General features: G+C 41.6%; 2 protein-coding genes across 3 annotated transcripts; one reads left to right on the forward strand and one right to left on the reverse strand.

Annotated features, from left to right (window-relative positions):
* The first annotated feature begins 16,196 nt into the window (after positions 1-16,196).
* LOC137277381 (ubiquitin-conjugating enzyme E2 R2-like) lies at positions 16,197-33,718 on the forward strand. Its single transcript, XM_067809087.1, has 5 exons — positions 16,197-16,520; positions 21,269-21,355; positions 26,963-27,060; positions 28,605-28,739; positions 31,118-33,718. Exons 1-5 carry the CDS (start codon positions 16,341-16,343, stop codon positions 31,323-31,325), a joined length of 708 nt encoding a protein of 235 aa, XP_067665188.1. The 5' UTR covers positions 16,197-16,340; the 3' UTR covers positions 31,326-33,718.
* A 1,772-nt stretch (positions 33,719-35,490) lies between these two features.
* On the reverse strand, positions 35,491-44,903 carry LOC137277383 (uncharacterized). 2 transcript variants are annotated; one of them, XM_067809089.1, is made up of 6 exons: positions 44,718-44,881; positions 42,771-42,846; positions 37,830-37,956; positions 37,593-37,738; positions 37,113-37,248; positions 35,491-36,450 (listed from the first exon to the last, which is right to left on the reverse strand). In XM_067809089.1, the coding sequence occupies exons 2-6, from the start codon at positions 42,793-42,795 to the stop codon at positions 36,216-36,218; spliced, it is 669 nt and encodes a 222-aa protein (XP_067665190.1). In that variant the 5' UTR covers positions 42,796-42,846; positions 44,718-44,881; the 3' UTR covers positions 35,491-36,215. The 2 variants fall into 2 exon arrangements, with proteins under 2 accessions (XP_067665190.1, XP_067665189.1); XM_067809088.1 differs by lacking the exon at positions 42,771-42,846 and having other exon boundaries at positions 44,718-44,903.
* Between the last annotated feature and the right edge of the window lie 21,448 nt (positions 44,904-66,351).

Genomic DNA, 66,351 nt, shown 5'->3' on the forward strand with positions numbered 1-66,351 from the left:
TTGACATGTACTATATTTGGGATTGCACTTTCTTAGTAAGGTACATATTCTGGGATTGGGGTGGGTGGGCTGCATATGTTGCATTGGACATTTTTCTAAATGGCATTGAGTATTCATAAATAGAGTTTTGTCGCTTCTGTTTCAAAGAAACCTCGGACAGGTTTGCCTACCCTGCAAGCGCTTGCGCTCCTCTACGCGCAAAAAATGTATAAACCTCGCCTAAGTTTCTGCTAGAACCAGCTGGTCATATCCAGTATCTCTAAACATTGACAGAATGCACCCGTTCATTAATGAAATGAAATGGTAGACACATTTCTCCCTCGTCCAAATGTAAAATATATTCAGACTCTTCATTCAGGATTTCATTGTGCATGTATATTTATAGACACGATTCACTGGAAAGGGGAGGTGTTGAAACGATTTCTTGGGAGTGTTCCCTCCTTGTGATGTTAACCTTGGAGACACCTGTAGACATCCTAGACATATATGCACTCTTAAACGTTGTTATGATTATTAACTGGTTAAAAGTCGTTTCCATATCTTCACCAAATATTTACACAATCTAGAACTCAGAATGTACTGGGCTTCAAAAGTTTGATTTCGCATTGGCCTTGGATACAGGAAGGATTTGAAGACAAACAGAGCTTCAATTTACTTGTAAGAAGAAGCAAAGTCTATTTTTGCAAAAGAGTGATTTCAGAATAGTTCCTGTACTTTTATTTGTTAGTTGTTAAAAGAAATCTTCATATGTGAACCGTATATACTTTATGTCAAAATTAGAACCGTACGAATTACCCTTCAGTTTCATATTTCAGTTTCGTTCCGTTTACTATAACGTGATATGTTTTGAGGTGAAATTTCATTAAAAAAAAAAACCCTACAATATGCAAATAGCGTAAATTAAAACTGAACCATGTATCAGTTATGTTAGACCAGTATAGTAACCTTAAATTCCTCCTTAGTTTAGTAAACAGCCTTCAAGGCATACTCTTGTCCAGCTTTTGTCAGCTGCTAACTGTATATAAACTGAAAACATGTCTTTGTTCCTTTATCGTTCTCTTATTAAGAGGAACTCACTCAGTTGTTAAACACTGTGTTGTACGAGTAGTATAGGTAATGAGAGTTCTGGACCACTTTTCAAAAACCCCCTCTAAAAAGCCTCATTTACTAAATGAGGCTTTGGTGGGACCCTTAGCTCTTGCTACTATTGCCCCTACTACAAAGCCACGCCATCACGTTTACCGTGACTTGGCAGGCGGTAACACTGTGCCGTACGGTACGATCAATAATTCTTCTCTTACAAACCCCCTACCCGGCCCACCCCTCAAGTAGTACATATCCACTTTATCTATGTTGTAAGTTTTGACTGACCATATAGGATCGGTGGCTCGCTTACGGTTATGTTATGTTTATATCAATGAAACAGTTTAATGTGAACCGCCTACGATCTCTTTGGTGTTCATAATAAAAGCTTGCTGGGCTTTTTGTATTCCCTGTGCTATGTACTTTTTTTTCTCGTCCTCGCTGATAGCAGACTTACGAGACTTGGATCGAATATCTTGTTTCATTCCGTTATATTTTTTGAGTTCAGAGAGGATTGAACTAAACTCCTCTTCTGAGATCTTACTGTCAGAGAGTGCCGTGGAAATTCGCTCACTCACTGTGTTGAGTTTTGCTTCGGCCAGAACCCTGATCTCGTCGTGTTTCAATGCCTTACGATTAAGCCTGCGTGATACTAACTTAAGCGCCAACCCTACCAACCCTGCCACCCCAGCCGTTATTTCAATACCTAGCACTATAGGTGCAGCCACGATGGTGGTTAACAACCCAACGCCTGCCGCCCCTAGTCCCATGCTGGTTGCCATAAGGGTAGTGTCAGCCCCATCCACGATATTGAAAGCTCTATTATATTTTTTACATAGTGCTTTCCGCGTGTCACGGTCTTGTTCTAGTTGACGTTTCACATCACATAACTGCCTCAAGCGGAACCCATCTACGGTTTCCAACGTCTTCGCTACTTCCTCTACGACTGGGTACAGACCCATCCTATAATATATATTTTGAAAAATATTTTAATTGGGTTTCAGTTAATAGTCTATCAATGTATTTGAAACCTATAAGGAGTAGATCATAACTAATGATAATAGGTGAGAGGCTAATAGACTTTTCTGTTGTAATAAAAACCCCAGGGAGGCTTATTAAACGTTTTATAGAACCCGTGGGGGTATCCCGTTGTATAATAATACGGCAATATTGTTCTAAGTGTTCGGTAAACCAGTGTATTGACACCCCGGGTAAAAATTGACGTCCTTTCGAGGAGTTTTCCTGGTCAAAATACGTAAACATGACTTCTATGATGATTGTGTAGGGGGAGTATATCTCAAGCTGCCTTTCGTGTAAATAACTACTGCTAAATGTTAATTTACTTTCTATTCCAGAAATTAATCCAATTTTTCCTTCATAAAAATATACCGTGGCTGTTGCTTCATTCCCCGTAATGAAATCCCCGGGCCAGATACCGTTATTCCTTATCTTAGAGATAAACCTCCACTTTTCTTCTTTTAATGTGATATAAGGTGAGGCGAGTGTTAAGTTGATCAGCCATTTGGGTTCTTTTAAATCTGATAACGACACCCGTCTGTACACGTTGTCTTTGAAGTGCAGGATGTATAATTCATCTTCCTCACCAGGCTGATCGAATCCCTCCGTATCTCCCAGGTCGTTAAGCGTAGTGTTGGGATGATGACTGGTCATTATTATACTATTATGATATAATTTCCAACTGGTTTTCTGATAATAATTCAGGGGTTAACTTTATACCCATGAAGTGTATGTTGTCAGGCAGGAAGATATTGATTAGTGATATCTTGTTTTCTACGATCACGTTGACCCCCTGCAGACTGGTCTTGGAGTCGACACCCACCCGCACGTAAACGTTGCAAACTTGAAACTGGTGTCGTTTCACCCACCCGAGTTTGATCCCCTTCACGATCTCGACATCATTCCCCGATGGTTCCCCTAGGTAGACTTTGATGAACAGTGTTGAGTTTGCCGGTAGACTCTCTAGTATCTTAACCACGCCTTCGAATTCAGACACCAACTGCAATTTCACGTTTTGCATGGCCGGTTTACTCGATAGCATGTGGGCTGCTATAGTGTTGACTGGGCTGACGACTATGCTACGTCTCTGAGTTGGGACGTAAGCCACGAGCAGGGTTCCATTGTTCACGACTTTGTTTAGGTGGTTGTCTTTGTTATCCGTGAACACGTAAGGGGAGACGAGTCTAATATTGAGAAACCATTTGTTATCGGGTAACAACACCCACTTGTCATCTTCGGTGAAGACGAGCATATATGGTTTGTTTTTGACGACGGTAGTGCTCTCAAAATCGTCTAAGTCGAACAGTTTACCTCCGAATGATGGGTATATTCTCCAGTTGTCATCACCGGTGTTGACGAGGGCGTACTTAGTGTTGGCTGTTGCTCCTGTGGTATCTATCATATCACTTAGGGCTCCACCGGAGGGGATTTCAACGCGTTTGTAAATGTTGTTTTTCAGTTGCAAGGCGTACGATTTACCATCTACTCCGGGAGCGTCGAAACCGCGTGTGTCTCCGAGGTCGGAGATCCCGATATTGACGCATTTTTTCACTCCGGGTCCTTGTGCGCTGGTCATGTTACATGAAGTGTTAAGCTGAGGTATCCTATATTTACAGGATTATGATTTATATCTAACACCGATATTGTCAGCTCAGGTATGTTGCCCTGGGTTAATTTCTTATACTGCCGTGGTGAAAATGACTCGGTTCTACCGTCGTTGAATTTTTCAGTTTTCACCGGCACTGCTCTCAGTATAGTGGAAGGGTGACCTCCTTGAATGTTATACGTTGTGCTCACCTGACTGAGATGAATGTATAGCTCTCGGTACGGTACTAGGTCGGGTAACTTCGTACCTGTGACGGTTGTTGTTGGTTTTATCTCGTCAGGAGACATACCGAGCATCCTTGCTAATGGTCGGCCGAGCCTCAAAGGGTTTATTCCATTGTTGATTAACACCACTGTACCGTTTGAGTCGTTCATCTTGAGTTCGGCTCCCAGGGGTTTGAAGACCTCATCGTTTAGAGAGCACACGCTGTAGTAGCCGTCAGTTATCTGACTGCGAGTTCCACTGACGAACAGCTTATTGTTGCTGATATTAATGTTAGTCCATTGCGGTAGGTAGGTGATATCGCAGAGTGCGACTTCGAGTTGACCTGACGTGTTATCGATCGCGTGCGTCAGCTGAACGGCCTCACCGCTCGTTATTCCTGGAAGTGTTATGTACATATTATAATATATGAATTATAAATTATAATATGGATTTAGCACACTTGAAAATCGTGGTGAATGCAGATGGTACGGGGTTTAAAACAACCTTTATTGATATCTTTGAAAAGTATGTCGTGTCCGTTAATAACGCGCAGGCGGTGGTAAACTGGAATCAAAACCCAATGCAGTTTTGGCAGAACCAACTAAACTTTGCTGTGTGGTGTGCGACGACAGGGTCGGGTGTGACACCAGACTACGGTATAGACGAACTGAGTAAGGCGGTTATTTTGTTTCATATTTATTATCAAACGAGACGAATATTGAAGGAAATAAGTGCTCCTCTTCCCCAAGATAAAGCGTGGAGTATGACGAATAACCCCTATGATAGACGCGCTTATGAACGTATTTGTGGGGAGTTTGAGATTCCAACGAATAAAGACTTTCGCCTTCCTGGTGTGAACCATGGTCTCGGTATAGTTCTCGTGTACTTCTACAGGTCCGGAACATATTATGCCGGTTCTAAAGATGGTTCATACAACCCAAACCGTCATACATTTACAGGCCCCACAACGAATGAAAAGATCCATGTCAGCTGTATAAAACAAACCAGTCCTGATGCAGCCACAGCCTGGACTAAAATGATCTCAAAAACATCGAAAGGATTCACTCGTGCTGGTACAATACGCTTGAACGACTCGATTCGAACGTACGTGTGGGCGCTGTTGGGTGCGCAGTCGATGACTCGTTCTAACATCCTCGGTAAGGGAACTGCTTACGACGCTCAGACACAATTCGTTTCCAACATTGAGGATGCTATCAATTCTCCAGTTGATCTACCGAGGGCCATCGAACGCTACCAAAACGTGTTAGAATACGCCAGATCGAAAGTCAATTACGTGTTCGGCGTGGGGTTATACATGGCCCCGAGTGATATGCAACTTAGAATAAAAAAAGTGGTGGGTTATAACAACGAAATAGTCATAGCCACGGCGGACCAAAAGTTGGGTATCAACCCCGATATTAACACCCCATATATCCCACACATCCCACCACGTGAAAAGGGTATAGTTGCGCCACCACCGGAGCCTAAAGTTCATGTGGAGGTACCCCCTGGGGGTGTGGGGGTTTCCACCACCTATCAGCAGCATATTGATAATAAAACAGCCTTAGTGATTGGTGGGGTAACTTTGGGACTTATTTGGTTAAAGATTTCTTAGCCGCTACGTACACCAGACCCACCACGGCGACGATGGCTGCCCACAGGTTTTGACTGAGCCACATGGCAGTTTTAGACAGAGCGCTCAACAACCACGAGACGATGCTACCCAGGATGCCGGGAAGGGCTTCGGCGGCTTTACCAGCTAGTTTAGCTAGACCTTCCCCGAGTTTTTTAATCCAGTCTTTAACACCACCACCGCCACTTGGAGTTCCCCCGCCTCCTGTAGACCCAACAGGGGCACCCCCCACCAGTGACACCACCAAGGTTGATATGATGAAACCCAATGCAGTCAGAATGCTGGCGATGGTGATCCCTTGCTCCCGGAATAATATCCGAATCCTGTTGGCTAAAGTTGTATCTTCGTTCAGTATTCTATCGATTGTTTCCCGAATACGACTGATCTGGGATCGAAGATGTTCACGATTCGAGGAAGCGGCTTCCAATCGTGTACGTCTCTCGTCTTCTAAATCGCGTAGTCGTTCATTGATACGATTCTTCATATCATCGTCGTCAGTTTCGGTGAGTTTGGTTTTTTCCCTAGCGATGTGCTCGTCGATTTCGTTCAGTTTCCCCATGTTGTTCACGAGTTCTCCACGCACGCGTTTCACGGCTTCGTCTAAGCCGTACAGTTCCCTTACCGGAAAGTCAAACCCCGGTAACGGTTTGTCCCAGTAGGTGCTCAACAGTTTTTCTATGCTGTCCGAGGCTTCTGTAGCACGCTCTGGCGTCATTTCATCTATAGTGGTGAGGTGGGATCTGGTAGCTTGCAGATCTTCTTTAACGGTCTTAGGTATTGCACCACCGTAATCACGCATGTTTAGATGTTCACGGATAAATTCAGCACCACCATTGCGGCTGGCTAGAGTTGACAAGGCCAGTGGTTTTTTAGTGATCTTGTTAAAGAGGTCAACCTTTGGGGCAGACTTAAGACGTAGAACACCCTTTGTATCAATAAAAAAATCCTTATGGTATCGACCCTGGGGTTCAACGTAGTTTTTATCTCTTCTTAAACTTTTGTAATAATCATTTACCGTTGTTTCTAAAAGTTGTTGGCTCAATGGCAAACTAGTAAATGAGGTCTCCTGCTCATCGGATGCCTGGGCACTATCGCCCCGCATATCATCCATAGGTATGTCTTCATCCATTAGTATTAAAAATATATTTCATTTATATAACAATGTACGGTAGAAAATTAGATCCTTTCAGAAAATTGAGAGAGCCATTAGGTGCCAGAGCCGTGCGACAGTCGGTGACTATCACCAACAATCCCAGCAAGATAGACCAGAATCAAACTCTGCTGGTTAGATTTCCAAACCTTGGTGAGAATGACCTCATTGTACCAGGCACTGTTCGACTGGCGTTCAATATCACGTTGACCTCCGACAACGACAAACGCGAGCTAGTGCGGAACGTGGGTCGAGCTATCATCAAGAAAACGACAGTCAAGATCAGCGGTAACGAGGTACTGAGCATCGACGACAGCGACGTGTTTCACTGCTACAAGGATCTCTGGAAAAGCGAGAGAGAACGAGTCAATGATGTGTACCAGGGTATCAGCAAATCAACCCGGGCGCGCATAGGATACGTCTTCACGCAAGACCAACAAGACAAGCTATCGGACGGTGAAAAGGCCATCGCTCTCGCATACGGGAATCGATTCTGCGTGCCGCTCGACTTCGAGTTGCTCACGGGACACGCGCCGTTTTACCAGGCCGCACTGGGTGATAGGCTCGAATACGAGCTCACGTTTAACGACTATAGTAAAGTAGTGCGTACGCCGAACGGTGATGAGGCCAGTTATACCATAGACAACATCTCTCTGGAGTTCGACATGGTCACTAGCCCGGAGCTGGCCAGGCAGGTTCGAAGCCAGTACTCTGGGAAGATGGCTATACTGTACGATCGCGTACTGAGGCATAGATCAGTCGTGCGAGATAAGAGCGACACTGTGTGGAATATCAACCTGAACGTGCCGGCGCGATCGATGAAAGGTATCCTGGTCGTCCCCGTGGAGGATTACGATCCATTCCGGAGGGACAGCGAGAAGTTTTTCAACCCCGAGATTGAAAAGGTGGAAGTGACCATCGAGGGCGTGCCCAACCAGCTGTTCAGTCATGGTATGAGACCACACCAGCAGTGGGATGAGATAAAAAAGCTACCAGTGGGGGACTACATAACAAAGGACCTGGACCTCGGCTCTGTGCAGATCGGTGAATACCTGACCACCAAGTACGCCCTATGGTTGGACATGCGATCCACGGATGATGATAAACTGCACGGTAGCGGGCGTCGTATAGATAACGGCAGCGAAGGGATAACCATCCAGATTAATAAGAAGGCTCAAACCGCTGGTAAGTTGAAATTATATCTGTACGTTATTATGGACGCGCAACTTAATATAGACAATGGGAGATTCGTGCAAGCCATCTACTGATGGGGGGTACCCCCCCACACCCCCCAACAATAAACTGCCCCACCTCCCCACTGACCCACACTGCGCTATCATATGCGGGCAGACTGGTTGTGGGAAGACAGTTTTCGTGTTGGATATGTTGGAGGGTTACTACAAGGATGTGTTCGATAACATCGTTATCATATGCCCTACTCTGAGCATGAATAAAACGTACGCGCGACCTTGGGTGATGACGGACCCTGACGTACACAAAATCGACCCTGGAACACGCCTGCAGGACTGGTTGAAAGCTCTTCACGAGAAATTTAAAGGGGAACCGACGCTGTTTATACTGGACGACTGCAGCGCTAATCGCGAGATAACAAAAAAGAGAGACATGCTATCGTACCTGGCCTTCTCCGGCCGACATGCAAATCACAGCGTCTGGGTGCTAACGCAGAAGTTCAACTCGGTGTTGAAAGACCTCAGGGAGCAGACGCGATGGGTGGCCTTATTTCACTGCAAGGATAGGGATTCGTTTGAGGAGTGTTTGAGAGAGAACGATGTGATGAGTAAATTAGAACGGGAACGGGTGAAGAAACAGCTCGCTGAAACTAAACACGCTAAGCTCGTTCTAAAGACCGACCAACCAGTAGCATATATAGTATGCTAAGCAAAGCTAAGCAAAGCTAAGCTAAAGCTAAGCAAAGCTAAGCAAAGCTAAGCAAAGCTAAGCAAAGCTAAGCTAAAGCTAAGCAAAGCTAAGCATATAGCTATGATATTCGAAGTATTTGTCGTGTGCAACTTAACTTTCATTTCTCTGTGTTTTGCCTGTATCGGGTATTATATAGTTAAAACTAAATCTTACTTGTTATATTATAAGATGGAGTGTGAGGAATTGCTCGAACAATTGTCACCTGCAGGCCCCACTGATGACAAGCGAGAGAAACTGGTGGCGTTGGCTGTTGGCGGCAAAGCCAAACATTACTTTGGAGACTACACCCCGGATAAAATTAATAAAATGTCAGCCGAAGAAATCGATAAGCTGTACGCTAGATACGAGTCCCGACTCGGAGCAGAAATGACAAAGACAATAGGATCGGCTATGACCCAGATATACACCGGTATTGTGTCACATTTCCTTCCCATTCCACCAGAGCGCCGACTTTACCTGTGGGAGGACCTAGATAAAGACCCTTTTATCGAACACGCCGTGAGCTCTATCAGCTGCGGGCTGTACCACAAATATGGTATGTTGTTGGCTCCAGTGACGGCGGCGATTATCACGGCAAAACATTGTCAATTTGAGAGAAAGAATAATAATAATATTATAGATGGATGCTGCACAGGAGGAGACCCCAGTGGATTCACAGGAACCAGTGACGGTGGAGACCCCAGTGGTGGTACCCCCAACAGTAACCAGACAGAAGAATCCTAAGAGAGTAGCTGCCGGTAAAAAACGGTGGTGTAACCAACATAAAGTGACAAATCCAACCCGACTGTTGTTGGCTGTAGGCGTAACTGCTGCCTTGGCTATCTCGTGGTTATACACACGTGTGGGGGTATCCCCCACACCCCCTGCCGGTGAGGTAACCCCCAAGCCGCCGGCAGGCCCCACTGTTGATCCGCATATCATGTTATAATTTTAATATTTTATATCATATACATAATGTCTGAGGGGAAAACGTTCGTCAACGACGCATACCACGCCACAGTGGTAGCCAGTCTAGCCGTAGGGTACGCTCGGTTGACTAAAATGGTGCTTAAACAACCAACTATCAAGCTAGATTTCAACCTGCAGGATATGGGTATGCTCATAATGAACCTTGGTATGGCGATGGCCACAAAAGACATCCTAGTAAAACAAGGAATAATACCTGATAATATAATGAAATAAATATAGGGATGGCCACGATAGCTATGATGGTCGGTGGGGCGTTAGTGAATGCCCTGGCATTTTCCGGGAGTAATTTCCTCTTCTCGAAACTACGAGATGATCACGCGGCTGAAATACAGGAAGAAAGGAAGCGACACGATCTCGCTACTGAGAAATTACAAAGAGCACAGGCCGAGTACGCTAAAAAACGCCTCCAGAGGATCGATTTTATTAATGAACAACTCAAGCGTGAAAACCATGCCATTAAAACATTCTACGATGTCGATGAAGGAATGAAAGAATACTACCTACTAACTGGTAAACAATTAGAACCGCTCAATGAACCCACACTCGCTCAGTACTACACACCATCCAAGGGACAAATGAATCGTGAACTGGGCTTCATAGTGTTGGGTATAGCAGCTACTGCGTTGGTTGCGAAGCAATTAAACTAAAATACCTATATAAGTAAACATGAGACCCGCTCCATACCGATGCGAATATATACTTATGGGGAAGACCGAGGCCTGTGGTAGGAAATGCAGGAATCAGGGGTTCTGTTGTTTCCATATGGGAAGTCCTAACTACACGTGTTCTGTGTGTGGTATCGGGGTTAAAGGGCACTACTGTTTATGTAAAGCTCACGGAGCGAACGTAGTCAGACATCAACTCATATACGAGAATAAAAAAGGCTACATAAAAGAACGTAGGCGACTGCTCAAGATAGACTCCAATTAGAGATTATACACACCTATGTATAGCTATGTCTGTGGAAAACATATTCAAATATGAACTGGCTTTATGGGGCAGCTTCAGATTTAAGATAATAGTGGACGTGGTATGGATTAAAGAGGGTGTTAAGTATACTCACCCCTTCGAATGGGAGCGGGATATCACGTCTCAATACCATATAGAACGTTTTTCGAGTATAAGTGAATACAAGGAATACTATACCCAAGGCGAGTACTGGATTGAAACAGCCACACTATATATTTTACCAGGTACGTGGGACGATTTGACAGAATGTCTAGAATTGTACCCGGTCACCAGAAAATATTTTTTAAGAGTTACCTCCCCTTTACTGTGAACCAATTAGACATTAGTTCTCTTAGGTGTAAACACGATGTCTACTGTAAGCGAGCTCAAGAGGGTCGCAAAACAGAGAGGTGTTATCGGGTATTCTAGAATGCGGAAGTCAGCATTGTTGAGATTACTAGGTTTAGAAGCCCCTCCTACGGTAAAACAATTAAAAGCTCAAGCAAAACAGCTTGGACACACGGGTTATTCAAACCTGGGGAGAGCCGGGTTAACCGCATTGTTATCACATGCCCCCGTAGCAAAACCTCTCACTGTAAAACAATTAAAAGCCGAGGCACACGATTTGGGTTTAGGTGGGTATTCCCGTATGAGGAAACCACAGCTTTTAGAATTATTACGACAGAATAGAGCTATTGACCTACAGTTCGTGCGCACTAAGCACGCTGTAGGCAACTATTTAGGAAGTTGGCGCATGCACGTTGATAGAAACATAGACATTACAGATATCAAGCCTCTGATAGCTGATAAGGTCAACCAGGAACTAAATAACCTAGGAAGTATCAAGTTTCAGATCACAGTGAAAATGTCGCTCGATAAGGAGGGCACCACAGGGGTCACTGAGTATTTGCAACCTTACTTCCGAGGCCAACAAGAGGTCGTCACACATACAGAGACCATTGACGCATCAATCGATACCAGTTTTCAGCAGATACGAGAATACCTAGAACGCTACACGCACATGGGGTCCGGGTGGGCTGTGGATAAAATCGATAACGTCTATCTAGACATAGCTAAATACGTGCCGTTCAGAGGCGGGTCATACCTAGCCTTACCCCCCTACTATAGGAACAAACATGCCATAGTAAACGTTAAGAATAGAGGAAACGATTGCCTGAGGATATCTATCAGGTCAGCCTTATTTCCAGCTGCCACTCATTCAGATAGGCTTTCTAGCTATCCCCAAGATGATGGGCTTAATTGGGATGGTATAGATGAACCCACCCCCATATCCCAGATCACTAAAGTAGAAAAACAGAATAATCTGGCTATAAATGTCTTTGGGCACGAAGGTAATACAATAATAATACACAGGGTCAGCACGGTGAAGGATTGCCAAGTTATCAATATATTCATGATCCAGCGAGGTGAAAAGTATCACTACACATGGATAAAACATCTCAGCCGGTTGTTGCACGACCAGTCGAAACACAATGGGGAAAAACATTTTTGTGTACGATGTCTACACGGTTTCAGTCGAGCTGATTTATTAGAATCCCACCGGGATGATTGCCAAGGTGTGGGGCAGACGGCCATACGAGTCGACATGCCTAAGGAAGGTGAAAATATCCTAAAATTCAGTAACCACAAGAACCAAATGTCTGTACCTTATATTATATACGCCGACTTCGAAGCCTTAGTTGTGGGTGGGGATTCCCCCACACCCCCTAGTGGGGGTAGCTTCACCCACAAGACACAAGAGCATAAAGCCTGTTCGTTTGGATATATTGTCGTCCGTTGTGACGGGGAAACGAAAGCTCCGGTAGTGTATAGGGGCCCTGACGCGGCTGAAAGGTTTCTAAAGTGCTTGCAGGAGGAAGAAAAAATTATTAGGAATACATTGTATAGAATCGCTCCCATGCGTATGACCCGAGCCGACAGGCTAGCTCACGCTAGTAGCACTAACTGTCACGTGTGTGACTCACCGCTTAACGGTGATTCGGTGAGAGATCACTGTCACATAACTGGTAAGTATAGAGGCGCCGCTCACAACGCGTGCAACCTCAAGCTTAAAATCAACCCTAAGACAATAAACATCCCCGTTGTCTTTCACAACTTGAGAGGGTACGACTCACACTTGATCATGCAGGCCATCGCGAAAATCGATGGTAATATATCGTGCATCCCCAACAACATGGAGAGATACATCTCCTTCAGTTTAAACGGACTTAGGTTCATTGACTCTTTTCAGTTCCTCCTGTCGTCACTCGACAGTCTGGTCAAGGCCAACAATACCTTCCCTATCACCGATCGATACACAGACGCCGAGACTAGACCCCTGCTTATGAGGAAGGGTGTGTACCCCTATGAGTACATGGATAACTGGGCTAAGTTCACCGAGACCAGACTACCTCCTATCGACTGCTTTTATAGCAAGCTGAATGAGGCGTCCGTCTCACGAGACGATTACTCGCACGCGATTAACGTATGGAATAAACTGGGTTGTAAGAACCTGGGCGATTATCACGACCTGTACTTGAGGACAGACGTACTGCTGTTAGCCGACGTGTTTGAAACGTTCAGGCGGACATGTTTAAAGCAGTATAAACTCGACCCCGCATGGTATTACACCAGCCCAGGTCTGTCGTGGGACGCCTTGCTTAAAAAGACCGGAGTTAATTTAGAATTGCTCACAGATTACGACATGCACCTATTCATTGAGAAAGGCTTGCGAGGTGGGATTTCCATGGCATCCAAACGATACGCGAAAGCAAATAATCAATACGTGAAAGGTTACGATCCTAACAAACCAACCAATCACATTCTCTACCTCGACGCAAACAACCTGTACGGCTGGGCCATGAGTCAGTATCTACCTACAGGGGGATTCGAATGGGTACCCCACGTTGATGTTATGAGCATTGCACCAGATTCGAACAAAGGTTATATCCTCGAGGTTGACTTAGAGTATCCCAAGGCATTACACGCATCGCACAACAGCTATCCCCTTGCACCCGAACGTATGAGGGTTAACCCAGACTGGATGTCTGAGTATCAACATAACTTGTCAGGTGGTCGTGTGACAGACGTTGAAAAACTCGTGCCTAACTTAATGAATAAGACCAAGTACATCGTTCACTATCGCAACCTACAGCTGTACCTGTCGTTGGGTATGAGGCTGACCAAAATACACAGGGTGCTCATGTTCGACCAGAGCCCATGGATGGAGCCCTACATCAGAATGAACACAGACCTACGAAAAAAAGCCACCAGTGATTTCGAGAAAAATCTCTACAAGCTCATGAACAACTCGGTGTTTGGTAAGACTATGGAGAACCTGAGGAAACGCGTGACCGTGAAGCTGGTTAGATCTAGTGAGGAAGACAAGCTCAGGAAATTGATAGCCAGTCCGGCATTCAACCGTAGCAAGATATTCACAGACGACCTGGCTGCCATACACATGAAGAAAAGCCACATAAAATTCAACCGGCCTGTTTACGTGGGGATGAGCATCCTCGATTTATCCAAACACCTGATGTACGACTTTTACTACAACGAGCTCAAGAAACAGTACGGCGACAGGTGTGAAGTGCTGTACACTGACACGGATTCCCTGCTGATGGAGATTCGAACCGAGGACGTGTACGAGGACATGAAAAAACACATCGATTTATACGACACCAGCGACTACCCTAAGACCCATGCCATGCACAGTACGGTAAATAAAAAGGTCCTAGGTAAGATGAAGGACGAGTGTGCTGGCACGCCCATAGCCGAGTACATAGGTTTGAGGCCTAAGATGTACTCCATACTGAAAGCCGACAATAGCGAGATCCGGAAGGCTAAGGGGGTTAAGAAGTATGTGGTGAAACAACACATCAAACACGCCAGATTCAAGGAAGCCCTGTTCAAGACCCGTACCTTTAGACATAAAATGAACACACTTAGAAGTGATGGGCACAAGATATACGGACTGACTATAAACAAGACGTCCCTATCGCCTATGGACACGAAACGTTGGATAGCTATTGATGGGATAAACACATACGCGTATGGACATGAAAAAATTTGAGTCTATTTACTACAGCCCGCGTGGGTACTGGAAAGGAGCTAGCGCAGTAGATAAGCTAGCTAAACTAGCGCGAGTACCCCCGGAGGAAGCCAAAGCGTGGCTTGAAAAACAAGCCCTGTGGCAGATCTATTTGCCTGCACCACGCTACGTACCTAGAAGGAGGTTCGGTATTAACATACCTAATAGCATTCACCAGGCAGACCTACTGTTCCTACCCCACGATAAGAGGTACAAGTATGCCTTAACCGTAGTGGACGTAGCCAGTCGTTACAAGGAAGCCGAACCCTTGACCACGAAAGATTCGGCCCAGGTAGCCAGAGGATTTGAACGTATATACAAACGCAGCCCGCTGACGTGGCCAACAGAGCTGCAAGTTGACCCCGGACGGGAGTTCATGGGTGCCGTGTCACAACTGCTAGCCAAACACGATACAAAGGTCAGGCGTGGCACGGCCGGAGCCCATCGCAGCCAAGCCATAGTTGAGAGATTTAATAGGACTTTAGCTGAGCGCTTGTTCGGCTATCAGTATGCTAGGGAGATGGCCACCCCTGGAAAACGATCGACCGAATGGGTCACGAGGTTACCCGAGGTGGTGTCGGCAATCAACCATGAAGTCACCCGTCTCACCGGTAAGAAACCGGCAGACGCTATCAAACTAAAATTAATAGTTGCAGAGTCGGCCGCTCCATTGCGTGGGAAGGAGAAACAGATACCGGATAGGGCCCTAGTGAGGTATCTATACCAGCCGGGGGAACACGAGGGCGATAGCCGTAAGCGAGCCACCGATCCTATATGGTCGGTCAAAACTTACAACATAGATAAAGTGGATATGAAAGCCGACGAACCTAACTTGTACTACTTGAGGGATGGGCCGGGTAGGGGTTTTGTAAGAGAAGAATTATTGATCGTGCCGTACGGCACAGTGTTACCGCCTGCCAAGTCACGGTAAACGTGATGGCGTGGCTTTGTAGTAGGGGCAATAGTAGCAAGAGTTAAGGGTCCCACCAAAGCCTCATTTAGTAAATGAGGCTTTTTAGAGGGGTTTTTTGAAAAGTGGTCCAGAACTCTCATTACCTATACTACTGTACGTGTACTATAGGTCTCTTTCAAATTGTGACGTTTTTGTTATCACATCTTATACATCAGGCTCTTTTGAGGAAACCGTTTTTGTGAACATACATGGAATGTATGTATTTATGTGACGCCTCGATCAATTTGATAGTGTATTTCGTGTTATCTTCTTTGTCTTAGGAGCAAGCCATGATGTTTTGATTGAATTATTTTTCGCGATAATTTAAAGTTCATTTTAAAGCACATGCCATAGCATCGCTGTAGTAAATGGACAGTGCCCCAAACTCTATAATGAGTATCTTATCACTCTTTAAGTAGACGTAAGGATAGTAGTATGTGAATGTGCGTCACGACCTATCCTCTTTATATGAATTAAAGAAAGATACAGTCTTTTTTCAAAGGAGAGTTTGAAAATGGTCGTTTATAAACGGAAATGATCAGATATTTCCCCAATTGAGATATGATTAGAAATATGTTTATTTTTTACGACATGCCAAATGCCATGTCGTCCGTGACGTCATAATCATATCGCCATATTTAGCTGCGCAGATAGTACAAAGAAGACTTTTCTCTTTCATTTTCACTTTCAATTTAGTTTCTCCAGTTCTTTTGTTGTTACGGATTTCCGATAGAAGTTGGAGAACAGATGATGGCACAGAGCCCAGCCGGCAGTGCTGTGAAGGCTTTACAACTCGAACTGAAGAAAATACAGGAAGAGCCTGTGGAAGGATTTCGAGTAAAACTCATTGACGATGACAACTTGTTCGAGTGGGAAGTGGCTATATTCGGACCCCCTGGCACTCTTTACGAAGGGGGATATTTTAAGGTTGTTAGAAAATGACCTAATGTTTCGTTATCAATGTTGTTTTTGTCTAATGCTGCGCCAATAACTTGCCGATTGCAAGGCCAGTCTTTGTTTTCGTAGTCGCTCAGTTATTGGCCATTGTTTGTTTACATCTGACTAACACGAGACAAGCCACTTCCGTTTGCATTTTTCTTAATTCTGGAACTAAGTGTTTAGCTGCATTGTGCAATGTAGTGATTCAGTGATACAATATCCCATTTCTGCCATTGGTTTCGTTTGCAAAATCTCCTCATTGCAAATGGCAGTCTTGACAAAATGTAGTAATGACATGAAGGTGGTCCTTTGTTGGTAACATAGCCAAATCAATTCATCAAAACATTTCCAGTGAACATTCTTCCACTGTGTGTCTTAATGAATATGTGGGGTCATCATCAGAACTGATTTCTGAGGTAGTTTTTGTAAAATTATAACATTGAGAAATGGCTACACTTGGTCTGCACCATATGGTAATAGTATGCTGGTATTAGGGGTTTTCGACGATGTAAGACAAAAATGTACTTTATAACTTTAATATCATTTAAAGTTTTGATTTTGCTAACTTTGAGTGATAAAGATATGTTCATTTATGTCACACATATCGTGTTTCCTACAAAAATAGCGTTGATATCGGTGAAACTGTAGCCGCTTGCCATATCCGGGTGGCATTTCATTTTTTTTAATCCTGTTGTTAGGGATGAATTATTTTGACAGTAATCATGGCATTGTGATGTGAACATTCAAATGTGAGCAATGCACTTTGATATGCGGTCCAATATCCATAAGTCAAACACTCTTCATCTGTAATGTTTGTTTCTGTATCGCCAGCTTGAAAACTAACATCAAATCTGAGATGAGGTCAACTGTTCACAGAATATGGCACATTGTCATTTTGCATATGACTCATCAATTTAACTTTGACAAGAATTCTCTCATGGTATCACCCTGGCATGCATTTTTCTACAGTTTCAAGTGAACCTTGAGTTATTTCAGGAAATGAACAGTTGGTACAGGTCGCACTTTTTAGTTTGATTTCACAATTATCAATATATACTTGTAGGTATGAGCATGTAATTTCAGGTATCGAAATTGTGTAATTATTGAAATGGCATGGTAAATATTGTAATGGCATGGGTGAAATATTTTCACAGTGCCCTGGTAGCACACCTTGAAAAATACAAATTATTCTCACCATGATTCATTTCAGGAAAGTGTGAAACATGTTAGCAATTCAAATTACATCCTCGATATCTCCAGGGTATATGTTCCGATAAGTCTCCACTATACCCTGGAGGCATCTACGGCTCATGGCTCTGCCATGGCTCGGCTCCTTTCATGGCTCTGCCTTCTCACAGTCGCCAATCAGCTTGGCCACCGTTATAACCGAGCTTGCCAGTGTCAGCAAAGGTAGCGGTCGCAACTGCGAAGGTTTGCTCGCAGTGCGACTCAGATTTTAGGGACATCATACAAGCGGATTGACAGGTCCGAAACTTTAAAACAACATATGCAAGAACTCCTTCTACCTCTTCCAAATAACCTCTGCATTGTTTCTGTTGCCAAGCTTAATCGGTTAGATAATTCAAAAAACGAAAGTGAGTTGTAATTGGTTTGCTCAGCTTCCCAGCGTAGACACCTGATTGGATCAAAAGACAGTCTAGGGAGGTAATAAATTTATCGGGCAGAGCCGTAGATGCGTCCAGGGTATAGTGGAGACTTATCGGAACGTATACCCTGGAGATATCGAGGATGTTCAAATTATTGAAAACCATTTTTTTTCACCTCATGAAACTCTTTGCTGGCACACTCAACCAGTGTGGCCATTTTAAATTTCAGTGCCAGTGACAGGAAATGCTGACATAGCTTGTAGGTTAGTTCATGGGTCTAGGACAAATAAAGCTCTACTATTCATGATAAGTGTTCAGAAATCCTGTACTCTCAAGTTTACAGGTTTACATGATGTTTACTGATTTCTAAAGTGATAAATTGAAGTTCCATTATCATCGTGATCTTTCAAGCCTGGGTCATCAAAATAGAATGGAATTTAACAAAGGTACTCCTAATGGTCTTGTAGCCATTATCATTTCTCCATCTCTTAATTTAAGTTTAGTTTTTACGTCAACACATGAAGGAGTGGTGTAAAATAGGTCTTCAGCAACCCATGCTTGCCATAGAAGGAGAGTATGCTTGTCGTAAGAGGCGACTAATGGGATTGGGTGGTCAGGCTCGCTAACTTGGTTGACACGTCATCGTTCCCAATTGCGGAGATCAATGCTCATGTTGATGATCACTGGATTGTCAGGTCCAGACTTGATTATTTACAAACTGCCGCCATATAGCTGGAATATTGCTGAGTGCGGCGTAAAACTAAACTCACTCACTGCTGTTGATCACTGAATTGTCTGGTCCAGAGTCAATTATTTACAGACCACCGCCATATAGCTAGAGTATTGCTGAGTGCAGCATAAGACAAAACTCACTCTCTAGTTTTGAAGTGAACATGAAAAAACATAAGATGCTATGTAATTGTAGAATCCCCACCTGGGTACATTGTGTGAAGCCAATTTCTGGTGTCCCCTTCAGTGATATTGCTGGAAAAGGTTATGTTTCACCAATAAGTGTCATTCCAGTTTTGACCCATTCTGGACTGAAATATACAAAAGACAATAATGATGAATTAATGTTCTATAAAATTGGGGTTTTCATTCTGCTAACTTGCTCTTTGCATGATTATGTAACTGAAGTATGTAGTTCCAATGTCAGAACATGAACATATCACCATGATTAAGAATGAGTCAAATATTGATATAAAATTGAAGTGTAGTGTTACTTGTACAAAGTCCTCTATATATGAATGCTTGCTTGTTGGACAGCAGCATTGATTATCTGATTTCATGTATAGTTCAAAGGGTCATGCAGAGGCTGGGCAGCAAAACAACCTGGCCAATACATATCTGTATCCAAGACAAATTCTAGTGAAAGCCTTGCACTGTAAACAAAATACATTACTTTAAAGACACATCTGGTCAGTGAACACGTTTCCAAAAGGAAGAGAAGGCATGATTTATTTTTTAAACTTGGATTATGTCTTTTGTGGTTGTGTTATTTGCTGATGTATCTGAGAAAGAAGTGTTTCTACTGTTGGAAGGTAACATTTTTGTCATGTTCAAATAGACTTATGACAAGCGATTTGGCTGTAGTCTTACATGTTCATGGAATAATACTGAAACTAGCATACTTCATCATAGGTGTGAGGTTTGGATGTTGGCCTTAACATGAAAGTAAGCGTTGATGAAATAATGTGCATCGTGTAAGGAGCACACAGGCATGGTGCAGTGCTAGTGCTCATATAACATCTGTTAAACATTGACTTGCTGTGGCGATGAGTTTCACAAATTGCAGTTATGATGTGATGTAACACAAGTAAGTTTCTGTTGAAATGGATGACTTTTGACTATTATGAACTGATAATGTACTTGCTCAGTGATCAATATTCTGCCCCTTATCTGTAGCAGTTGTAATACAAATAGCCAGTCAGATTCTAAAATTACCCAATTCATATTGTTAAACATAGATTTATTGGATGTTTTTTTGGCCATGTTGATTTGATGTTTTCACTTTTTTGTAATTTTACATAATATTAAACACTTTGAAAATACCATGACAGGGACACTTAATTGGACTCTTTATTTGCAAAATAATTGTACTGAGGTATGTTCTTATTCAATCATCCATGTTGCTGTGCTTTTGGATCTAACATGTTTGACTGTGGGCAACACTGATTGTGCATGCAGATGCCGTTTTCTACATACAAAGGCCTTTAAAATGTTATGATTTTGATAAGGGCATTATCAAAATTAGGTTGCATTGGGAGGATTTCTATATTCATTTTACACAGTAAAGCAAGCCAGGGGTTAATGTTTTTTAAAAAGGCGACTTTCCACGGGTCAAGTGACCTCAAGAAAGTAACTAGTCCTGATTTTATGACACAATGTTTGGTGTCAATGTTTACTGGACTATTTATCGAAGAGTGATAAATTTAGAAGAACAATAGCTCTAAATTACTATTGTTGCGAAATGTAATAGCTACATTATGAGCAGATAGGAAATGAAGTCCTAGTTTATTTGTAGTTTGAAACCATAAGTGGAAATTATCTAGTAGCCCATGGACACATTAGATGCCATTATTTGATTGCCTGAAATGAAAACGGACTTGTCCCAGGCATTGGACGATGGGATTTTTTAACCCCTGTAACTTTTTAGTGTAAACTGCTTTTTCGATTCATTATGAAGTTAAACGTCAGTTGTAAATGAAAGTCGGGGTAAATTTTAAACAGAACCTCCTATATCTTTTCACCCAGCATGCCAGTTCTCAGAATTAAAAACATTGCAATATGTCTTGTTTGAAAAACATATTGCAGTATAGTTTGGAAGCTAGGTAAATCAAGGGATAAGCATGATCAAGTGCTCCTTCAAGAAGTTTTTTTCTTATGTTATTATTTAATGGTTATTTTTCATAGGACACCCACCTTTATATAAGACATATTGACAATGGAGCCACAACTTGCTAATCTGCAAGGAAGACTCTTGGAACAGGTGATCCTAAGTTGTCCATTATGACTGACAGTCTCTTGTTAGTTTCAATTTAGTGTGATTGTGATTAAAAGAAGCGGTTGTGAATAGTGTTCTTGTTGCAGGATGATTATAGTGATGGGTTAATAATATACATGTTTCAGGCTCACATGAAGTTTCCACAAGACTATCCATATTCACCCCCAAGTGTCCGGTTTATATCCAAGATGTGGCATCCCAATGTGTATGAGGTAAGTTAAATGACAACAACAGTTTCTTAACTAGCTAAGATCATATAGTTGTGTACACTGTAGATCATGACATTGGCACATGATTCAACATACTCACTTTCATATGTAAGCCTAGAAACATCAATTACATTTCCAATACTTAAACAAGGGAGTCCTTTTTTGCCCATTTCAAAAAAGGGACTGGAAGACAGGCATATGTTTCATTAAAACACAATCAGGAAACAACGTATAGATATTTAACTTATCCTCCATTACTCCTTAATTCCTTAATGCATTTACTGCTTTCCTTTTGATAAGACAAAGCTGTATATTGGAAACGTCAAAGAGAAGATGTTCCAACTATGCGACTCATATTGCAATCGCCCTGCGCCCATGTGACCCCTCACAGCTGCTTGTCACCTGGCTACCAGGCTGTGTGATTCTTTGCTGCATTAAACTTGCAGCTCAACACCTTAGTGTGTTCCTTTGTTGTCTTTCTACAGCTTTTTCAACAGTTGGTGACTTTTTTATCTTTGAAGAGATGTGTGTTTATATATATATTTTTTTTGTCTGCACATTATTCATTTATTTCATGTTTATTTCATGATAAATTTGTTCCTATTTGTTCCATATATCATGTTCCATTCAATGCATTCATTTACTCACTTTATGGGACTCGTGTTTCTGCTTATGTTGTAGATTTATGCCACATTGTGCTGCTTGCAGTGGTAGTAAATCGAGTAAGGACCCTCATCCGAGGTGTTGGAACTGCACTCAACAGTGCACTCTGACTTCTAAATGACTTTTGTGTTAGACTTTCTCTCACAGCTTTTAAGAAATACTTGTGTGTATCTAAGAAGCAGCTAACGCAACAAGCTTCCAGACGTGGGATGTCTGTCACTCAAGACTTGGTAATTTCCATGGTGACTACAGAGATACTTGGTTTTTCGGAGGAGAGGATTACACTTCCTACAATGCCTGCCGCATCGGTGGTGTCTCTGCTCTCCACGACTTCTATTTTGTCGATGCCTCCATTGGCGCCTGGGGTTACGACTTCAGCGCCTTTGGCATCTACTTTCCTCCCTACCATCCAGAGGGCACCGCCATTTTGCAATCGCTGTTTCAACAGGCGATGGCTCCTTCAGGGGTCCTTCCTGTTACTCCACAGTCGACGTTTCCTTACTTACCAAATCAGACAGCGTGTGCAGCGCCTGAGACACCTTTATTGACAATTCCTTTGGCCACTGCCTCTACCTACTGCAGCCTACTGCGTCACTAGCGCTGCCAGAGTCTCCTTCATCTGTGACTGCAAGTCAACAGTGGTATATGGCGCCTTTGGCATCATTGGCGTCTCTGCTTCCAGGGGTTCTTCACATCATGACTTCGCTTCACCAGCACATAGTTATATGTGTTACAGCAGGACATCCGCCAAGTTGAGACATAGGTCAAGGAGTCGTTCGCCTTTCCGAAGATCTCATAACTTCAGAGGGTGATTTTTTTCCGGTGTATGAGGAGGATTCATCTCCAGAAACTAATACACTCTTGGCCCTTCAACAAGTTCCAGACTAGATCAGTGGATGCTGTATCGTTTGTCGGTGGTGGCTCCATCCCCAGGTCCAGGGTTGATAAACATGATACTATTTGGTCAGACCCAGCTTCTATTCCACTGGATTTTTTTATCAAAGAGTTGATATCGGCGTAGGACGAGAATGTTGCTAAGTTATCTCTTACCCCTTCTATTAAAGTGTCATGCTTTAAGAAGTATGACTTTTTTGCCCATTTAGGTCGCTGATTTATCTCACACACTCAGTGAGGATTTACACCGCATGACTGGCTCTTCCGAGCCAACGACATTGCCTATGCCAGGCACTCGTTTAGCTTCTGTTGAAATGGTGCTTAGTTGTTCTCTTAAATCTCTTCCGATGCTGCCCTCTGCTTCAAGGTTGATTGCTCAGGATTTGTCGGAGAACAAAAATCTGAACCGCGTTGATCACCTATAAAAATGATGACTTTTCAACAGTGACGAATTGAACACATGAGTAAGCATCTTGGTCTTGGAGCTAAAACAGAAGTTACTTTGTCAACCTTCGTCAGCTACCTATCTAACTAATGGTGAAGTGTCCAATACTCACTCTCGGGTCTCTGCTTATGCTTGTGAAGAGACAGCTCTGAAATCCTTGGAACAAGTGTCAAAGAATTCAGCACTTAAGGGTTTTAGGACAGGGAATTATCAACCTAGGTATTTCTCCCTGCAGCCCCTGTCTAATCAGCCTTGTCGGGGTAGAGGTTGTGAGAGAGGTAAACACACTGGAAACTTATCAACCCAGGTGACAGGTGATCAGTCATTGACCATCACTCTACTGTCCCTCAAGGCAATATCTTTGGTGGTGGTGGTTGGTAGAGTTGAATGTCTTAGTCAGGTCCACCGATCTAAGTCAGTGGCATAGCAATAATTTGGATTTGGAGGCAGTGATTCTGGCTGTTCCTCATTGGCAAGCACGTCTACAGCTGCCAAACTCGTCATATCAACTCCACAGTGGTTTGGTGTCTTCGCAATCATTGAACAACTCACCCCCAGTCCCTGCTGCGGTAGACTTTTTGATTTTTTCTTCTTGTTGATTGTCTGGATCTGAACTTCATCGTTCAGCAGATTCCGGGTTGCAGGAACATTCTTGCAGACAGACCAGACAGAATGGCGCCCATTGAGTGGACTACACCCAGAGGCGTTTGACATGGTTTGTCAGGTCTCAACCATCCCAACTTGTGTGCCACCGGTCAGAATTTCTAGATCCGAACCTACATATCACCAGTTCCGAATCCTCAAGCATGGGCAGTGGACACTCTCAGCATTTCTTGGGAAAACCTAAGCATGTACGTTTTTCCACCACCAGTCCTTCTACCCAAGGTTCTTCAAATGATCAGGGCGACTCAAAACCTCTCTGATTGTGTTTGCGCCTTAGTAGCCAACAGAAAATCTGGTTTGTAGAACTAGGAAAGCTCACCACCCACAATCCTCTCATGCACTCACAGTGGCCAAATCTGCTGGTGCATCCACAAATCCCGCTGCCGCGCCAAGATTCTGGAAATTGCAAGCTTTGTTGCCCATGTTCAGAGGGCCTTGGGATCTGAATGTGGTGCTTTATTTGTTACAGGAGGCGCCATTTGAGCCGCTTCACACCATTTTGTTTTACAACCTTAATAAGAAGACAGGTTTTCTCTTTGCTTTGGCCATGGCAGCTAGGATGAATGAGCAAAACGCTCTTAATGTCACCCTTGTGCGTTCTGAACAGACCTCTCACCGGGGACTGTTCTGAGACTTTATAGTGAAAAATGAGCCTGACAGATCCTTTACGATTCCACATCTCTCTTCGATTGAGGGATTCGAGCATGAAGCAGAACTTCATTTATGCCCGGTTTGTGCAATTTGTTGTTTCATTAACCGGTCTTAGGCTCTTCAAGGTACGAGAAAACAACTTTTTATTCCTGTCTCAGAGATGTCTAAGGCGGAAGTGGGTCATAATACCTTGGTGTACGAAGCTGCCAACTTGGATCCTCCTTGGGCTAACAACCTTCATGAAATTAGAGCTGTAGCCTCCACTATGACCCAGTAATTGCTCCATGGAGGGATGCTTTTTTGACATCCTACACTGTTTTCACCAGTCACTACTTGAGAGACGTGGCTTTGAAGGATGTGGAGGGTGTTCACAGTTTTGTTCCCTTGCTGGGTTACCAATCCCAGCCACCATAAACACTATTGCAGTCCAGAGCAAGCCTTGCGACTCTCCTAGTGTACATCACCCTAGACGAGCAGGTTCTCTGCTATCTGCATGTGCTGTGTAGGTCATTTCGGGTTGTAGCTTGCGTGTCTCTCTTTACTGCCTTCTACATGGACACCATCTTTTTCTCATACCTTTGTTTGGTTATCCTGGCAGTTTGGCTTTGGAGATTATTCCACCTTGTCTACTGCTGGATTATCGCCTATGGTGTGAGGGGTTTCTTCTTGTGTATCCCATCTGAAGGGTGTCCCGCCTCCTTTCTGTCCTTTCTGTCAGATACAGATGCATTTAGGAATAATCCAGGATAAGGTAAAAATACATGTATAGTAAAATCTTTCGGGTCACGTGGCTGTAGTGCGATGACAATATGGCAACTCACATGGTTGAAACAACTTCTCTTCGATGTCTTTATTGCATAGCTTCGTTTTCTCAAAAGGAAAGCAGTAAATGCATTAAGGAGTAATGTAGGATACGTATTCAAATATAAAAAATATCTAGATTTTACTTGACTGTTCATAGTGCTATGACCCGTGAAGGTCCCGGGGTAGAATAGGCCTTCAGCAACCCATGCTTGCCATAAAAGGCGACTGTGCTTGTCGTAAGAGGCGACTAACGGGATGGGTGGCCAGGCTCGTTGACTTGGTTGACGCATGTCATCGGTTCCCAATTGCGCAGATCGATGCTCATGTTGTTGATCACTGGATTGTCTGGTCCAGACTCGATTATTTACAGACCGTCACCATATAGCTGGAATATTGCTGAGTGCGGCGTTAAAACTAAACTCACTCACTCACTCACTCACTCATAGTGCTACTGTCTAGTGAAACTGAATTTGACCATTTACTTTCATCATACGATGGATAGTGTTCTCAGCAGAATAAAGCCAACGGATATTTTCGGTTGAGGTCACATACGGATACCAATGCAAATTAGAGAGGTCTTATGTAAATTTTAGGGATTCCTTTCACACTGTTATTAAATATGGCAAAATGGGTAGGCGAACGTGTCTGGTATGACAGCCATGGTTACGGTACTGTCAGTGCTTTGAGCCCAGAAAATCCATGCCTGGTATTATAGCTGGAGTATATTACAAAGTGACACTAGAACTCACTAAATACAATGTTTATTCCCAATGCAGGATATTAACCATCCCAAAACACACACTCATGATAACCTATATTTATTAGACATATTTTCATTATATTTGAACATGTTTGTTTGTTACCAAAATTTTGGTATGCACAATTGTTTTTCTGAAATCTGTTTGAGAGGCATTCTAGAAGTTGCTGGGATAAAGATGACAAGAATTTTTATGGATGATCAACTTCTTTATTCCAGGGTAGCGACGTTTCGGTATAGATTCTTATACCTTTCAAGCGTGAAAACGGTATAAGAATCTATACCGAAACGTCGCTACCCTGGAATAAAGAAGTTGATCATCCATAAAAATTCTTGTCATCTTTCTGAAATCACTTTTGCCCCAGTTTTCATTTAAGATGTGGTGAGATGGGGCGAAACGGTAAGCCCTTACCATGGTATGTATTGTGGTGCAAGGCCTTTAGGTCAGTCTGCTTCGTTACAGTATATGCGATCAGTATATGAAATATGATCATGATGCAGAAAACTGACAACAAGAGCCTAACCTTACAAAAAACAAATAACCATTTTCTTTTATTTTCTTTTTAATTTTTTATTTTTAATGATGATAACTCATTCTAAAATGTTACAAAATGGCATTATGGTATACCAAACTACTTCTTATACAGTCATGTTTCGTTTGTCACCTATGGTGAAGACTTGTCTATAGCTGTTGAGAGGTGAGTCATGCCTGTCTTCTGTTTCATTTGCCCAGAACGGTGATGTGTGCATATCCATCTTGCATCCACCAGTAGATGATCCTCAAAGTGGAGAGCTGCCATCAGAAAGATGGAACCCCACACAGACTGTCAGGTAGTACCAATGGAATATTCATCTTCATACAACCAAAAAATAGGAATCAGCATGGATTGGGTGGAAAGATTCAGTGCATATAATTCTGGAATGTTATCTTAGTTTGTTGCCCATGTCAGTCACTGCCTGAGTCAGTAGTTTGTCTACTCCAAAATGAAATATTTAAAGGTCATTATATGGTGTGAAGATTGTCGCAAGTAGTAGTAAATTCAACAAAAAGGACAAAGATGCAAATGTACAACTCTAGAAAATGTTTCATTGTTGAAAATATTTATGGGTGACTGTTGAGGAGGGAAACAACTATTGCAACAGTGATAGTCTGGTGTGACCAACTATTGCAATATATTTTTTTTCCTGTTTTTAAATGTTGGAAAATATTTAGGGGTGACTATTGAGGGGGAAACAACTATTGCAATAGTTATTTTTCTCCCTGAATTTTCTCATTTGAATTCATTTCTCAAATGAATGTAAGTTTATATGAAAAAAAAAAGTTGAAGTAGTTTCAACCTCTTTTTATAACTGACAAGTATCTTGAAATCCAGATCAAGTAAACAGTTAAAACATTACCGTATTGTTATTCACAATTTCAAATGCCAAGTTCCATGCCGTGTTTGCAGGCATATTTGTATAAGAGGTAACGGGGTCAGATAACTCTAAATCAAAGTTAACTTCCTGTATTTGTGCTACGCATTTATCAAAGGAAGTCATTTACTAAACCACCGACAGTTGCACCTACAATCGGTGCATCGGTAGTTTTTAGGTTCCATCAATTAATTGCTGTAGGAACCACAACAATTGCAATCCATCCATTGCAATATTCAAGATATTATCAGCTAATTGAATATAGTTCTTTACCAAGTTCTTTACACACAAAGTGATATAATCTGGTTACTGTGTCAGTGACCAATACAGTCATACAAGGTACCTTCAACCTACAGTTTTCCCTTAGAACATAAAAAAAACAACAACTGTGTGTGTGCATGTGTGCTTTCCATGCTAGTCTGACTCTGTACTGGTATTTTATAAGACATATCAGAATGACTTAGCAAACACAGCTCCATTTTGTGCTTGGAAACCTTTAGCTTTGTGTGATGCACATGGGTCAGAGTTAATCTTTCAGGATGATGATGCCTGAGCTCAATTTACACCAATCATCATTGTCCATCTCTGGCATCAAAGCATCCAGAGAGAGCCATGGATTAACCCAATTCTTCTATCACTGGACATGTCCTGGCCTCTGTGACAGGAGGGTGAATAAGCACCCATTACTGTGCAGACTGATGCAGTGTCATTTCTAGATGGCATGTCTTTATGATAAAGTTGTCTAGAAAGGTTAATACAATGTTTCACAAAAGCCTCTTCATATTGACATGTATGTTAAAAACATTCCCAATAGAGGTTAAGCTAATGTACATGACATTTTTTGCATTTTGTCATTTTCTGTGGTAGTGGATTTTAAAAATTGGGTTATGAAGTAAGTAAACTGCATTACATTGGTTTGCAGGTTTTAAGGTCTTGACTATATGACATTTCCTGTGTTTTAGAACTGTCCTGCTGAGTATCATCTCTCTGTTGAACGAGCCCAACACCTTCTCTCCTGCCAACGTCGATGCCTCTGTCATGTTTAGGAAATGGAGGGAGTCAAAGGGCAAAGACAAGGAATATGAGAATATCATTAGGTGAGGGGTTTGAAGTGTATCATATATATATAGACTGAACGTAGGGTCCTCTTGCATTTTGAAACAAGGTGATGTTCAGATAATAGTGATGCAGTCTGACTCAGTGTCGAGGAACCGCTGTGTTTGCCCTCTTTCTTGTTTCCTAGTATGGTGATCTGCCTTCGGTTGCCTGCAATATATAGCCTGATTTTATATTGTGTTAAACAGTTTAGCTTTTTCACCGAACTCAAAACTAATTATAATTAATTTGTGATGGTCTAGTCGTTAACTGTCCATCGCTGACATGAATATATTTATTCTTAGTACATAACTGTATGTCGTCATGATATGGCTGAAATATTGCAGATGTGACATGAAATTTTAACTGACTTACTCACTTTTCATTGCTGTAGGTGAGTAGTTACGTGACATTTATGCATTGTTACTGCCCTACACAGCCAACCCAAGATAGACTTCATAGACTTGGGAATGAGAGGCATGTTTTCAGTATGATTATCTATTGCTGGCTCAGTACGCCATGAAGATTTCATAGTTATTCATGATGTGTATGATTAACCTGCACTTTTTTACACTATAATCTGTTTTGGGAGCCACACTATCAGTTTCTTGTTAACCTCCATGTTTACTATTGACATGTATTGGGCTGTATTTCATTGGTTGGTGAACATTTCAAGACTTGTTATTACAGTGAGTTATCCATCAAAGCAATAAATATATACATCTCAATGTTTTCGCTAATGAAAAGAAACCATAAAGAACTTCTCATCACTTGTTTCAAGACCGCTATATTCATTTGGAATCATAATGGTGCAGTGCACCTTGTAGGGCTGCAGCTTGTAACTCACATAAGATGCGACTTAATGGATCTGGGCCCACTTGCACAAAGTGATCTTAGCACTACAAATCCCACTCTCCAACATATCCTTAAAATAGTTGTAGCGCTATGATCGCTTTGTGCAAGTAGGATGTGGTGGTCAGAATTAGTTACTGTTTGATAGCGTTTCTCACATCAGTGATCAAATTGTTTGGTCCAGACATGTATTTCTGCAAACCAGCATTGCTGAGCCCATGGAACATGAAACAAATACTTCAAACCATGTTGGTATCTGTTATCAGACTTTCTCCGTATTCCTCAAAATACAAAAATAAGTAATTACATGTTTTAGTTGCCATTTCTACTACCAGCTGATAAATGTGAATGTAAATAATACTAATGGAGGTAGGACTTAGATAACTCCACCACCAGGTCATGATAGTGATATAAGTTAAATGACCTAAGAAGAATCCACATCAGTAGTTTTTTCAGGATTAATCCTGTGCAAAGTAACATCCAGTTCATCCTCGATATCTCCAGGGCAAACATTCCAGTGAATACCCTGGATGCATCTAAAGCTCTGTCCAATGAATCTATTACCTCCCTTTGTTGGCTTTTTAGTCATTCAGGTGTCTACACTGGGAAGTTGAGTGTAGCAATCACAACTCACTTTGGCTTTTTAAATTATCTAGCCGATTACACTGGGCAACACAAGCAATGCAGTTGTTCTCTGAACGGGGTGAGAAGGGTTCTTGCATATGTTTCAATCTTGTTTTTAAAGCTGCGGACCTGTCAGTTTGCCTGTATTTCCCCCAAATTTGAGTCTTACTGCAAACAAACCTCCGCAGCTGCAACCTTTGTTGACACTGGCAAGCTTGGTTGTATAGGGAGGTAATTATTGGGTCAACATGTAGATGCATCCAGGTTATAGTGAAGACTTATGGGAGCTTACACATCCAGTTATATACTCACTTGTCTTTATCTCAACTGAGCCTCCTAATTTTCCTTTTGAGAAACCAAATAATTTCACCTCACCCAATAGCTGTAACAATATGATCAAGTTTAAAGGTATTTTTACATGTTTGTTATTTATGTTTGATCTGTAAATTGATAAATGACTTGACTGCAAGTTGCCAAGTTCAGGTGCTGAAATAGAACCTCTTGATATACATCAGTAAGTTTATCAAATTTTTGTTTGTACGCGTGTTAGATCAAATATAATAAGTAATTACAAAAATTCCATCGTTCTCGTATTATTGTGTATTGTAGACAGATTAGAGGGATATGAAATGAGTTGTCAAATAAATATTTGTATAATTTTTGCACATATACAGCTTATACCTCTGAACTTATGTTTGGGAATAATCAGTAGGAATTCTGATGTAGATTACAAGTAATTTTACCATTTTCACATGTTTGATACAAATTTAGATATGGACTAGTTTATCTCTGAATATGATCAAGGATGGTCAATCTACAGTTCTTTGAAATGCATTTTGTCTGTAAAACCATGTTAATGGAACATGATCAGTTTGCACTGAGTTATGCATTTGTTGTCGTGCAGAAAACAAGTGACAGCAACGCGGGAGGATGCAGAGCGTGACAGTGTGCGTGTTCCCACCACACTGCAGGAATACTGTGTTACAGCCAAGCCAGCCCCTGACAATGCTGTCGATGTAGACTTCTACGATGATGATTATGTAGATGATATGGACGATGAAGAGGAAATGTATGAAGATGATGATGATGATTCAGGAAATGAAGAATCCTGATGTTAGTCTTCTATGCATGGCTGCAACTATTACACTCACTGTTACACACTCAAATACAAAATTCTTCAAATTCAAAATTTGTGCAGGGGGCCAGGAACTCCAGGAAATGTCTAGCATTTTTTAAAGTGAACACATGCTCTGCTATGTGGCTTTGGTTTTGAGGTGTTCTTTAATGCATCTGGCACTGTGGTTAAGCTGAGGGATGCAATGGAGAGTACAAAATTTGCATCATTTCCCAAGGCTGGACTAGGCCTGATTATGCTGGGTTGTGATCTGAGTCCAAGAGTGCTGGTGGAGTGTAGTTTAGTCAATGGAGACAGACAGAGATGGAGCTTGTGTCAGCACCATCAGGCTGTAGGGGTTGGGCAGCCACACTGACAACACTTTACTGATTCTCATGGTGCAATAATCCAAGTGCTTATAAACCTACAATCCTTTAATTTATCAATGTTTGTTAAGTTGTTTTTGTTCCATTATTCCAATTTCAATAATAATAGTATGCTGTAAATAGTTGTAGGTGCTGGTGTGAGAACCAGAGACTGACACTTGTTTGGATGCAAATGTAGTTTCCTGTCAGTTGGTGTGGCTGCTCAGCCTAGTATGGGTGGTGGATAGGAACCCAGTAGCATTGTACAACCATTAGGAGACCAAACTTGACCACTTCTAAAGACAAAAACATGAAGAATTTTTATATCTGACTAAGCCATGGTGTGTGTTGCTCAAAGGGTTGATTCCAGTTATGAACAAGGTTCTTGCCCTTCCCATGTAAAAAAAAACAAAAAATACATCAGAATGTGAAAAATCCTATTTCGAGTTTTACTTTTATTATGTGATTCTATCTTTGAAAATTGAACAATAAAATATTTTATTGTATAGAGTTGAGTTGGCCATTGAGCAACTAAAAGTGTAGATTGTGAGGTCATTTGGTGTACAATAGGTACGGGAGGTGCCACAAGGTTGAGTGTACCGTGTATCCCTGCCACTTGGGCTTGTTCCAAAGCATGCATGATATTTGGATGAAAATTAATTGTGTTGTGTATCTGGGTGTGTGTCTGTATGTGTCCGTATGCAGGAGTGTGAATGTGTTGTTATCACTTGGTATACATGTACAGTTTGTAAATTCTAATATTTAATTTCTCCCTCTCTTGTGCCCTGTTCTTTCTTTTAGTTCTCATTTCTTGGTTATCCTCGTTCTCTACAGTCAGGGTTATCCTACCCTAGTTCACACATATTTCATTTCCTGTGTTTAGATCTGCAACAGTTTTGCTCTATTATTCACCTTGCCTGAATGGCCCCTCTTATTCACTCTGCCATGTGGTTTTGATGCTAAGGGAGTTAATCCAATATCCTTTGATGGAGTTATTTCCCTTCCATCCTTTGTTGGCTAAAGCACAAATGAGGTATTTAACATGTGGATTAGTGGCATCACCAACTCTGCAATCATGTAACACTGCCTGGTATGACACAGGGTTTTACACTGTCATGAATAACTACACACTACAACCTCATCATCAGATAGCTGTTTTTAACAAATTGCAGTTCTTGGTCTACTAAAACATTTGCAAAATATCTTCTGCAAGAACAGGATTTTCACAGTTGTGCAGATTGAATCCAAAGATAATTCTTGGTTTGTGTATTAAATCCTGTAAGTTAGATGTAGTCACATGATCTCTGCAAAGCATAAGACTTGTTATCCTGTTCCAGCTGGACAATCTCAGTACTCCATCATTCCTGTGTTGTAGCTGTCTTTCTGAACTGAGACATTCAACGGGCATCACCAGGGATGTTTTGGTGATAGTATGCAATATGTCCAATTTCAGTCTCAAGGAATGATTGACCCCCAAGTTAAGATTATCTGTCAACGAAGTTGCCCTATAAAACATACGTATCACATAGTATTCATGTTACATGGATTTGATGAGTAAAACTGTCAGGTCCAGATGAGTTTAGGAATGTCTGAGGCATTATGCGTTGAGAAATGTAGATCTCTTTGATATTTTGTTCGTGTATATTTATAATACTATAAAGTGACATAGTCCTTTTTCATAAGGAAATGAAGAAATGAAGGAAATTGGAACCTTATGCTTAAAACTTGAGTTTTGGAATGTTTAAAGAATATTACATTTAGATAAATGGCCATTACTCAACCACACAGTGCTCAGTATAACACCTAGTGATAGATCATTTACTTGCCACCTCCTCCTATGTTGGAACTTGCTTTCCCACCTTTTCAAGTTTGTCATGATATGATTTTGTTTCTATTTATCATGTTTATTATGTCTTGTTTCATGATCCATATGTGTCATCTCATCTGTATAGTATGCTTGAGAGGGTTTGATATCATCAAATAATAAACATTTGAATAAAAAATGGTTAATTATTTAAGGTTTTCATTTATAGTTATTGTTTTTCTTCCTGCATTGGGGGGGTCTGCTTAATTTGCTTGCTTGCCTCTAATTGCCAATGGTTGCCATTGTTGGCTTTCAAGTGAATCACATACAGCATTTTATTTTTATTAAATGGGTATATTTACATGTCATGTCGTATTACAGTTTCTTAGCTAGAAGCTCATGATGTCCACCACTGGATTGTCTTAATTTATTGCACACTGACTTGCACTTATATGCCTCAGTAATTCAAAAGGAGATGTAAAGCTGATGACGGAATCAACTGGCTTGTCAGTGATTTTCAATAATTATTGAAATGGCGTTGTCACTTTTGTTTATAAAAAAGTGAGTAAAACTACCTGCCGCAATGGATGATGACTGCTGTTGGAGGAATGCCTCATGAACCAGTAATAATGTCAGGTGTAATGGAACTGATTGAAAGCCTGGTTGACATACATGAAAGGGTTGTCTAAAGTAGACAGGGCGTAGCCATGAAAACTCATATCTCATTATTTCTTGTAAGGCACTAAGAAAAGTGTTTTTACTGGGAACAGTTGGCAAGTTAGTGTTGGAATTATTAAACACAAAATAAGGGAAGTAAATGGACACCATTTTAATACTATTAAATCACCCCAGTTGGAGTGGAACTGGTGAACGCAGAAGACTGTACCTCATGAGACGACAGCAGAAATGAAACTGTTGTTTCTGAGAAATAATTTGAGGATATGTATCATTAATAATCGGGAAGGCAAAGGGAGACAACCCTTGTAGAACAGAACCTGCAGGATTTGAATTTTCGTGAACGGCGTGCATCAAATGCGTGTGTAGCATCACTGTCTTCGGATAATGAATTTTCGATAACAGTTTTCTCAAAAATCACCTTTTCATACATCTCTGAAACATGTAAAATGAGATGTGGTTTTGTTGGTCATAGATTTTTAGGGGTTTTTTTTCATGTGTGTTCAAGGTTTGTTCACCACCATTACGCCATAAACGATGGCAGTTAGGAAGGTAGTGCGTCTTCGGGATGATGGATGCGGTCAGGAATCGTAACGACCATCAAAACTCCCTTAATCCTTCAGAATTTCACATTTTGCCATTGTGCATATGCCAACAATAAATTACCAACTAAAGGTACGAGCCATGCTGTCACAAAAAAAATAATAAATGAGAATCGACAATATTTGCAAAAGCCATTGAAGTTTGCAAAGTTTTGACTCGAATCCTACCGAAACAATTGTTCATGCTCTATGACCACTCTCATATGCCCGAGTTACAGTTGGTTGGTGTTTGACCAGCTACACAACGGAATTCACTAAAACATGTCATGTGCTGAATGAGTTGGGTTTTATGCCGCTTTTGGCACTTTTCCAGCAAATATCACGGCGGCGGGCCAGTAGTAATGGGCTTGACATATTGTATCCACGTGGGGAATCGGATCCCAGCGTTCTGCGTGAGTAGCGAAGGCTCCAACCACTATGCTGTCCCACGTCCCGCAAAGACCTTGAAGGGTGACACGACAGAACACTTTTGCCGCCCTAACTCCCGGGCCACACACGTACATAAGACGGGGTGAGTTGTGTGGTAGACTGGTGCTGTCCCACTGTCCCGCAAAGACCTTGAAGGGTGACACGACAGAACACTGTTGCCGCCCTAACTCCCGGGGCACACACGTACATAAGACGGGGTGAGTTGTGTGGTTCAAAGTGGTACTGTTGGAAACAGCACTACACGTTTACATAATACAATGTCACCGATATACAAAACAACGCACGGGATTGTTTATAGTATTTTATAACAAAATGAAGCATTGTCAGTGAATTCTGCAGATGAAACTAAAAGACTCAGTGCCTACATGAATACTTCCAATGAGATGTAAAGGAAAGCATATAAGATCGATATGTAATTGCACCTTGTCTTTTAAAAACACGTTGATGATATTCAAAACTTGCATGGTTTGGGTCCAAGGCACTTAAGAACCTAGCACGCACTGACCTACAAGGAGCAAGGATTGGGACTAAAAAAAAACCAAAACTTTATGGCATAAAACTAGTGACTGGCAAGATATGCGCAAATAAAACCTGTTGTGAGATACGTCCCAGGCCCTCACTGGACATGTGACAGGTGACCGAGCGCACTAAAGCGGACATGTGGTCAGTGAGCGCCATACACTAAAGCCCACATATGGTTAGTGAACACCATGCTCACAAGTCGATGTGGTCAGTGAGCGCAGTGCAATAAAGCTGACATGTGGTCTGAGAATGGCCAGGTCAATTCCCATAAAAGATATGTATGGGGAAAGCCATACTGACATACAAGTATAGGATATGGAGGTCTTTTGTCTGAAATTACATGTCTGAAATGTTAGTTGCATGAAGTATATGAGTTTAGTGCTCAGAATATCCATTAAAAAGTAATCACCAGCTCATATGGTTCAACATATGCTACCTAACGGAATTACCACTGTAAAATGTATGAGCCATCTATAGATGTCAAATCAGGACTACAACAGTTTGGCTGCAGAAACGACAGCAATGATGGAGACAATGCTGCAGTGAACGATGGAAGTTCCGCTAACGTCGGTCTCATAGTCCCTTATGGCAGCCTCTCGCTCTGCTTCGTTCATCTTACAGTAGGGATACTTGACGCCTTCAAACACGTGACCGTAGATGACACCGATAGGTTGACAGTCGCCTTTGAAGGGGTCTGTGAAGCAGCCGGTGAAGGAGTAGAAGAACCTGAGGAACAAATGATATCGGTTTACTGCCTCATATCGTGCACCTTCATACCTTTATTATTTGTATCACAATTGGTATAGATGTGAGTGCGTGCGTGCGTGTGTGTGTGGCGGGGAAGAAGGTGGGAAGAGAACCGGCAGTATCCATCCAAACGGATGATGTCAGTACAAATTACAATGGTCAAACTGATAGTGGATATGACTGACTGGGCACTTATCCTTACTATTGCGTCTGGCACCAATGTTGAGCATGACACATTGTGCCCCAGTAGGGAATCCAACCGGAGTGAAAGCTATACCATGCAGACAAGGCATGCTGCTGAGTCTTGTTGCTGGACACCTTCAATGTACCTTACTGAGTCACCTGTAAATATTTGCATCTCATAATTTCAGTATGGAACCTTAAAAATGCCTGCAAGTGCAAATATTGGTTTTACTATCCCCAGAACATCCATAGAAGCAGCAGCCCCTCAAGCTAACTGTTAAAGGCAATAGCAGCACTACTGATTACCGCATTGTTGTGACTATCACCATCAGTCGTTGTGGGCATTCGGTGTGCCCCCCCCCCCCCCCCCCCCCCACCACTGTTGGTCACAAGGTGACCAAATGGGTTGCAGTTACATGGAGTAAAGCCCCCATCTTGAAGATACTGCCTTGACTTACCTGCAGACCATGTCCAGTCCAGACTTAATGTCAGTTGGTTCCCCAGCGTTGGTGATGGTAGACACTGCATTCTGCAGGCAGTCAAGGAAACTGGACTCCCCAAAGGCAGAGAAACATGTTGCATTTTCCACCAGGACTAGATATAGATCAAAAATAGTAAAAATGCGGCTGTTGTACATACATAGCAATGGATACAATGTCATAGATCTCCTAAAACTGTAACCTTCAGAATCACCAGCTGACTGCAGAGATATTACTGCTCCCACCTGTATGGGAGGTTAACCTACTTGAGATATTACTGCTCCCACCTGTATGGGAGGTTAACCCACCCAGTATATTACTGCACCTGTATGGGAGGTTAACTCACCCAGTATATTACTACACGTGTACGGAAGGTTAACCCACCCGAGATATTACTGACCAATATTGGAGGTTAACCCACTTGAGATATTACTGCACCTGTATGGGACGTTAACCCACCTGAGATATTATTGCACATGTACATGAGGCCTTTCCTGATGTCGGGTATGCTGACCAACAGATTCATCAGTTTCGTCTCTTTCTCGTTATTGGCACACTCCCGTGTGTGTTTTTCCATGCATACAACGATGTTGTTCATGTTGTCTCTGAAATGGTTATGCAGGATAATCACACTGAAGTTTACAAGAAGAAAGAAATCTACTTGTACTGGTGGGTAACAGATGGCAGCTGACCTACCTGCAGAACGTTTGGATGGTGGTCTCATCCTTAAGGGTTGCAGATGGGTTGAACAGCTCGGACTTGAAGAGACACTGTTGGATCTTACTGTTGGAGCTGGAATCACAGATGGCCGACACAGACGAAACTGGAAACAAAGTACCAACACATGTTCACACATAAGCCCATAAAGCTTGTAGTGGTTGGTTTTGACTTACGATTACAGCTTTGTACGGGACCTTAGTTAGGTGTCACTCAGACGTGTCCATATATGTGAAAAGAAAGCCTGAAGTCATGCAGGTCTTACTCAGGCTTCAGTCTGCTGAAACCTATGACCATGGGTAAGCAGATGACAAACTTCAATCAGTCCCTATGATTGTTTGGACAGCGTTCATGCAATCACTCCACTATTTCAGTGGCTGTATGAAAACGGTGCTCTCGTGGAACGCGTTCCAATACATGATCAAAACGGGGTCATATCATTTGTCCTGGAATTTTGTCAAGTGACCAAAAGATTGAAAATGAAGTGTGCACTGCCGCTGCAAACGGGAACGAGACATATAAGAATATTAGAAAATAGAGCAAGTGATATCTTTTGCCTTAAATAAAATGGACTATTCATGACAACCGGGAAAACCTAGCACATCCCAATCCCACATAATGATCATTAAATACGTCCAAGGAAATCAGTTCCTCCGCGCGGATGTGTATTGGGAATGTCACCATAATACAACCCATGCAACAAATGCAGACACCATAACACCATTAGTGTTTCATGACTGGCTGTGCAGATACTGTTCATAAAATGTTGTATTGCTTCGGACCGTGAACAGATTCCGGGTTAGCGGCGATCCAAAGGCAGTATTAAGAGGCACTAACATGAATTGGGCAGAATTTCTGCGAGAAACACAATGCAGGCTTCAGAGACATCGGTGGAAAACACAGCAAGCAAACGGACAGTTGAGTGACAATCCGGTAACATGTACATGGGCTAATACTATACCGTCAAACATGAAATATGTCAGAAGTAAACCATTTCCACTTAAAGTGGGTGCTGGGAGACGCCACCCCTCGCTAGTTGTGGCAATCAGTTCTAGAAACAAACTTAAGTTTCACTTTTGACTAAGTCCCAGTTTTTACTCAAATTTGAGAAAACGCATTTCACAGAATGAACTGAAATAGGTATGAAACTTAATAGGCAGTTTGCGTTTCGTTGATAGAGATTACTCAAGTTGTTTGGGCTTATTTTAGCTTGAGACTTGAGTGAAAATTTAAGTTTGTTTCGAGAAATCGGGGCCTGGTCCATTCACATGCATTGTCTGTTGTCAAACTCTCATCGATTGTGTAACAAACAACAAGGAAAGGAATAGTTGAAATTACAACGTGTATCCATGGGTTTGGGATGGGGGACTCGTTGATCGGTTTACATCACTTAGTTGAAGGTGTGTTCGTAATATCAAGAAATGTCTTTATACATGTATGTAAACTGCTCGCTTGGTTCGCGAGGCCCGCTGCGTTACGCTTCGACCTGCCCGATACATTGCCTTCATACGGCTTTCACATACATCCGTGTCACTGAGCATTAGACGATTTTATGGTTTCTGCGATCTGGTCTTGTCGGTATATTAATGAGCATAACTGCAGTGGTGGTTTCACGCATGGCTACGCAAGTGTATGATGCTCACACGATCATGTTACAATTCATATTGGTGACACACACACTGTATAATGGAAAGGGAAAACGCACAATCAGGACAACATAGCTGTAGTGTAATCAAAACACGCGTTACTTCACATAAGAACTGTTGAGAAGACTTGATATTCCCACCGCATAACACGAAGTACATCTCATGTTACATGCAGCAAGAAGAAACAGGTAAACGAGGTAATACCATTTGTAGGGGCCTGGAATACGATCTGTGTCTAAATGTCTGTTTCCATTGCTGTGTTCTAAATGGTGTTGTGCTAACTGTTTGGACAAGCATGATACCCAAATCCTGTTCTGGAGAGATGTGATGCGGGTCCTCAACAACCGAATCGGTACACAGCTAGACACTCTCACCTAAAACAATATTTTATCATAGAACACCTTCAGTCGAGAACACAGATTTACGTGCTGTGATGGCCCTTCAGAAAAAAAGGTATGGAACTGTGATTATTTAGGACTTAAACAGGATGCGGACACCTGTGGAGACCGATGGGGGCAAATATCGTATCTTATTCCATAGTGATTCAATGACACATTTGATGTCAGTTTAATGATATGGACCTATTCAGAGACAATATAAGTTATCACCATGCCGAATATATTTGGGGGTTAACCTGTACTGAAAGTCAGGCGATAACTGTTTCAGTAAATAAACATCTTCATTATTCCATACATGTGCACATCAGATTACATCAGTGTCATGATGTCGGCAAAATTGTTAAGTTGTTAAATTGTCATTTGTTGAAACTATCACTCTGCTAAAAATATCAGCAAAACAATGTGTTATCTATTTAATGTAAACTTGACGCATTCTTCCTAGAAGGAACAAGTGCCATTGTAAGTGAGTAAAGTGTGTTTTACTTAGCAATATTCCAGGCAATATCACGACAGAGGACACCAGAAATGGCCTTCCCACATTGGCGGAATTAGAGTCAATATATTTTAAGATGATATGGACAAAAAACATTTAGCAGGATTTGCGAGTCTGTTATTGTGTACACAACATCTGTTCAGAGTATGTACATGTATATGGCTTGTGGTGAATGTATATGTGTAAGTGCTGAAGTGAGTGAGTTTAAAGTCGCACTGAAGTGTTGGGCATATAGTGACCATAAAAAGTTATGCCAAATACATTAACATTATTTTTAAAAAAACAACTTTAGATGGTGGACAACAAAGTAATCAAACTAAAATATATTTGTTTATTTATATGCACTGCAGACGAAATGATAAGTACGACAACCATCCTATGGATCTAACTGAAATAACCAGTTAGCCTGTCTGTCAGAGATGCGGAAAGCGCTATCGGATGCTGGTGCTGGCGTTTATGTTTGTGTCCCAAGCTGCCGTGTTTATTGTTCTCACTCCCACAGGAGGACATGCCGCTGAAGTGACAGTTGAGACCCTGACTATTTAAACACTTTGCAGCAGGCAAGACAGGTATCGATTTATGTCGGCGTGATACAATACCATATGTCTATTGCACTGGTTGACAGAGCTCGGTAAAATGCACTTGTGCCACGAATGCCATGCCTCAATTGTGAACCCACAATTATCGAGTTTACCAGAATTACCCAGATTATCGAGTAATTGCTGATTCACCCAGTAAGACATTCCTCCACTGTACATTCACCACACTGCAGTATATAATCCACAAGACATTCCTCCACTGTACATTCACCATACTGCAGTATATAACCCACAAGACATTCCCCCACTATACATTCACCACACTACAGTATACAAGGCATACGACATTCCTCCACTGTACATTCACCACACAGCAGTATATAACCCACAAGACATTCCTCCACTGCACATTCACCACACTACGGTATATAGCCCACAAGACATTCCTCCACTGAACATTCACCACACTACAATATACAACCTACAACACACTCCCCTACTACAAATTCACCACACTACAATACACAGCCCACGAGACATTCCTCCACCAGACTTTCACCACAACACGTTCCCCCAATAAACATTCACCACAAAACGTTCCTCCATTACAGTGAGTGAGTGAGTTTAGTTTTACGCAGCACTCAGCAATATTCCAGCTATATGGCGGCGGGCTGTAAATAATCGAGTCGGCTGTAGACAATCCAGTGATCAACAACATGAGCATCGATCTGCGTAAATGGGAACCGATGACATGTGTCAACCAAGTCAGCGAGCCTGACCACCCGATCCAGTTAGTCGCCCATTACAACAAGCATAGTCGCCTTTTATGGCAAACATGGGTTGCTGAAGGCCTATTCTACCCAGGGACCTTCACGGGTCTTCCTCCATTAGACATTCACCACACTTGGTATAAAACCCACAAGACATGCCTCCACCAAACATTCACCACAAGATGTTCCTCCACCAAACTTGCACCACAAGACCACATCACAATACACAATCCACGATATGTTCCTCCACTAAACATTCACAGCACTTTATTACACAACCCACAAGGCGGTTCTCATTGAAGCATTCACCACAAGACGTCCCTTCACTATACATTCACCACACTACAATACACAGCCCACAAGACGTTTCTCCACCTTCTGATGTCAGGGAGGACGCTCTAACCACTACACCGCGTAGGCTGTCTTCAGCAGATTATATCCGAGTAGGTATTCAGTATACAGTGGGGATCCCTGGTACGAACAGTTTGCCTAATGAGTCAGTCAGTTTAGTTTTATGTCGCACTCAGCACTATTCCACCTAAAAGGCGGCGGTCTGTAAATAATCGAGTCTGGACCACACAATCCAGTAATCAACAACATGAGCATCGACCTGCACAATGGGGAACCGATGACATGTGTCAACCAAGTCAGCAAGCCTGACCACCCGATCCCATCCCGTTATTCGCCTCTTATGACAAGCATGGGTTGCTGAGGGTCTATTCTACCGAGGGACCTTCACGGGTCGATCAACAGTATGAAGCATACAGTTGGTATACAATATAAAGACAGTATACAATACAAAGTGGGCATACAGTATAAAGCGGGTATACAATAGTAAGTGGATATTCTGTATAAAGCGGGTATACTGTATAAATAGGGCTCCTTGTCTATGACTTGTCCTTCTTTTGACCATGAACAACCTTGAGGGGTTCTACTATAAAATGAGCTAGGTTGCTTTACAAATGTAACCAAGCATCTACGATGTATAGTCCATCTCCGCAATTCCCAAGTGAAGGAAGTTGGCAGCAACCAGCACGAACCTATTGGAGAGAACCGCGCGTTTGTACCACTTACCACGTTTGTACCCTGCTCCATGCATTAAAGGACAACCTCACGACACTCCGTTCAGCAGCCAAATACAGATTTCACTCTGCAGAAAAGACCAGTGTTATTTGTTGGTCTCGAAGTGTATACAATTATTTCACCATAAAAAAATCTCGTTTGGATCATGAACCTCGGCGACATCACAAGATAGGTAATAGTGGAGTCGAGTCCATCAAATCCTAGCCCTTACTCAAAGGCAGTGAATCTCCCAACTACAAGTTGTACTATTAATAGTATCTGCAGCTGAATAGTAGCTTTCATACAAGTATGCATACAAGTTATCAGGCCAACTGATAATCTCGGAACTCGGAATCTCTCCCAAAACATCACTACGGGGTCAATGTTCTATATCCAAAAACAAAGGACAGATAATTGAAGAAATTCAATTTCAACCGTAAATATATCAGAAATACTTGTAAAATTATTATTTTAACACTCCTTCCGCTTTGTAGCTATGTCAATGTACCTGTACAACACGCTGATGACTGTTTATACTCATTAGAATGTACCTTTACAACATGCTGATGGCTGTTTATACACATGTGAATGTACCTGTGCAACATGCTGATGGCTGTTTATACCCATGTGAATGTACCTGTACAACATGCTGATGGCTGGTTATACCCATTAGAATGTACCTGTACAACATGCTAATGTCGGTTTATACCCATGTGAATGTACCTGTACAATATGTTAATGTCGGTTTATAGCCATGTGAATGTACCTGTACAATATGCTAATGTCGGTTTATAGCCGTGTGAATGTACCTGTACAATATGCTAATGTCGGTTTATACCCATGTGAATGTACCTGTACAATATGCTAATGTCGGTTTATAGCCGTGTGAATGTACCTGTACAATATGCTAATGTCGGTTTATACCCATGTGAATGTACCTGTACAATATGCTAATGTCGGTTTATACCAATGTGAATGTTAGATCCATTCACGAATTCTAGCCATCAAATACACTCCTGCAACTGCAACTCAAAACGCAGACGTCAGTTTCCGACCACATTCCTCATGTGCATGTGGTATGCACGGTTATGTACGGCCAAGAATGTCGGCGTTCAGATGACTGATAAGATGAATACGGCTATGGAAGGTTTGTGTGTTGGTCGGCGGTCATGCGAGTGATGGTAAAAATAAGTGCCATTTCGTGCTATCTGCAGTGCGTGCAGTGCAACCTGTTCTGTTGTTGCATCAGCTCGTGGGCGTGGGTTGCCTCAATCTTCATAGTCATGGCATACTTCTGACACATTAGGTTGGTGTGACCTGTTTCGAGTTTGGTTATTTCCGACTATGAGGAGCAAGGATTCCATTCCGGGGAAAGTTTGTGCACAGTCAATCGGAAAGAACTAACAGCTAACATTTTGTAACACGCCAGCCCCGAATGGGTGCAACACGGAGCAAACAAATAACTGTGATAATTATTAACAGCATGTGCATACATCTCATTTAGAAGGAAACGTCAAAAAGTAAAAATGGGTCTTTTCATCAGATATTTATTAACTAATTTCGATGTGGAGCACCACATATCAATGTTGTACCGTCTCTCATTCAAACTAATCGCAAGCATCAAATGAGGTATTTTTTAATGCACTAGATACCTGCATCTTTTGTGGCGCGAAACAGTCAAGCAAATGGCTTCTAATTACCAGGTTAAGATGGTGACTGCCAATTGATTGATCGCTTCATCCCGTGCCAGGTAAACCGTGGTAACGTATGATAGCAACGTGCAATTCTAAAACGGGCGACTTAAATCTCACACAATATTTCACCACAGAGTTTTTTCGGATATGTCAGTTTACGCTTTCACTGAACACGGATCACTTGTCAGTGGTGTAACTATAAACACACCGAGGGCTGTGCAGATCACAGGTAAACTACCTGTTGGAAACGCTATAGTTTACGTACCTCCGAACAGCACAAAAGCCAACACTGTTACGATAATTCCGTTCATTTTAGACAATCGAAATGTTGACCCGTGCATCTGTTTTACGAGAAATCCCAACGTGTTCGTCCGAACCAAGCTCAACCCGATGACTGCCAGCCGCACGTTACTTTTAAAGGTGCATGCCGGGAAGGCGTCGCCAGTCAGATCGAGGCGATGAAGAAAGGACAAATAAACCTATTGTTTAGCATAACAGAGCGACCTTGGGAGTCTGGCCGGTGATGGCGCTACCCCGAGGGCAAATGCTAAAGGGTGTCTGTCTTTCATGATCCTCAAGCAGCAGTAAACGTGTTAGCCATTAATTCGCATGACACCTCAAACCTAACAGAATTCATGTTATTTGATTTTGATATTACATTTGGACTATCAGTATATTTGACTCCCTCGATACTTGCGTGCACTCTAGGTAACTTTCTTAACCGTGATGAGTGTGGTGTTTTCACGAAGGAACAAGCGAATCCTCTTAACCGCCTCCGTGGTGTGAGAAATAGAGTACCAATGTCCGGGGTAGTTACAGCGGTAGCTCGGTAAAATCTCGTCGTACCAATACATCTTTGATGAGTTATCAAGTAGCCCACAGGGGCTTGTAACGCTGAAAACTGTCCAGGTATGTACTTTCATATGGTGCTGAGACACCGTTAGTGGTCACATACCTTGATGGCGTTTCAAGCCCTGTGATGTAGCTGACATTCTGTGCAGCAGGATCGTCGGGAAATATTAACATAGTGCTATTAGGCATCATTAAAACTATGTTGAAATTCCTAGTAGAAATCTCCGGAACGGACCTTGCAGATGAGTTACGTGGAGACCAGCAAAGTGATAATCCACACTACTACCTGATGGAGTTGTCACTTATGGGGACACTAGTGTTTTATGTGCAGTTATCAAAAGTAGTAGGGATTTAGTTTTAACCCGTTTTTAGCTATTTTCCAGCAGTATCACGGCGGGGGAAACCAGAAATGGACTTATCACACTGCACCAATGTGGGGATGGGGGTGTGACGAGAGAACGCTTTAGCCCCAGTGCAACACCACCGCCCCATTGTCGACAAGTAAAGCCCCAGATTAGAAGGTATCGTCAGTAACTCATGATTGGCGTGAGAGGCGACTAACGGGATCAGGTGACTTGGTTGACACATATGATGGGTTCCCAATCGCGCAGATAGATGCCCATGATATTAATCACTGGATTATCTTATCCCGACTGGATTCTTAACAGACATATAGCAGGAATATTTCAGAGTGCGGCCTAAAACTAAACTCACCGGTTCATTATCAAAAATAGATCTAGTGAGAGCATCTCATTAAGCTTTTTCAAACAATGGTACAGTCCACGTTTTTACAGACATAAACATGGAATGACGGGAGTGTTAAGTATCTAGACCAGAGTTTGTCACACCTACAGACCCACCTCCCACACAAGCTGCCTGCACCCAAGCTAGGTTACAGAAGAAGAAGAAGAAGAAGAAGTTTATTCTCATAAATCACACGAAGTGACACAGAGAACATACAGATGATTTACAATATGTACAGTATGGTTTGTGCAAGTCAACACTAAAAAGAGAATTACAATTTTGCACATGGCAGTCTCATTTGTACAGACATAAACCTTCCTTGATGTATTTAGCTAATTTCAAAGTGAGTGGTTTATAATGTGATTTCATTATTGAGATGAATTTATCTAATGAAGGATTATTACAGAAGTACCTAGGCAGATATTTATTTCTTAGCGTTGCTAGACCTGAGCATATTAGAAGGAAGTGGTATTCGTCGCCCACTGCATCATTACATAGTGTGCATTTCCTATCAGAAACAGCGATACTTGTCCATCTTCCAGTTTCTATAGGTAATCTGTGGTTAGCTGTCCTGAAGCGTGTATACCATATTCTAAGATTTGGAGGCAGTTCCAGAAGATTGGGATTTAGATTAGGTACTTCTTTATAAAGAATGTAATATTTGCCTTTTGAGGAAGCATTTGCTGTTGCATTCCATGACTGATAAAACTGATCAATGAGAACCCGTTTAAACTTAGTTTTTAAAACATTTGGAGAAACAATAGACTGTGACATCCATACATGGTAAAAGCCAGTATCTCGTAAGATATTTTCTATTGCCGAAAGTAAGTTAAACGTATAATCAGGACAGGCTGACTTCAGGTTATACATGAGAGAGTATATTTTGGATGGCAGTTTGTGTGGGAGTACTAGCATTTTACACCAGTGAGAAAGCATTCGGATTTTTATAGAGATATCTAGCGGGTATCGGCCCAGCTCGCCGTATACCATGTAATCAGGAGTTGTCATTTTAACCTTAAGAATGTATTTACAAAACTTTAGATGGAGACGTTCTATGAGCTGTGTATTTTCGTATCCCCATACTTCTGAGGCATACAGTAATATGGGTTGTACAATTTGGTCAAACATTTTTAACTGGCAGTCTAGTGGCATATCTAACATTCTTATTTTTCGCAATACTGCATACATGGCAGTAATGACGATAATGTGGTCGAGGGACTATGAGACAGACTATATTGTAGGGAGGGCTTAGGCAGTAGGGACGATAATGTGGTCCAGGGACTGTGAGACAGACTACATTGTAGGGAGGGCTAGGCAGTAGGGAAAATAATGTGGTTGAAGGTCTGTGAGACAGACTACATTGTAGGGAGGGCTTAGGCAGTAGGGAAAATAATGTGATTCAGGGATTGTGAGACAGACTACATTGTAGGGAGGGCTAGGCAGTAGGGAAAATAATGTGATTCAGGGACTGTGAGACAGACTACTTTGTAGGGAGGGCTTAGGCAGTAGGGACGATAATGTGGTTGGGGGACTGTGAAACAGACTACATTGTAGGGAGGGCTAGGCAGTAGGGAAAATAATGTGATTCTGGGATTGTGAGACAGACTACATTGTAGGGAGGGCTAGGCAGTAAGGAAGATAATGTGGTCCAAGGACTGTGAGACAGACTACATTGTAGGGAGGGCTAGGCAGTGGTCCAGGGACTGTGAGACAGACTACATTGTAGGGAGGCTTAGGCAGTAGGGACGATGATGTGGTCCGGTGACTGTGAGACAGACTACATTGTAGGGAGGGCTAGGCAGTGGTCCAGGGACTGTGAGACAGACTACATTGTAGGGAGGCTTAGGCAGTAGGGACGATAATGTGGCCCAGGGTCTGTAAGTCAGACTACATTGTAGGGAGGGCTTAGGCAATAGGGACGATAAAGTGGTCCGGGGACTGTGAGACAGACTACATTGTAGGGAGGCTTAGGCAGTAGGGACGATAATGTGGTTGAGGGACTGTAAGACAGACTACATTGTAGGGAGGGCTTAAGCAGTAGGGAAAATAATGTGATTCTGGGATTGTGAGACAGACTACATTGCAAGGAGGCTTAGGCAGTAGGGACGATAATGTGTTTGAGGGACTGTGAGACACACAAAAGGCCCCGTATCGCCCTCGTCTTGGTCTTATATAGGTGATCCTAGGCCCCGAGAAAATGTTACTCTTAGGAATGAGTTGCGTGGTATGACCCAGAAATGATTCAAAGGAACAATAAAGGCGATGTGTAAAGGGTATGTTCGTTGGTTCCCGCGGTGAGTTATTGCAAATGCGGCGTAAAACCTTTACACTAACACAACAAATTGAACTGTACCATAAATGCAACTTCCTTTGTATATCATTTACTTGTCAAGTATCTTCCAAAGCCAATATGCCATCCTGCGTCTCCAGAATGATGGATCCACACCATGTCCCGCAGGGGAACGTACGTAACGTGGTGGACGTGACAGATGTCCTGGAAAACTGCCGTGTTTTGTTACTAACATTGCGACCTTGTTTTGATTCTTTGCCTGGAAACACAATGAGCGTGCTCCTCTTCCTTCCGAACCTTTTTGTCATATTAATTTAAAGTTACCCCATCACCATTCCTTTCTAACCAGTCATCGTGTTCATGTGCGTCCATGAAAGTAACCACAACCAAATCGTCAATACGCTTTGGTTCCTTGAACACCCGAGTCAGAACGAGCACATAGCATAACATTGCAAGGTGTGCAACATTGACTTTGTGTTCCCGGTATTTCTATGACATTTCGTCACACATATTATTTACAGCGACGTCTAGAGAAAAGAATGTGAAGTCTGCAGTTGCTAGTGGAGAAAAATTGGAAACGAGTTTGTATATTTAAACGGTAGGTAATACTCATTGCCAGATCTCAATCTCACTGTACCTAAGGTAATACCGGTGCGTTACCAGCATCCCAAAATAGCCTCAGGTAGATCGGCGATTGGTTCCATCGAATTAGCAGTCCACACACTGCTTAACCTTGATGGTGCAAATGTATTAAATGCACTGAATTTGCTCATTCGTTTCTTTGTGTGGAAGAATAAACCGAGGATTTCGGTAACTCGAACTCTGGATGTCGGTTGAGTTACCAACATCCTCGCGCGTTTTTAAAAATTGACCGTTTTCTCATCAACTAGGGCATGAATATACGTCTGACGCCGCCATGCCGTCGCAATAGAAGACATGGCTTCTCCTATGGGACTTGTGTTTTTAGTCTGCAGACACCAACTGGAATATCACTATTAAGAGTGTTCACCAAATGCCACTATATAATTCAATCATATCACACACATGACGCATGTCTCACACATCATTTCCATTGTGCAAATGCACAATTTACTCACTACTGTCTTTCTACTTCTTGGGGAGTTAGTTACGTGTTTATCGGGGTATAGATGTGAAAAAATAAGAGAAAGACAGGAGGTTGGGGTTCTTGGTTTGGTCTCTTGCCAAAAATGCAGGTGTCCATTCGTAACCACCGACTGCTCAGGTTGGATGCCATGGTTTGTGTGCATACCATATGCGACGGATGTGACAGTAGGGGCGCGTATTCATGTTACGCAGTATTTCCGTTTATCTAGCTTCTAATCATACTTCATGATATTTTGGTCAGTGTCAGGACGGTATGAGAAACGAATAATCTTTCCTACTCACAAGCTTGGTGTTTAGCAATACCGGGAGAAGACTGTCCCTATTTAGGATTCTAAGCCACATTATAATATTGTGTTGATTGGAAACTAGCACTCTTTACTACTCACAAGCGCGGTGTTTAGCTAATCTAACAGACACCCCCCCCCCTCCCTAAGTTGACGTCTAATGGAGAGAGCAAGGACTGAAACAACCCCATCTACGGCTAGATCTCCAGACTACGTCAGCATCACGACATCGTCCCAGATGACCGTCTGAAGCAGATACTAGCTCTGAAGTCCTTCACTACCATGCTGTACCGCCAGAGACACTAGACCTTGCCCCGCCTTCCTGCTAGCAGCCCCCCGCTCCAGATGGAGGGGAAGTATTCAAGAACAGAAGGTGGCGACCAGCTCCTGCACCGTGTTAGTGACGACGTCCTTATTTTCACAACGGACAGGAACATTGAAAACTTGTGTAATGCAGATGTTGTGTTTTGTGATGGTACATTTTATGCATGTCCAGAATTTGTTTGATCAGATGTATTGTATTCATGGAGAGGTATTGGGCCATATGTTTCCATTGGTGTATTGAGTGCTGTCAAACAGAACACAGGGGCTTGTATCGCTTAGAAACGGCGTTCGAAGGACATATAGGTTTATAGACCCTACCCTAGCACTATATAAAAGTATATATAGTGTTAGGGTAGGGTCTATACACCTATATGCCCCTCGAACGCCGTTTCTAAGCGATACAAGCCCCTGTAAAACAGAAAGGAGTGCTGTGTTAGCATGTTTTAGTGCTGATGCCCGTAGGCAAATGTTACAGTTTGCTCCACGTACAATCCAGCTGGACTTTGAATGCCGCGAGCGACGTGTTTCCTTGGTCATCTGTTACGGGGTTTTTTTTCCATTTCACCCAGTGTATCTGGTGGATGGAGCAGTATGCGGACCATGTGTGCGAGCTCCTACCCACAGTAGTGGAATAAAGAAGAATGGTGTCTGAATGTAAACATGAATGGGCTTCTCCGTCAATAAGGATTGTCACCAAGTGTAGTTCTTGGTTCATTATCATTATTATTATTTATGTTTTACAAATGAATCCTTATTACTATCTAGTATATTATTGTGTATTACTTATAGAAACAAAACTTTGTTGTAATCTGAGTAAAATTATGTCTTATTTTGTTGAATACGGTAACGGGTTTGAATCATTAAGCGTGTTTTGGTAGCATAGCCGGGAGAGCCACATTCCATGTTCGCGCAACCGTAACTATTGCCAGGAGAGCCACATTAATTTTGGCCATTTGTTTTGGAAATGTGTCACACATACATTTATCACGAGGAAGACCTGAGCAAGAGTTATTTCCCCTTATCAAATTATAATTGGAGATAATGTTGGTACCCTCTGGTAACATATGTATGTTTTATTTTTTAACATTAACTTTGAATATACTGTATAAAAATTCATTTTATTAATAATTCCTGTTTTTAGAAGTTAGTTAATGTGTCAAATCCTATATACTGCCTTGAACATTTTCCTGGTTTATTTTAAATCAGTACAAAAATATCTTCATAAAAACACACACTGAATAATAAAAGTAAACAATTCACTTTTAAGAAAACTTTTAACATATTACTTTTTACAGACAGCGGTGCCACAAAGGGGCACCGCTCGTCAAACAGATGACTTCAAGAAGTGTCTTGATACTGTTTAAATGTTACAATTTCCATTTGCAATTTGGTGCTTCACTCTTCATAAATGGCTAAATGCTGAATCCACCTTTTGTCGTTCGCCATGTGACTGTAACACAAAATCATCTCCTTGTAACCAGTCAGCGGAGACTGTCAGATCATCACTTGCCATTTTGTTTTGACAGGCTTTAGGAGGTCGGCGTTTTGGTAATGAACCTCAAGAGTAGAGAACCAATGAATGATCTATGTATTTGTACTCGTTAAAGCATGTGTGGTCTTTACACAGGGCCGCATACCACAATCATCGCCGCTTTCAACCATATTCCAGAATAACTGTGCGAGGGACGGAAATGTCAAGAACAAGCAAGCAACAAATCGATCTATTTTTTTCTTGGGGCTTACGTCTTCTCTCTTTTCTTCTATCTTATGTATATATTGCACATATTACGTTTAATAAATGGCCATGACAAAAGATCTAAAGATATCTCTTTTGAACCAGCAAAATATAACAGAGACATGTCTAAAATATTCAATAATATGTTGAGCAAACAATGAGCAAGCTACAATGAATCACAAGACAGAGTTCTAGTTTGAGTCACAAGTTCAAGGTAATAGGTCACAAAAATACAATATCACCTCACCAGTATCTTGGCATTTTTCAGTGAGGTCAGATATACTTACTGAAGGTTGTTTGCAAAGTCAGTGGTCCATCACGAAGCGTCAATCTTGAATGTAGGTTGCAGGCTGGATGTGGTTGACAAACAGACGATGATAGGCAGAACTCCAGACGAAAAGTCCGAGTATAAGTCCGTGTGTGTCCGTCAACACAATCAGCCTATATATATATATTGACACAGTGTCGGGAACATTCGAGCACAACGTGGCTATATCACCATCTACTTAGCACTTTCCCAACCAAGAAGTAAACAATACGTTGCCAAGGGCAGGTAACTGGGTAAGAAGGTCTGCTGCTAAAAGTACTTTTGTCATTGAACATGATATGGAAAGTGGCCCACAATCTACACACAAAACTGTAAACATTGTGACCCAATCATACATATCAGTGTGTGTGTGTGTGTGTGTGTGTGTGTGTGTGTGTGCGTGCGCGCGTGCGTGTGTCTGACGAATGTAGGAAAGAAGGGTACAGAAAAATAGTCTCAATACGATAATATTTATAATATAACATATACTAGTGATCGGTAAATTGCCAATTGTTATAACATCATGGTAACATAATTATTGTTATTACTGTATTTGGAAGAGCTGGGTATTGCAGATAATTTTCACTGCCATTTATGATCAGAATTAAACATACACAACCGATAATAAACAGTAACTATGACTTTTTGTTCCTAGTTAAAATTGTGCCTTTACATCCGTGACAACTAGTGACCTAACCAATCGGTGCCATGGACACTGGTGATTACCGCTACATTTACATTCATGGATGTCAACGGACACAGTACAAAACTCTACCTAACTACAGTGTGTTGGATGGGAAGCTACATGGTGACAGTCTAGATCTAAAAGTAACAACAAACGATGTTCGAATGACCAATAAGAGTGAAGACTATCATTTCATTGCTTCTGGCCTTGTGGCGGTGGGGGAAAGGGGAAAGATATGGGAATGGTATTGTCACAAATATGTAGCCCTTATTCTTAAGCAGTCAAAAGTTACAAGAGATAAATATGTATTATTATTATTTTGATGGACCACGAATAAAGGTAAAATTCCAAATCTCTCCATATGTGCACATTAATTCTCATGACTCCAGGGTTACTAACCTGGCATATACGTGGTGTGTTTAGCAGCATGCATGGTGTAATATCAAACACCATTCCTATGAATGTAGGTGTACTATGGATCCATGAACATTGGTTAAATCCTGATAATGTTGATAAACTAACTGACATTCATGGGTACCACGTTGCAGCGAGCATGTGTAATACAAGTAGGATCCTGGGATCTAGCCCTATAATGTCATTCCCAATCACGATGGAAAGCTTATCCATTACAAACGTGTAGGTGCCTGTTAAGCGCTAAGCTTGTGTGCAACGGATACGCAAATGTATTTTATGTAATCTGCTGTAGGCTTCCATCTACCAATGTACATGTATTACATTCAACGTATTTTAATGCTTTGGATGAGTTAATGGATGCCCATGGTATGTTTTGTCAACTAGAACAGCTAATTACCTATAGAAATTTTGCACACATGTTACATACCTTTCGCACGTATGACCCGCACTATACATGAAGAAGGAAGGACAACTTGTGCAAATCTCTAATTGACTATATCCTTATACCCTCTCATGCGGTAAGCAACATACTTCAGTGTAGTGTGCTTGGTCAGTTTGACTACACCATCTCTGACTACGTTCCCTGTTTCGTACATATTACATTACAACCCAAATCTGTAATTCCTACGTCCAAAACATGTATTCCGAAATGGCACAAAGCTGACTCCACTGAATTAAATGCTTACACAGAAGAAACAGGGAGACTTCTCTCTGACATATATGTATGCCATGCAATGAAGCTCAACCTGCTGACATTAAGCTTTACGATGAAAAGATTAGTACTGTTCTTACTTGTGCTAGGGCTCGGTACATTCTCTATCTAAAGCCATATTGGAAGAGTAACGGCCGAAGTGATGTTCATTATCAAATGCAAGTCTCGCGGCGAGCCTGGCCAGTAGACGACAAACAAGGAGAGACAATTCATATTCATCTCGAGAATACAAACTTGCAAAGCGCGATTTCCGTCATTTACATCGACAAGCAAAACGAAAGCAACGCAAAGAACTATCTCGTGAACATGAAATTTCAACAAAAACTGATATTAATATCTTCTTTAAATCTGTGTGTAAACTGAGTCGCCCGCGGTCATTAACAATACCCAAACGGACACACCAGAGGCCATTTGTAACCTGTGGGGTGATTACAATGCTATCCCTGCCTAACCGCTTCACGCTGAAATGTATGATAATGAATTTAAAGCATCTGTAGATAGCAAACTGGCAGATAAATAATTTCACAACCTAATGATTCTACTGACGCTGACGCTATACCATATACCGATATCCAGTCATCAGAGTTAAAACAACATGTGGTTAATCTAAACCGTAACAAATCCCCTGAACCAGATCATGTAAACAATGAACACATTTTCTTTGGAGGTGAAGCGCTGGTCGAAAAGCTTTGCGTCTTATGTAACGCAGTTGTGAAAGCTGTGCATTTTCCCAATATTTTTAGATTGGGTATGATTGTTCCACTTTATAAAGGAAAAGGTTGAAAAAATATGTAGCCCTTATTCTTAAGTAGCCAAAAGTTACAAGAGATACACATGTATTTTTGACAGCGGCTCAAACAGTATTCCAAACAACAATATGGAAGAAATGTTTTTTCCCCATTACACTCAGTGTATGTGGCTAGAAGAACCAATTCTGTTAAGTTCTTAGGCTCGTGATTCTTGGTTCGGTTATATTCTAGCGCTATAAACTATATATGGAAAACATGAAAAATTTTAATACTCAGTGTGTGTCCTAAAGACAACCATCAACTTTATTTAAATGCATGACAATTACTGCACCAATGAACAAATAAAAATGACAATTTTCAGCGTGATCCTTGTTCAGTTATGTTCCGGTGAACATTTTAGCATTAACTTTGTCGTAGTGAAAACATTCATTGCCCTTTGTCTAGGAAGAGTAAGGAACGATAATCATAATTACAAGAGGGATGAATTCACATTTACTTACTTTAGGTTTCCATCAGTAGCAAGTAAATAATTGTCGTGAAATTAATACTTTTTTTTATAAATATCGGTATGTTGTGACAAATTACCCAAGACAGAAGTGTAAAAATTATACAAAGTGTTCTCATTAGTGTTTATCACCTTTCATCATAAAGCGTGTGCTGTTTTTAAAACAACCCCGTACATATCTGTTGAATTGGTCTAATGTCACAAAAACTTGTGATTACAAATTGATGTAACTGAAAATGCACTCATTGTCACAAGTGGCTGAGCGGGCTAGGCGGCTGACTTTGTGTACTGGCGATTAGGTGCCTGATTCTGAGGGTGCGGATTCGAATCCCGGATGGGACTCAACCAAAAAGTACTAGAATTTGTACTTTACTATGAAAGTGAAATCCCAAACATAACATATGTTGCATTGTCACAGGCGACTCCCAATAAAAAATGCAAGGGTATGTTTCGTCCAATCTGGTCAATGAAGTCATTTATTTATCTCATTGCCATGACAGTTCGCCACCGATGGATTTGGCCTTGGTCTAATCCGATTGTCACACACCTGATGTCCCTCACACAGATAACACCTGCCAGTCTCTTTAACTGTGATGGCGTTCATTGTCCCAAGTTAGAGTGTCCACTAATTACGTTACTAATTAACGGATGTCAGTTATCCGGCGATTCGAGCCCCAGCAGCGCTAATTACTCTTTTGCAGCAGAGACGGTAGAAGTTGAAATATAACACTTTGGCCACATTCCGTGGCAAAGCAGCTGTACAGTTATTGCCTTTGTAAAGATGTCTCGTGTTGAAAGTTACTGATCCTTTAGCTCAAAGGTAATGTTTATTTTGTGGTGGTGTCGCCATTTTCATGGTTCGTTATGCGGTTAAAATTTCATACGCAAATAATTTTATCATACAACACAAAAGTCACTAAATACGTTTAACAAACATCAGTAGCAAGATACTATTTATCTCGGAAAAATAATGAAAATCGATAATAATCGCAAACAAACTATTTACTACAGACCGTTTGATTCCATTTAAAACCGATGAATTCCGGTAAAACACAAAATCTACGAATTGCAACAAAACGAGATTTTGCACAGGTACATGAAATCGACAGACCACCCCTGATGATGTGGTTGGACACCTGAATAAAGAAAGATGTTTAACAGAGATCATCACGTTGTCACTTTTTTCCGACGGGGACCACTTGCTAGTAGAACAATCAGGTAATCAACAAGCGAGTGAAGTGAAACTGTGGGTCATCTCAAATGTCGTTACCTGGTTACTACGTGTGACGTTCAGTAGGAGTCAGTTTGCCGCTTTCAGAAGCCGTGATTGTGCATTTGGAATCGGTATCTCTGTCGTCAGAGTCTAGCCTGATGGTGACTGACTTGATGGTGGCATGGTCCAATCCACTTTGTTCCAAATAATGTCTCTCTATTTCATTTCTCAATTCCCAACGCATTATTGTCATGTTTCCTGGATGATGGTGTCTATTGACTGGTGAACAGTTGTCTGTACATTCCTAGGTTTGAATGCTATATTGTCCCTGTATACATCCGATTTCATTATGTCCTAAATGAGTTCTGTTGGGTTTAACCCCCCATGTTAGGGTGGCAGGCGCAAAACTGAATCACCATGTCGTGTAAGATACTCATCAACGTAAAAGACAGGTATGTTTCATTTAACAGGTGACAACAACATGATGATCGTTTGTTAAACAACATTTGTATTCAGGTGTCCAAACTTATGAGACAAATCATCTGCCCATTTCATGTGATTGTGCAACATTTGGTTTTGCTGCAATTCTTAGATGTTCAGCCCCCCACCCCCAACCCCAACCCCAACCCCAACCCCCAACCCCCCACCACCACCCCCACCCACCCCCTAAGTAATTGAAGGAATTGATTTTGTGTTTGTGTGCAATTACTCGTTCTCAAATCGAATCAAACTTCCTGTTCATGCCATGTGATTTGTTTGCACGATTCTTGGCAGTGATGACCTAGATAGTGGTACAAGCCTGCTTACAGTTGACGGAGGAAAGAGGCAAGTAGTTACGAATGACACAAAACCATTAGCCTTTGTACGTAAATTCAAAGCACATTATTTATTGTAACAGCTTTGGTACTCAGTCATTCCAACATAGAACAGCGCCAGCGCTCTACCCAAACCATTGTTTATGGTGGTATCTCACACTGATTAAACCTTAAATGTAGGAGTCTGCAAGTATTCCCGGTCGAATCACTGGCAGTCACGTGTTTAAAGGTCACATGCAACCAAAAAATCAAACTTAGTTAAAACACAATAATCACTTATTCATGACATATAATATATACATTCCTACTTGTAAAAAAAACAAATAAACAAAATTATAATAATATTATCATTATTATAATATTAAAAAGTGCAATATTTTGTACCTGGGCTTACTTCCCTCGAAACGAAACCCTCGGGAGACTGAACCCAGTCATAGCGGGTGTGAGTGTACACTCAAGTGTAACGACGGCTTCCGATTGACTGCTTCATTTGCTGATACGCTGAGGACTCCTAGTGTGTTCAGAAAGATGATCTGTTTGATGGGCATTTTAGAAGTATGGCGAGTCACAAGAGAATAAGATTCTTTATGGATAACAACTTCTTTTATTGTACTTGCTGTGCCGTTTCAGTATAGAATCATATACCGTTGTCAAAAAATTCATATACACTAGAAGAAGTTGCTATTCATAAAGAATGTATATAGAGATGTTGGGTTTTGTAAATACATGTTTTCTGAATTTGTGTTCGATCCAATCAAAAATCATCTTAGTAGAGATGGCTACTACGACTACTGCGTGGCTGAAAACTGTCATTTGTCTAAGTACAAAGCAGGACTTGAAACTGACAAGAGTTTGCACCAGTCTCCGTCAAATCCAGTCATCCGAGAGAAAAATGGATGTAGACATAAAAACATATCATGTGTACAAGTATAACACCTGCGAAATTAAATGTGGCAGAGACAGGACTCGGGTGCACGAGTCATAAATCAGTGTATTTTGTATATGGCGTATAGGTGTTAAGCTCAAAATGCATGTGGTCAGTGATTGAAGCTGTGTAATGCATATTCTCTTTAGCAGACAAGCAGGCAGACGTATTGGTGTCAATAAACCAGTCGTTGAACTTTCTCTGTGACAGGGGCCGCTTACCACAATCAACAGGGTTTTTTTATGTAACGGGTTGATTATTTACTTGTTTGTGTACACAGGGATAATCTATATATAGTCTCCCTGGTGTACATAACCAAGATTAGACTACTGCTCACGACCTCATGCTCCAGGAATACATACTGATTCAAGATCCGCGAACCTATTCACTGCGCATGCGTGATGCGCGAGCACAGCACAGCTGTTGAAACCACTTTTTCCCCAGCGCTGGGGGAAATTCAGTGAATCGCTTGAACTCCGATTTCGCGGGCTTTTTTTCATCGCGTTTTTTCAACTTTATAGGTTGAATTGGCATTTTGAATGATTTCTTTCGGTAAGTGCAATACCGAAAGGTATCAGAGTCTGCAAAGTTGTGTTTTATGTTGCATGTGACCTTTAATCTGTAGGTAATCTTACGTCAGAGAAGATGTGGGGGTCGAGAAATGTCTGACAAAAGCATTATTACACTGATATATATACTTTGAAAAAACAATTAAGCGCCATCCAGCATATTTTGCGAATATAGGTTGTCTGAGAGGAAATCCAATACAAGACGTTATTATGGATGACAACTTCTTTAATTCTTTTAACACGACGTTTCAAGGCTAATTCCTGCCCCTTCGTCCAGGTGGCAAGCAAAAATTTTAAAAATGGTTTGTTTTAAAACTCAAAAGCACTAAACCAAATTATGATAGCTGTTTTTTTTTTCTGAACGATTTCCTCTCATGAAATTCTTCAAAGGCATTTTGAAGTTGGTGAGGCAATACAAGACGCTATTATGGATGACAACTGTTTTAATTCAGGTGGCAAGAATTAGCCTTGAAACGTCGTGTTAAAAGAATTAAAGGAGTTGTCATCCATAATAGCGTCTTGTATTACCTCACCAACTTCTAAATGCCATAATTTGGTTTAGTATTTTTGAGTTTTAAAACAAACCATTTTTGAAATTATCTTCTAATTTAAGCAGGATGTATGAGCCTTTGGAAAACAGGCACTTTGTTTTCTTAAAAATAGTTACGTTCGTTTGAACAGTGAAAAGCATAAATGACTGTTACGTGTATATGACCAAATGATTGTCATTTCTGACAAGTGCTGTTTAATAGTGTTTTAAAAGCAGGATGTGAATAGTTATTTTGCCTTAAAAAGCAGAATCATCATATCTTAACAACGTTGCCTTTAATTGTACATACAACTGATTATTATATCCCTAAATCAGTTACTAGATGACCTTTTCCTAACTATGGATTGGTCCTTATTTTAGCATTTCAACATTTCCACTCAATCTTAGTTTTGAAATAGTCTAGCGCTTAGCTCTTTTCTGGGCAGATATGCATATATACACACCACTGGGTGAGAAACATTAACCTGAATCAAAGGGCAAAGTTCTGAAAAAACCATGGCAACTATCAGCATGATGCCATCAAGATATTCAACATACATAATCGTGGCAACTGAGCATACCTCAGGGGGCAGAGTCCAGCAGTAACTGCTATCTAAGGAAACTAGTTATTTGGTCAAATTTGGCTTTTGCATCAATTCTAGTAACAAATATTCGTCGATATCTCAGGATGATGACGATGACCTCCAAGATGCCGCCTAGCCTTAGCTTTGCAATCTTCCTGCAGCTGGGACGTCAGTGGCATCATGAATATAATGCTCATGGACCATCGATGGACGACATATGATGTCATGCATTTCGAAATTTGGTGTGATATACATTTTTGTTCTTTTAAGACCTGACATTCCACAACTAACTGGTACTTTACTTATGGAGTCAAAGATCGGTATGTAATATTACATTTTGAGCTGTAGTAGTTGTAGTAAACGTTCTAAAATAAGAAACGCATGAGTTGTTTCTAAAACAAGTAAGTAATATGAGTTGTTTCTAACAGATTTTATTGCGTTAGTTAAAGAGCAATTATATCATGAAATTCTCACGTCAATAAAAATATATAAAAGGTGTTCGCCAACACAACAGTAGTGTTTCTGTACACTTGAGTCAAAGATCACGTCAAAGTCAGTACTTTGTACGTCAACCACTGGCAGTAGGTACTGCTCGGCACCGTCTTGGCACAGACTGGAACTCTTTCCACACTCTTTCCGCAATGCTATGACCAGTTCTAGAAGTGTCAGAGACCTGTTTTGACGTTGCTCTACACGTCGATCGAGTTGATGCTAAAGATGTTCTCGGGTTCAGATCAGGTGATCGACAAGGCCATGGCAAGATACTGGCGTTAAAAGTGGCAAGGTAGCGGACCGTGACGCGTGTTCCACGTGCAAGGACTACGTTGGTGTACCGATTTGTTGTCAAATTCCCATGAACCACCTCAAAATCAGGTCTTAGCTGGATATCGCACCCACACAATGGCACTCCGAATACAGTTTGGTGCAAAACAGTAATTGTTCCATTAGTAAACACATTTTCTTCCATCTTGCCGGTGAAGAAGAAGGCCTCCACTTTCTAATGTTCCAGTTGAGGACTCAAGCCACTGCGCCTCAAAACACGAGGAACAACAGGGCCTTCTTGGTCGTATCCCTACTATATGCAATCGATTCCAGGCAGTAGCGGTCCTCTACATCTGTGGTAACTTTTGGACTGCCGCTTCACTGGCGATCTTGGGTATATGTGCGGGTTCTGGATGAACGTTGGCATGTCGGGCACCTGCAGACTGCGACTCCCAGCTTCATGGCGGCCTATGGCGACGTTTCGATTGGCGGCTTAGTCATGGCATGATGATTTCCTCTCTTCCAAGCGTAAACGAATGACAAAATTACACACAGTGTTTGCCTTTGTGATCGATACCGTATGCTTTTCCGCTCACTTTCATGTACATGTTACTCTGCATGCTTTCTTGACGTTTTGGCAAATATTCTTTAAAACGCTTCTGAAACAAGGGGGAAAAGTTAAAAGTGCCACGTTTTGGTGCTGAAGCTGTTTACAATCACACCACAAATAGTATATTTACATTACTTTTGCCGCTGCTACATGAGTCAGATATTCTCAAAATCATCTATGCGTTTCTTTTCCTTTCTTTTCTTTTCTTGAAGAGTTATGAATGTTTCCAATACGATGGTACCTAAGATAAATAGTGAATAGTGCTATAACAGTCTAATTCTCTGAAACCGGGAATCTCCTGTGGAATGTTTGCACGAGCAGGAGAACTCGACGTGGTTTCCGTCGTCGGTGGTATTGTTTGCAAGATACATCCTAGTTCTATTCTCTAAATAGTTGTTGTGTGTGTAGAAGGGGGAGGGGGCGTTAATGATCCGCTAATTGGGCTAACATACGGTCTGAATGTACAGACATACGATGCGGCTTTGTGTAGACTATTGACGGCCATGTCTATCCATCTGCCACCTGATTAGAACCTTCGCATGGCCTGGCGTCACCCCGAAGCGTCACTAGCTGTTGTAAGTATAACAGCAACAGAGATTATAAAGATCCGAAATTTCACTCATTACCATTGATTGCATTGAACGGAATTACAGGGACAATAGCGGCTCTACAGACCATGCGTGCGTGCGTGCGTGCGTGCGTGCGTGTGTCAGATTGTCTCTCTGGCACTGGTAGCTGGGGCAGTGACAGGTCACATGAGTCAAGAGATCATTATATTGCTGTCCACAGAGCAATCCCAGCACACACCTCTTCAACGCCAAATCGCATAACACAGTTTCAGCAGGTTTCAGCCACGGATCAGACTTCGCCACATGCCATGCAATGTAGGTGGAGTGGAGATCTGAGCTGACACACTGACGTTGTCATGCAGTTTGCGTGGTGCAGAGTAGATGTTTCGCTGAAAGATCAAAGAGGTTAACTGTATTTTATCCGGCAATAACGAGCGCGTTTCTGTTCCATCATACAATGATTGACGTAATGGCGCTGGTCGAATTATTTCTGTTCTGTAAATTCTGTCATTTAAGGCATGACATTTGGCATCAGAGATTGGAGAAAGAGACACTAGTGGGAAGAAGTGTGGTTACCATCTTCAGTGTATAATCTACAACAATCTCTATATTGTCTCCCTACCTTCTCTTGCAAAATCAGTCAGGAAAAGGATTTCCGCTCAATCCAAACAGAATCTTTTAATTAATTCATTGTAAATAACTAATACGTTCTACCTTTTGTAATAAAGTCTCACGTGACGATTGCGTTGCTGAGAAGAGTTCCAAAGTACACTTTATAACTCAGTCATAAGAAACGTATTAGATTTCAGTGTAAGACTTTCAACATTTTTTTACACTGAGGGGTAACTTTTAATTCTGACAACTACGGCCATGGGTTTTTAGTTAAAAGATCTTCCCACTGAATACTGTTTGAAAGTGCAAAGGTCTTCCTACGAAATACGGATTGAACGTGAAAGGATTTTTCTACTGAATACGGATCAAGTCAAAGCATTGCGTACAGTACAGTCTCGTTTCCTCCTTACTGGGTTCCGTCCTATTGCGCAACTGTGTGCGATAACCAGTCCAGAATGTTTAGACTGATTCATTTAATTGGACGCATAAAAATTAATCAGTATGATTTGACACATCTATACACTTGTATATTGCAAAACAATGCTCCTTCTAATCCTTGCAGAACACGTCGTACAGCGCGCTCTGTCATACAGCGAGCTCTGACAAACGGTAACCTGGAAATCGTGGATATCTCAAAACGAGGCTCTGCCGCTAGAAAACTGTGGCGGTCTGGTACGGAACTGACATTATATTAATCTCATAGTGCGTTACAGACTTACACTAAATAAGCGTAAAAAACACATAGCAGGTGTAACCAATGAGCCACATGCATTGTGAATCATTTTACGACCTCATCAAACAGGGGCAGTCTGTGATTTCTCAGTTAATGTATACTGCCTAAACCTCGACATAAAAATAGAAATACGATCTTATTAAAGTTTGAAATTAAAATTTATTTGTAAATACCATTTGCTCGTGAAACAAGGAATTGGACTTCATTGTAACCAGATGTGATGTCTATTTTCACTTTCACACGAGGAAATTTGGATCGGTTGAAAAGTAGCTCATTGTCTGAATAACTTAAAGATCACATGCAACAAAAAATCAAACATAATTAAAACACAATCTAGCGATTACTGAAAGGTTATGTTTTTCGCTGATTGATAGATACGTAGTATTTCTTCCCCGAGAGGCAATGCTTTCCGTAGGCAGGTTATTGGCGTACAAATGAAAAAAATGTCTTTTCCCGATTTCCAAGCAAAGGTACTCGGTACATGGTGCACCGACTTTGATAATTTTGGATTTATTCGAAAGGGAATTTATCTGGCTCTATTTCAGTAAGAATGTTTCACTTTCAGCAACACAAGCCCCTGTGCTCTGTGACAGAGGCTGCTCACCACAATCAATAAGTATTTTTATGTAACGAGTAGAGTGGTTGTGTACACAACCAAGATTAGACTACTGCTCACGACCTCATACTCCGGGCATACATACTGTTTCAAGCTCCGCGAACCTATTAGCTGCGCAAGCGTTATGCGCGCAGCGCAGCACAGCTGTTGAAACCACTTCTTGCCCCAGCGCTGGGGGAAATTTAGTGCATCGTTCAAACTCTGATTTCGCTTGCTTTATTTTTCATCGTAATTTTTTCAACCTTATATGTTGAAATGGCATTTTGGATGATTTCTTTCGGTAAGTGCATACAGAAAGGTATCAGAATCTGCAAAGTTGTGTTTCATGTCGCATGTGACCTTTAATGAGACTACCGGTATGGAAATACACAGATCTTCCTACGGAATACGGATTGAAAATAAAATGGTCTTAATTCTTCTTCTTCTTCTTCTTCTTCTTCTTCTATTTAAGTGCTTTACGTAGACAGGGTCCTCGAATGGTCCTTTTTATAGACATTTCCATTATATTCTGACCCAGTGAATAATGGAATTTTCTTATAACTTTTTAGGCATATTAGGGGGCGTAACACTGGCCTCTCATCCTACACTGCATCCCAAGTTATAACAGGGATACTCTATATAGGCTCCCTGGTTATAAGAAGAATGGGAACAAACACACACGGTAACCTGCAAGCTGCAGAGGAGACCTTATGGTGAAATATTTCCTTACTCACATCCTAAAATTGCAGGTTCGTGTCACGACACAGAAAAAGTAATCGAATGGACCCGAAAGGCTTTCTTATCTGATGCATAAACAGGAAATAATAGGTTTTTCCAGCTGTCCCTTTGAATCCGAGGCGGAATTGGTGGTTTTGCTCCGCATGGATGACCGGTGCTTCAGTAATTGTTGTGCAATAAGCAGTTTTGTTGACTGCATTGAACGACTCACATATACGTCTGCAACTTCCAGGTATAATATGAACATGTTTTTTCACTCGTATTTTTGTGTTCTTGTTTATATAGAAACTGCGCATGTGTTAAAGTGACTGTGCACGCTAAGTGACAATGTGAGTTGGCGTAGCCATGTTGATTAAAGTATTGAAATACGTTTACATATAGGTTTATGTAGCTGTGCTCTGCATACTTAGCTGTTCCGTGCAAACAGAATTATTTATGTTCGTTTAAAAAGTCAGGTAGGCACAGGCAGCCATGTGAGTTTGAGTAGCAATATACATTTAACTGCTTCTTAACTTACATTAGCCATGAAAAACCATACAATTCAAATATGTCTTAGGGGCTATGAAGGCCTCAGTAACTACATTAGCTTGAGCAGCCTTTTCAGTTCATGGGGTGGTAAGCTTAAGCATCCACGAAAGTCTCAGTAGACGCGTAACGTTAAGTAGCCAAGTAAATTCAAATAGCTGGCCAGTCCGTAGTGAAGACTTTCGTGGGGTCTGGTGCCTCGGAGCACGCAGTTGTGATATTACTTCGCGCCGTAGTCTCATAATGAAACCTCAGACCCGATTGTATGGCGCAATAGAACAAACCCATGCAACGTAAGACGTCTGCAGAAAGTATTAACGATAAAAAGCACATCTGATTCAGGATTTCCTGGATATAATCACCAAGCAATTATTTGATATACACACTGGGTGCACATTTCTAATACGGGCCTTTGGGAGCTAGTAAATCACTGCGACGGAAATGAGTTTACAGCTGTTTTAGGGGACACCTGAGAGCGTTGAGCGTTGTTCCTAGGCTACGGTGAGGCATACTTGACCCGACTCCATGTCTGTGTGGACTTCATGTCAACAGATGAATACTTGTTACAGCTGTAACAGAGGTACCTGATGCTCATTAAAGACAACCAAGAGCGTGGTGTAAATAAAAGAGTTATTTTCGGAAGCCTTCGGAATAGGATATGGCGGTGCCTGGCATGGAGTTCTGCCTTGAAGCAAAACGAAATAATTTCATAATTTACCATGTATGTGAGCACAAAAATTACATTTAAATGCTCAGTCTGGTGTGGTGCCAGCGTTGCGCGTCAGAGACACAATACAATAGTTCACATCCTTTTGTAGCATCCATCGCACCAATAATTTAAGAATCTCACCCAAGGGTCTGTCCATATCAATTATATCAACACGAGTTGTTAAAGTTACAAATATCCGAGCCTGAACCGAATCTAATCCGAGTTGATATAACTGATATCAGAGGGTGAGATTCTGTTTATCATCAAAATCATTCTATTTTAATTTTCAATGAAAAATGTACACCATTCAATACTGCACCAACATTAGACTTGCAGTGCATAGTATTGTGACGTCATCACGTTCATGACGACATAGCATTGTCAGGGCATTGTACAAAATCTATAGTCAATACGATATCTCCTAGAAGATATCATGTGATCTCACACAAGCGATATTTCCTGTGGAACACAGTTTAGGATGATAAACATATTTATTACCTACCGGGAAGCACATATCGGGGTTCATGTTGTTCATACGATGCCCCAGGGCAAAATTATCACTTTGTCATGGTGACTTTACGACATGAACAACGTTACGACGTCATGATTCTTCTGTGACGTTGCATTTTACATGCGGCGACAGTGGGTAGTCAGCCTATGTTTGAAAATAGATTTGGTCGATTTT

The sequence above is a fragment of the Haliotis asinina genome, chromosome 3 (genome assembly GCF_037392515.1).
Source record: "Haliotis asinina isolate JCU_RB_2024 chromosome 3, JCU_Hal_asi_v2, whole genome shotgun sequence".
Classification (NCBI taxonomy): domain Eukaryota; kingdom Metazoa; phylum Mollusca; class Gastropoda; order Lepetellida; family Haliotidae; genus Haliotis; species Haliotis asinina.

Coding starts and splice junctions, on each gene's coding strand:
- LOC137277381 (XM_067809087.1), top strand. CDS start 16,341: ATGATGGCACAGAGCCCAGCCGGCAGTGCTGTGAAGGCTTTACAACTC. Junction 27,061..28,604: donor AACCCCACACAGACTGTCAG/GTAGTACCAATG, acceptor CCTGTGTTTTAG/AACTGTCCTGCTGAGTATCA. Junction 28,740..31,117: donor GAATATGAGAATATCATTAG/GTGAGGGGTTTG, acceptor GTTGTCGTGCAG/AAAACAAGTGACAGCAACGC.
- LOC137277383 (XM_067809088.1), bottom strand. CDS start 44,793: ATGCACGGGTCAACATTTCGATTGTCTAAAATGAACGGAATTATCGTA. Junction 37,739..37,829: donor ACCATCCAAACGTTCTGCAG/GTAGGTCAGCTG, acceptor TAACCATTTCAG/AGACAACATGAACAACATCG. Junction 37,249..37,592: donor CATGTGCAATAATATCTCAG/GTGGGTTAACGT, acceptor ATCTATATCTAG/TCCTGGTGGAAAATGCAACA.